Below are 72,089 nucleotides of genomic sequence, written 5' to 3' on the forward strand. Positions count from 1 at the left end.
TGTGCAGCTAATGAAACTACCATTGTAGGGACTTCATTAGCCCGACACTTTCTCATGATCTTCCCAGCCAATATGTGTGCTGCGAAGCAAACTGCCTAGTCACTGATTGAGTTTATATCATATCCCCTCTTTCCTTTTGTTAGACCGAACTTCTTCTTCATGCTATCAGCTATGGTGCAGTCCTGATATTTTCTAACAAATTCTTCCGTAGGGATTCACCCTTGATATGGAAGTCTGGTGATTCTCCATATCAACATTAGATCTATAGGTATCTTATTTCCCATCCATAAGCATCCGTTGTGCACCATGAGAAATTGTCGCACACAAGTTGTGCTCCCCAGACTTCTGCCGAAGTGCAACACATTCAACATGTTCATCAATCCTAACTGCGCCAATCCATTTTCCCACTGTTGCGGCTCTAACCTCGTCACACCACTCTCCGGGTAGTTTACTTGTTTCAAATATCGATCTAGTGTGAATTGTGGGTATTTATTACTATCGTTGAAGTCGCAGTCTATGAACTTCAGTTGTGCTATTTTCCCAGGCAATTCCCCAATAAATGGTACTTCCTCTAGCAATAGGGGTGTGAAGGTGCCAAAATTTGCATCATTCGAGTCTTTCACTGGTTTAACATTTAGTTTTCTTGGTGGAATGTTGCACCACTTGTTTCCATCTGCTCTGCTTCTTCCTCATTTTCTTTTTAATTATTTTTTTTGCCTCGGTGGTTCATGGGTACCCTTGGTCATTGGGTAGCTTCTACGGCCATAGTAAATTTGGGCAGATCGACCCCGAAGGGGGATCACATCCCCTCGGCCTATGTACTAACCTGACCCCAAGGGCTTTCGAGTAGAATCGACCCTGTGACCTCCCGTATGGTGAGGCACTGGTTTGAATGGTTGAGCTAACCCTTGGGGCTTTGCTTCTTCCTCATTGTCTTTGACTTGCTCGGCTTTTTGTTGAGGTTCAACAGGTTTCTTATCTTGTTTCTTCTTCTTTTTTTCTATTACTTGATTGGTTTCTTCTGTGGAGATGTCCACCCTTTTTGTGATGATGTTGCTACGGTTGATGCTATTGCAGGCATACCAGCGGTTGTTGCGACTACTTCCATGATTCTAGGTAATCCCTTCTCACGAAAATTACGAACAATTTCTTCCCAAGAATGCTCAGACGACATATGATAGTGAAAATTTCTACAACTTCTTTGCACTATCAACACTCGAACTCTCAATTCATCAAAGTTCCAAATCTAGGTGGGACGCAACTTTTTATAGCAATTTTGAATATCTAACCCCATCATTAGCTTAGATTTTATCCATATTTTGTTCCAGTTGTGTTCATTAATTACATGTTTATCCTTAGATCTTGTCAATCTGTCCTCATAAATGAATATTTTCGCCTGTTTTATGTTAACTTTTCCTTTTAACAGTCATATTTATGTTTTTTCGATGAAATTTGACACATCTATATTGTAGCGAGTAATGCTTCTTACATCCTAGCTCCTAAGTACTTTGACATAATCCAAACTAAAGCGATGTAACTTCCTACATCGAAGCTCTCTGCAACATAGTTTATAGTCTAGTGCCCACTTTCAACTGTAGGTGTGTTATAGACATATTTGGGCACTGCAACCCCAATCATACATGTCCATAAACCAAGGGATTCTAAGTCCCTAAAAGTGTTGTTTCATACCCTAAAGGAGCAAGGTCAGCTGATTACATCATCTCCCAGAAGTTCTCCATGAAAAACTACTCAGAATTGGTCAAAGCAGGACCATACAAACTGCCCAGTGCTAAAGGTGCGATGCATCTCACCTGCCAAATGCAAAATGTGTGATGCATACTGGAAAGACCTTCTATAGGGTGCGATGAGCGAGAGCAGACAAATGGCACAAGCAGTTTGCTAGGTGGAAACCCATAGAATCTTCTAGAAACTGCCCATTTGACACTTGCCTCTCTGAGTTCGCCCAGGGATGAGTAAGAGATTTGAAATCTCCATGTGGAACCAAGAACTATCAGTGAAATGACACTAATCAAAATCCCAGAAGCTAACTCACTCTCCTGAAAACATTTATATATGGATCCCTCATCCAAGAGATCCAAGGGGCTGGAATTTGGTAATTTGTAAGGAAGTGTTGTTGGTTTCTCTTTGAAGACATTGTTGGGTGATCTTGCTTTGTCTGAGGTGAAGAGGGCTTTCATGCTGGGAGAATGATGCTGGGTCAGGCCAAGTGGTTGTAATTCTCTCTTCTATTATTCATATCAATAAAGCTATTTGAGTTTTCCTCCATATTCTTGTATATCTCTGAATATCGTGTCGTTATATGCATTTGTATGGTCAATATATATCTGATCCTATGTTGTTTACAATGATAGATCTCTATGCTTTGATGGTATTATGATGCTTTGACTCTACAGGTGCTCTTTGAAATGGGACAAGTAAGGAAGGAGTGGCGAGATTATGTCAAAGGGGAAAGGAAACAAGCAAGGAGCCAAGCGAAAGACTGAGGTTGGTACTCTCTTCTTCTTTCTCATCCATCTCTCGTAAAGGAAAACAAAAGTAACTTTAGTTTGTTTGTTTCTAAGATAGCTACCCGTCTTAGTGGGACTAGCAGTTTTGAATAGACACTAGATTTCCAAATAACAAAATGGCGACTCCACTGGAGAGCGATTAGTTTAATTGCTTGTCTCTATTTGTTTGATTCATAAACCACAGACGGAGCGTGAAGTCAAGCCAGCTAGCCTTCGAACTGCATTTGCTATGCAAGTGCAAAGTAGATCAACATTGCTTCAGTCAATCTCTGGGTTTGTTTATGAACTGAACAATTGATTTGCAAACATCCGAAGTGCCCTAGAGGTAGCTTGAGTAACCTCATTAGATCAGCCCTATACTTTGCAGTTACTGACTATCATTTGCTCGGCCTAAATCCCTGAACTAAACTAAAAACTGTGACCAAAAACCAAGTTAAATTCTCGTTCCTGGACCATCGTACCCTCTCCTTTAGGCAGACTGGATGCATCACACCTCCCGTGTGCAATAGGTGAGATGCATCCCTGTTTCCCTGTGTTACAGGTGCGATGATCAGGTAAGACTGTTTCTGCCTCCAAATTTTGGTTTTTTCTTCACTGTCTTCAGTTTTATTCAGGAGTTTTGTTGTCTATGATCAATAGACCATTGTTGAAACCCCCTTCCTTTGCATCATTCAGCCTCCATTGTACAAAGATTTGTGAATGTTTTTATGTATTTTTCACCATTCACAGTTCTCATTTACAAAATAGTAGCTTAATCAAACTGTTGTCTTTTGATTTGAAAGTGTTGCAAGTGTTGTTTTCAGTCAAAGAAAAGAATAGTTATCTTTTTGATAGTCGATTACATTGTTACTCTTGTATTTGATCTGAATTTATAAGTATTTCAAGTGTCGAAAGCAGTTTTCAATTCAAAATTACAAAGTGTCGTCTTGCCTTCCTATCGTTTTTTTGAAAAGAAAATCGTTAGTATTGTCGCTTTGTGTTGTGGCCAGCAACAACCCCCCTTCTTATTTTGTGTTATTCCTAATACTAAATAAGTGGGGACCCTTAGTTGAAAATTTAAAAATCAATTAATGCTTGAATTTCCTTTTTCAATAAAACTTACCATCATAAACTTATGAGAATACCCTTGAAAAATCTAAAAATCTTAAGTTTTATGGTAAAGTAGAATTATTCCTTAGGAAAAATTGCATCGCAAAAAGGATAACAGGCTACCTCCTTGCAAGCCGAATTCTAAGATTGCAAGATCGCGATATGGGACTACAAACATATATCGCATCGCATGCATCAAAGACCACTTATGTTGAAAAACTTTAAACTGCCGATATGCGATGGCGCATATTGCAAATCTCATTTCACAAAAAATAGATTAACAAAAATTGTCATATTCCATGCTCCTGCGATATTGCAAATATTGCAATTTTGCGATAGAGCGGCAAAGCAATAATGCGATAATGCAATATAGCAAGCTCGAAACCTTGCGATTCTGCAATGTTGCAATTTGCGATATTGCGAAGCAAATCGCAAAGTCGCTTCATCGCAGATCTTTTGGGCTCGTTGTTCAAAAAAGCATTTTCCATAAACCGAGACCTGGTTATGCGCTTTAATGCTAATTAATGAGTTAGTTTCCAGTCATTAATGGAATATGGTTTCGTACTTATCGAAGAGTCATTTCACGTAAGGTGGTATATTTTATATGTCTTCAGTATTCAAGACTTTCATGTCACCTTTCCTTATCATTATTCTCACTTCACTTGTGAATCACAGGAACGGAGAACAAAGGACGATACAAAGCAGTACGTAGGATATTATGGGAAAGAAAGGGGAAGCCCCGAGCTCTAAAGAGAAAGAAATGGCGCCCTTGTATATAGACACTGCCTGTAAGAGAGACGCCGGTATTGCTACATGGGAAGGCATGTATAATCTACTTGAAGAAGAGAATCCCAGAGTAATGGAGGTTGAGGCTACTGCAGGCTCACATAGTTCTTCTGAGGCATCCATTATAGAGCTAGCTTGTTCGTTCTTACACAGGATAGCGGCAAGGCCCAAAATTCTTCCATACACGGACATGATTAAATGGATACTCAACAGCACTAATATCAGGGATAGACAGTTTAAGACTCAGGGTCAAGGACTCATTGGCTCATTCACTTCACATGATTTAAGGCTCATGTATCATTTGCTAGAGCCACAGGCAACTTATAACAAACAATTCATGGAGAAATTTTCCAAAGAGAATGAAGACCTGGCAGAAACCATCAAAGATTGGTCAAGGAGAGACGAACCGCTAAAAAAGGACAAACATGGTATGTATAGCACTGGTTCTCTCACCTCCCCATATTGCTTTGCTGCTGCTATGCTCTGTAGACTTTTTGGGAAGCCAGACATTAACAAATTTTCATTTGAATGGCTACCATTGTTGGATTCCGCCACCAATGCTACTATAGTGGATTGGGATAAAATATTGTCTGATAACTTAGTCACAACCATTGTAAATTACCAGTCTAAAACAACTATTTCTCAGAGAATCTATCCCCCTTTCTACTTATCTGCATATGTGATGGATGCAATCTATTATATTTCCAAGTTTCCTGTGATGGGTTAGAAATGGACAACTCAAGACCCCTTACCCATTCATGTTTGTCATAAAGAATTGTGGGATTCTAAGTTCACTCCGTATTTCTACAATATTTGTCATGGAATCACGCTGTCCATGTACAAAGTGTTGTATGATAAAGATGTTCCAATGTTTTCTCCTGAAGCAGAGGTAGATATACTCCCTGTTGCGAGATGGTTCGGAGAAGAACTGTTTACATATGTTAGGGTATTCAGAAGTCTCGCTCCCCCTCACGTCCTACCTTTGTATGTTCCTGATAAACTCTTGGCATGAGAAATTGCTTATCAAACCTGTAGAGAAGGAGGTTTGACTAAAGATTTGAAGGAAAAAAAGAAGGCTATTTGGCCACAATTTCCTGTAGCCTGTGGGGCCTTTTCACTATTTTATGTAGGTCATGCATTCAATGAAGTAAACAACATAACGTGTCTACAATTATTCAAGTTTCCAGGAAGACTGTTTGACCCTCATGATATTGCTAAGAATTTCACTGTCGCAGTCAAAATAAAGGTGTTTTCTAAAGAAGAAGATCTTTTTGATGACATGTTCCAACAGAAAAGTATGCTTGAAGAAGTTCTGCATTCGGCCCAAATGCGATTCCCTCTAGCAGAATTTCAAGAGTTCAAGATATATAGGGAAAGGAGGTTAGCTAGTATCCCTGTGGAAAAACTACGCTTGGAACCCATAAGGGAACCAACTCCAAGTATTAGTCTTAGTGGAAGTTCAGGAACAAATAGATCTAAATCTAAGTCTGGGAAAGAAACATCTGAACATTCCAAGAGATCAGAAAGAGACCATGATAAAAGCGAAGGATCGATAAAGGATACTGCCCAGTCAAAAGAACTTCCACAGCAACAGGCTTTTACCTCCCCACAAATAGATCCTCCCCCTCTCATCGTTCAGCCACCATTAGTCAGAACCGAGCTAGATAAAGAATGGGAGACCTTCAATGATTTGATCAATCTTGAAGGACAAAGCACAAAGACACCTGTGAGCAGTATACAGGAAACAAAAGATATAGTCACAGGAACAACTAGCAACGTCTTAGATATGGAACATATTCCTGTTACCCCATCCTCTGAACTTATACTCAAGATAGAAGAGATTCCTCCTCTTGACGTATTTTATAGTCCACAACACAAGGTAGTAGTGAGAAGACAAAGGAAGAAAAGGAAATTGGAAAACATGCTCTCTCATAATGCAGAGCAATTAGACATCCTATGGCAAGATCCTACTACCAATCCCACTGAAAACCTCACCAAATTATCTCAGATCGCAGGATCATATGCCTCTGCAACCATTGATAAAGCATCTAAGGTACAACAACTGCTAAAAGAAAAGGAAGACCAGATACAAGTTTTGCAACAACAGTTGCAACAAGCCAACACCAACAAGAAGCATTGTGCCAAAGAATATCACAGTGGAACTCTTAAAGTGAAATAAGCGATAAAATCACTAATCAAGTTGTGGATTTACAAAATGATTATGATTTAATTGATAAATGAGTTACTGAATATTTTTCTTGGCAATAAACAGAGGAGGGCAAAAGAGCAGGCGCACCAATAATCAACGGCAACCACAAAGAAATGCTCTTTAACAAATGGGATGCACAACTCAGGGAAGCAGAGCAAGCAGCAGAAGAAGTAGCTATGACAGAAAACAACTGTATTGACTGTATAAATGAAAATTTGCATAGAGCAAATCTGATCTCAGAAACTACTCCAAGGTATCTACCAAAAGAATAGCAACTACAGGCAGGTTGGAGACAGAAGACTCAAGAAAAGGCAGAATCAATCCAAAGGTTAACCAAGTTGAATTGGGATTCTTACTGGACATACTTAGTAAAGCCACACAGCCAGTGGATGACTCTCAAGTGTATCATCAATTCTTCCAAGAAGATGGCGCCAGCTCTGCTGATTTTGTTTTCACAGCACAGCTAAAATCGGAAGTCGGCCAGCCGACTCTTCTCAAACAGATGCTGAACGTGTGCAATTTCAAGGAGCATATACAAAAATAATTATTTAATAGTTTTAATTTTAGATTTAGTTTTAGTTTTAATTTTGTTTTATTTTTGCGTAAAATGAGGACGGTCATTTAAACCGCATCCTACATTTTTGTAATAAGTTATTTTTAGACTTAGTTAGTAGTATTTAAACCCTTCTCATGCATTTAGAGAATGGTCGTGAAATTTGTCAAAAACTTATACCCAGAACATGCACTTTTGTACCCTCTGAGGAGGTTTTGATGAATGAATGGAACAAGATTTATTGATATCTGCATTTAATATCTGCTACTGATGTTGCACTTCTGTACTATTAGTGGATGTTGGATTAAGAAGAGATAAATCATTATCGCTTGAAGCTCATGAGTAGAACTAGCTATAAATGGTACTTTTATCTCTAACTATTTCTGCCTTTGTGTTAAAAGTGATATTCATGTTCAGTTGTTTATATATTGATGTGTGAATGCTTGAGTTATCATTTGGCACTTTCGTATGGTGATAACTATTTATTTATGCTTAATGTATGAATAGCTTATTATGCGATATGTTTTTCACAACTGTTTCGTCTAACTTTTTATACGAAGTGGTTCATCTTTATTGAATTCTTTTCTCATAATAGTTGAATGATCTTTATTATCGATTGTTATCTGAAATCATTTAGATCGCATAACAGAAGGATTACACCCCGGGTTAGTGTAGAATTAGATGTTTCTGTTTATTAGAATACAATTTGCATGTGTTATTAGATTAGAGCTAGAATTAGAGCATCTCACTTAGGAACTTTTAGAAAGGAAATATAAATTCTTTACACACACACACACACATAAATTGGGAAACTGGTCCCATATCCCCAGTCAGACCCACTATACCAAACAGAAAAGGAGCTTCTAACCAAAGTCTGGACCGGGTGGGTACCCCCCTTGTTGTAGACCCGATTTTTGGGGCTTCAACACTTTGAAAGAAGAGATAATTCAGATTTGTATTTAGCATACTTTTTGTCATTCACACATTAATAAAGAAGAATACGAATATATGCACGTGCATTTGCATTTATACTGCTTGTTGATTTAGGACAGTGCATCTAGTGTGTGCTCTCTGCTCTATGTTTGAAAGGGTTTCGTTTCTCTTTCCTTAGTAGCTAGGATTTTCATTGAAAAAAGAAGAGTAAACAATTGTTTATCATCTTAGATTGCATTTTAGGAATTGTATATCTACATCACACAGTGAACCTTAAGGCAAAATTCTTAAGAAATATCAACTGTAAAATAAATTCAATGAACATAAAAACGCTTTGTAACCTAACGCACAACATCTAGAAGTCTAGGCTAGAGACGTATTCCAGCGTCGTAAAACCTGGTAACTGTTGCTTTCATCGTAGGTTGGGTGATTCCTCCTCTTCGAGACGACAAGCGCCAGTACGGACTTGTGCTCCCACGTACCATCGAGTATATATTAGGAGACCACAATAGGCTATATCCTTTATCCTTAGGAAGCCATGTCTGCTTCCCTATCAATCGCAATGCACTGAACACAACATTCGGGAAGATTGACTGTCGTACCATAAAAAGTATTCTATAGTTTTGTGATTGGTTTGGTAATCCCTATGTCTAGATTTCTAGAGTAGTCTCTTTCATTCCTTTTCAGACTCCTTAAAGGAAAAGGTCCATTTGAGCAGTTTTCAATTCAGGCTCATTAAAAATCGAAGGCGACTAGAGTCATATTTAGCTTTTTCTCGACTCTTAAAAAGTGAAAAAGCAAGTTGTGTCAAAGCGTCTAAAATTCATTTAATACGGAATAACATTTTCCCCTCTTATTTTGAGTTGATAAAATAATCCGCAATCGTGGAAGAAATTCAATCAAAACCCCGTCATTCGCGGAGACTGACGAGTCAGCCATCTTTGACTCTGGAAACGAAACCATTCTGGGCCAAGCGAACTCATTTAACTGGGTCAAAGTCTCCTAGTTTGTTTGAAACTTGTGTTTCAACATCCTCTGAGACTCCAGTTACTCCAATAATTTCTGGTATCCCTGCCTCTACAGAAGAAGTTCTGCATTTACAAGAGGACATTAGAACTGATCCTAGTGTAACAGTAAACACTTCCATTTCTGAAACAACTCCATCTAGGGTTGTTTCAGAAGGTGTTACTCCTCCAGCATCTATCGCTGCAGAATCTATACCCTCTTCGACACCGGAAATATTTTACGGACCTAGATTGGTTGCTATAGAAGAGATTACAGAGGATCTTCCATCCAGTACTCCGTCACATTTCGAAACTGGGATCAACCTATATCCTTCTACTTCAGAAGTTAATACCCCTTCATCGCAAGTTCCTGTAGAATCGCTAGGAAGTCTTTTGGATAGACTCGATATGTCTGGACAATCATTGACATCTAGGACTATGTCATCCGATACAGCGGTAGCAGAACTTCCTGCCACCACTCCGACGATGTTCGCTGGCATACCATCTGTCCCAACTAGCTCTCAACTGCTAGAGGGAGTCCACCTAGGGACTATTTCGACAGTATGGTATGTTCCCGTTTGTTCGTCCGGAATAATATCTGGAATTTCTTATGTTGAATCTCAACAAATTGATCCTTCACAACAGCATCAATTTGGGCAGTCCGGTCTCCAAAGACCAATAATTCCTTTGAGCACCGGATTGCCGTCGTATGGGGGGCAGTACGCCCTTTCATTGTTCCCTCCGAGGGGGACAACCATATGAGAGTTCTCAACCAAATTCGGGTCAGAATGGAATCACATCCAGTGGTTGGGTGCCAATACTGCCTCAACAACCAAGAATTGTATACTCAATGCAACCGAGTCTACCTATGTCGAATATCCCCACTACACCAGCTATTGTGACAGTGTCACAAGTACAAGTGTTGCCCGTTGTATGCCAACCTCAAGTTTCTCAGTCGTAATACAACAGCCTCTTGTCTCCGCAGCGCAACGCAATCGCCGGTTAGTGGCTCCTTAACCAGACCGACTCAGGCTGAAACGGGTACTATTATCCCTCATCTTGGTCAAATAACTAGTATTGGGCAATAGCAAATGGTTTCACAACCATGGCTGGTGCAACATCAACAACCACAATTCCAGCAAGTGTACCAAGGACTTGAGCAGCAAAGCTTTGCAAGTAACGGGTAGCCGTACATTCAAAGCGATTATTATCAATCACCCCAGATTGGTCATGCCCAACAACCTTATCAAAGTTATCAACATCAAATGCATTATGCTAGTATGCAAAGACCCACTGCTCAGGCAATCCCATCTTATCCTGGGTATGCTTCGCCAAACCTGAATCAGCAATTACCCTTCGTGGAAACTTTAGAACTACCAGATCTAAATCGGCTAACAAACGATCCAATTGCTTATGCCCCTTGGTGGCCAGTGATTCTTCATAAACTTCCGTCCGATATTCCTAAATTTAATGGAAATCTAGGTGAAGATCCGTCGAATCATGTGATGACCTTTCATCTATGGTGTTCATCCAACACTCTAAATGATGATTCGATTAGGCTTCGCCTTTTTCAACGAACGTTAACTGGTCCGGCAGCAAAATGGTACATCGAGTTGCCTAGAGCTTCGTTTGATAACTTCAGCACCCTTGCCACCACCTTTTTAACCCATTTTCAGTTACCAATAAGGTACGAAACAGGAACAGAGCTTCTTACCAATTTCAAGCAGACGACCACCACTCACATATCTAATCATATTCATGAGTGGCGACATCAATGATAAAAACATATGTTCCTGATCAGCTACTAGCTGAATGGTTTATTAAGTCATTGTTGCCTTCCATTACAGAATATGTGGCAAAGGGAGGAGTCAACACTGAAGAGCAAGTCATTGCTCGTGCACAATATTTAGACTTGATCTATACCTAGTCTGGCACGCTCTATGAAAAAATTCCAGACGCTCCCAGACCAAAATTTTCCGTTCCTCCTCCTCCTAAATCAAACAAAGACTCTCATGCCCATGATGGCGTGATAGGTACGACAAACGCGAAATCGAAAAAGGCTACATCTAAGAAGCACCAAATCCGGGTCACCCCGGAAATCCATCCCAGCATATGGATACTTGGCATAAACCATCTACTGATGGTTGAACCACTCAAAGAAAGCATCAGAGAATGAAACCTGCAGTTTACCAGCATGTCTGGCCATAAGGTCAACCCATCTCTGCATTCGTGGCTTAGTTGGTGGTGGTAGGCCAAGTGAAATGTATTGTGGCTGCATCAGTGGGATCTTCTCCAAGGCGAAAGTGGTCAGGATAGAACCATAGCCAAAGTTCTTGGATCTTCCATTTTTCACCTTGGTAAGTTGTTCTTTGATAACTGGAAGTACTGCATCACACTAGTTGAATACCTTGGGTTCGAGGCATTCCAAGGCATACTGCATATAGGACCTGTTGGCCAAGTGAAGGGCCGCACTACCAGCCAATCTAGCAAAGGTGAATAAAATAGTCCTCAGAGGCCAGTTGGTGACATCTCAGATACTGATCTTACCGTCCCTGCTCGGTTGAGATCCTTCCCTACAGTAGGGGTGAATATAATCCCTCACGGATTCACCCCCACGGGCAGAACCTGAAAATGAGAGAGAGGCACCACGCCTTGATAAACCAGTCAAAAAGTAGATATCCTCAACAATCATGGGGATGGATTTGCCTCTTATCTGGAATACTTGGTTGATAGGATCCCATGCATCGAGGAAATATTGCAACAAGTTGATTTGTTGCCTCATGCTAGATATGCGGAAGAACTTGACCAACCCACAGTCCCGCAATGCAGTTACCGTACCTGGATCATGTAAGGCAACCATGTCCTCTTCTTCATGCTCATGTTCACGCCATGTAACGACCATTTTGCTTTGATGAATCTCTGAAAAACAAACAAGAGAAGAATCACGGTCCTGATTTGGCAAAAAAAGGCAAAATTTCCATGAGAAATCAGTGCAAAAGTTTTCCTCCTTGCGCCCATCGCACCCTAGCTATGTACACAGTGTGATGCATACATTCTGGCTAGTGTATAGCTTAAGATGCATCGCACCTTTCGATATACACTAAGTGCGATGGGGGCAGAACGAAACGTTCAAACCCCAGCAGCCCAGAAAAATTAGGAAAACATGCTTGGAATTAAAAAAGGAAAGAATGCAATTGAAGAGCTTAGGTTTAGCTCCTACTTGGTCCAAACGGCACTAAAAATCGTCCACAGAATCTCCCAAAATTATCTGGTGAAAACCAAAGGGGAAAACATCTCCAGAGCTCCAACAATCACAACTCCAAATGAAATGGTAAAATGAGGGGTAAAAAACTATTTTTAAGTTACTTTTCACGTAATCTAAGTAAGGTATTGGTTTTTTAACTCATTTTTCAAGGATATGTCCTCATTTCTAATAATTTTGATGGAGCAATTGAACAGGTAGTATGACCATCAAAAGAACCTAGTGTCAACGATGAATCAAATATCAATGACCATTATCACGAGCAATTTTACGCGAAGTTCAAGCTCGTTAAAAAATAAACCTAGAAATGAGCATATGTTCCACCAGAGTTTAAGCTCATTAAAAAATGAACCCACCTCCCTTAAATAACCATTGTGAATGCATTATCATCAGCTTTTGAGCCTTGGTCGTGTTCTTACCATCACCTCCACTCTATTTTTTCCGATCATTCACCTCCATTTGATTGTTTACCCCTTTTTTAGGAACGGCTATGACGAGTGATCCTATTAGCCACCTTTTTACACTGCCATAATTGGAAAGTTCCAAACCTTACCTGGAACCAGCTGCTATCCGAAAACATCACTCATTCCTCAAAAAACGAGTCTCCTTTAAGCTCTCTTCATCTGACTCATAAAATATGAAAATATTGCCGAGAAATTGGCCTCTCCAACTCATTAGAGTGATTGGAAGTGTTATCCCTCCTCTAAATTTTAATCTTTTTGGACTTGAGGGATTATTACACAAAAATATCGAGCTTTTGTCTTGTTCGGCTCGTTAAAACTATCAAAAATTCATCCCTTTCACATTGTTTTATACTTTTTCGGACTTAAGGGATTATATTACGAAAAAGGAATATTGGATTTCTCTTTCCATCTCTTTTCAGACTCTCTAAAATTGAAAAGGACCGAGTTATCCTTGTCGTTAAACTCATTAAAACAATACGACAAACTTGTCCATTCAAACAAGAACAAGTTTCACTATCGCTAGGCTCATTAAAACATAGCAATGGGTTTGCCTGAAGGGAAAATTATAGAACAAGCATATGTTATCCTTCTCAAGCTTGACAAAAATAAAGAGGTACTGGTCAGAAATGATTGGGGAAAATTGGGAAGAAAACTTGAAGAAACTTTATTGGTAGCCGGTCGCTCTTGAACATGACATTTTCACTCTATCACCATGATTGAGTCGAGTTGCGTTATTCCATTCATCGGTCATACTGCCATTGGTCCACCGTAGCATCCACTTTAGGGGTTAACGCTACCAATCCATTTCAGTGTCGTCAATATGTTCAAGAGAAGTCATTTAGAGAATTCACACACCCAGCTTTTGTCTTATCCACTGCAATACCTTCATGCTTCATTCTTTCATGACCGTCACCCTGAACCTTGTATCATCAGATCATTTTCACCTCTACAAAATCATTTGCTCCATTCCGTGTCATAGATGTGGGATCCATCAATGCCCTCCTACAACGGGTCACTTCTTGTCGACATCAGCTCATTATCAAAGAAGCCAACCTAGGGACAACCCTTTCAGTAGTTTGAAGCTTGCATGCCTCAATGGCAAGTTTCTCACTTCCGGTGATAGGTTTACATTAATGGCCTTCGACCAAAATATTTTACGTGGTGTTCGACATCAACTCATGTATTCACACCACGTGAATTGTACTGCAGTACCTTGAGGGTCATCATAATCATCGGTGATTCTTCTCGCGCCTGTTAACAGCTTACATCATTGGCTGGTAATCAAGTGATGTCTTTCCATGTTCGACATCAGAACATATATTCACATGGATCGACTTGTACTTTGGGCGAAGATTGAACGAGCTTTGAAGACCCTGGATCTAGTTTCATCCATCTGGGCTGCGATATATTCAGGAGAATAAATACATCGAATGTACGTCATTGCTGCATAAATAATCATCCAAACTAAGGGATGATGGCTCTACCATAATCATCAGTCTGCACATAGATGGTTGTTTGTCCTACATACATGAAAATGAATTTATCAAAGCTGAGCATAGGAATTCCTGCCTCAGCTAGATCATGAAAAATATTGTGAAGATAATGTATCGTATTGTATCTTATTACAGGTCACCTTCCAATTCGAAAAACCTCGGATCCTCATTACAAAGCATTTCACCCGACATCAAAAGGATTTACGACCTCATGCTTTAGGGGGCAACTGTTATAGACATATTTGGGTACTGCAACCCCAATCATACATGTCCATAAACCAAGGGCTTCTAAGTCCCTAAAAGTGTTGTTTCATATCGGGCCTAAAGGAGCAAGGTCAGCTGATTACATCATCTCCCAGAAGTTCTCCATGAAAAACTACTCATAACTGGTCAAAGCAGGACCATACAAACTGCCCAGTGCTAAAGGTGTGATGCATCTCACCTGCCACAAGCAAAAAGTGTGATGCATACTGGAAAGCCCTTCTATAGGGTGCGATGACCGAGAGCAAACAAATGGCACAAGCAGTTTGCTAGGTGGAAACCTAGAGAATCTTCTAGAAACTGCCCATTTGACACTTGCCTCTCTAAGTTCACCTAAGGATGAGTAAGAGATCTGAAATCTCCATGTGGAACCAAGAACTATCAGTGAAATGACACTAATCAAAATCCCAGAGGCTGACTCACTCTCCTGAAAACATCTATATATGGATCCCTCATCCAAGAGATCCAAGGGGCTGGAATTTGGTCATTTGCAAGGAAGTGTTGTTGGTTTCTCTTTGAAGGCATTGTTGGGTGATCTTGCTTTGTATGAGGTGAAGAGGGCTTTCATGCTAGGAGAATGATGCTGGGTTAGGCCAAGTGGTTGTAATTCTCTCTTCTATTATTCATATCAATAAATCTATTTGAGTTTTCGTCCATATGCTTGTATATCTCTGAATATCGTGTCATTATATGCATTTGTATGGTCAATATATATCTGATCCTATGTTGTTTACAGTGATAGATCTCTATGATTTGATGTTATTATGCTACTTTGACTCTACAAGTGCTCTTTGAAGCGGGATAAGTAAGGAAGGAGTGGTGATATTTTGTCAAAGGGGAAAGGAAACAAGCAAGGATCCAAGCGAAAGACTGAGGTTGGTACTCTCTGCTTCTTTCTCATCCATCTCTCGTAAAGGAAACAAAAGTAACTTTAGTTTTTTTGTTTCTAAGATAGCTACCTGTCTTAGTGGGACTATCAGTTTTGAATAGACACTAGATTTCCCGATAACAAGGTGGGACTAATAATTTTATCCTTTCTTCTTTAGAGTGAAGTTGTAGGGATAGAGTTGTCCCTATATAGCTTCAACGTGCTACCGTTTACTCTTCTTTCGATCAATTCTCCATTTAACTTCCCTAATTGAATTGCGCCTCCATCAGTAATATGCTTGATAATGTAGGGGCCCAACCAATGCATCTTGAATTTTCCTGTAAATTTCATAAACTTACTGTCATAGAGGAGAACAAGGTCTCCTACTTGGAACTTCTTCTACTTAATATGTCTGTCATGCCAAGCCTTTTCTCTTGATTTTTGTACCTGCTGATGGAATCCTACTATAAATCTGTCTTCTTCCAAAGAAATCAACTGCGACATTCTTTCCTCCATTATATCAGGGTTTTCCATATCTGTAAAAGCTGCAATCCTCAAGCTAGGCATGATTTACTCCATGGGCATCACAACTTCTTTCCCATAAACTAACCTAAAGGGTGTCTGACCTGTCAACTTTTTACATGTGGTCCTATAAGCCCATAAAACTGTTGGGATTCTAAGGTCCTAGTCATCTTTGTTCACATTGCATACCTTAGTCAGTGCATTCTCCAAAATCTTATTGAATTCTTCTATTATTCCATTGGCCTGAGGGTGATAAGGGGTACTCTTTTGATGATAAACTTGGAATTCCTCAGTCAATGCTTCAATAGTTTTATTCAGGAAGTGGGAACCTTGGTCACTCATCAAAATCTTTGGACATCCAAATCTAGACAATATATACTCAAAAATAAACTTTGCAGTAGTCTTTGCGCTACAGTCCCTTACTGGTTGTGCTTCGACCCATCTTGTCAAGTAATCAGTTGTTGTAATTATGTACCTCGCACCAATCCTCTTTCCAAGTGGGTTGATGGGTCCAACAAAATCAATAGCCCACTTATCAAAGGCCTGCAATGTAACTTGTGGTACCAATGGCATCTCATCTCTTCTTGAAGGTTTTCCTATTCTTTGACACATATCACATGCTCTGCAATACTCCTTCACATCTTTATGTAGTGTAGGCCACCACAATCCTGCTCTCAAAATCTTCTGCGCAATAGATTTTCTTGCATAGTGTCCACTAGCTGCACCACCATGAGCTTCTACTAGAATCATCTGTCTTTCATGTTCAGGAACATATCTACACAATATTTCATCTGGTCCCATCTTATATAATTGTCCTGTTATTAATGAAAATTTATCTTCCTTAACCACTAATTATTTCTTTTGTTGCGTAGTATACTCTGAAGGAGCCATCCCTGTGGTAAAAAACTGAATGATATCTACAAAATGGTCATCTGCAACTCTGATTGCAAATAACTGTGCATCAGGGAGATTATCCTCTATGCTGGTTGGTTCTTCCCCTGTTTCCAATCTTGATAAATGGTTAGGTCCTACATTCAGTCTTCCTGGTTTAACAATGATTTCAAAGTCATATTCCTGGAATAACAATAACCATATGCAAATATTTCCTCCTAAGATAGGCTTATTAACCAAATACTTTAGTGCAAAATGATTTGTAAACATTTTAAAGTGTGATCCTAGCAAATAGTGTCTAAATTTCTGCAAAGCATACACCATGGCCAGTCCTTCCCTTTCTATAGTGGTGTAATTCTTTTCTACTTTAGATAACTTTCTACTTTCAAAATCTATAGGGTGATCAATTTCTCTTACACCAAGTTGTGCCAATAATACTCCCAAAGTTATACAAGAGGCATCCACATGGACATGGAATTCCTTATTCCAATCGAGGAACACTAATATAGGCACAACTACCATTTTTTGTTTCAGAGGCTCTTATGACATTATTCATTCCACTGAAAAGTTACATCCTTCTTTAACAATTTCTCCATAGGCACAGTGATTTGTGCATACCCCTTGTGATGAATTTCCTGTAATACCCAACATGTCCCAACGTAATGCAAGTTGTCTTATTGTCTTAGGTGGAGGAAAATTCACAATTATAACCATCTTAGTAGGGTCCACCATCATTCCTTGCTTGCAAACAAATGTCCCAACAATATGCCAAAGGATACACAAAATATGCATGACTTTAAATTCAAAGATCTCTGATATTGTCTACATGTGTTGAGCATAAGTCTTAAATGTCCAATATTTTTTCTTAGCAACCCAAATACCATCCAATCATCAAAATATACCTCCAAAAATTTGTGGATATATTCCTTGAAATATGAAACCACCATGCTAGAAAATATAGCAGGGGCATTCTTTAATCCAAAAGACATTACTATGTATTGATATGAACCCCATTCTATAGCAAATGTGGTCTTATGCCGATCTTCAGGTGCAATCTTAATCTGATGATAACCTGAGAATCCATTTGTAAATGAGTAAGCTTCTTAACCTCATACACTATCTAGCACTTCATCTGTGAAAGGGGTAGGGAAGGGATCATGTAAAAATGAATTATTTATGTTGAAAATGGCAACAAGAAATGCTAAAAATAGCACTGCTATAAATAGTATTTTGGGTACGAGTGCTGGATTGAGCAACAGGGAATTAAAAATGGAAGTGCTAAAAATAGCATTCTATTTTTAGCAATTCAGGATGGATTCCTATTTTAGTTAGTCCCTGGACTAAAAATAGGAAGTAAAATTTGAATTTGAACTTAACATTTGTTTGAAAATAAATTAATTAATTCACCATGAGTTAATTAGTTGTGAAAAATCAAACATGAAGTCTATGTGAGGACATGCAATAGTTTCTCTATTAATTGAGGAATTTATCCATCAATTAAAGAGATAAGGATGAGTTCTAATTTGAGTAGTAAATAGTTGGCTTAGTTAACTGAGTCAAGTCCAGTTAGATTGATTTAAACATCTTGTTTAAATTAATGTGAGTTTAGTTAGTTAATGCTTGCATGCATGTAACTGTTGTTCTCCAGATAATTGAATATTCTCTCATGAATAACTCATGCATGTCAATTTAGACAGAGACCCAGTTGAGATCAAAGAAGGGACAATGTACTATCAGTTGGATGAATTTTTTTTCCTGTAAAGGAATCTCATCCATGGAGAAGGATTTATCTCCTTCAGGATTACGCAGTTGGATCAGAGGTTAATGAGTGTGTGAAGAGGCCAATTCACACAAGTGGATGCACTGGACCCCAATCAAAATTGCACAAAGAAATAGGAGGCTTGGAGGGAAAATCAGGAGGTTTGAGAGAGGCCTTTGACTATCTATGAGCAGCAGAGGTATTGCAGAGAGAGCAGGATAGCTTTTGAGCTGATTCTTTTTGTAATACTGGCTATATTTCCACTTGTATGATAATACAGAGTTGGGTTTTTAGGCTGAGGCTTTCCCCTGGTTATATTTTCTGTGTTATGTGTGATTGATTTCTCCATATCAGTTATATGTGTTCTTATTAATGTTGCTCATGTTCGATTAAGCTTCCACTAAATTGGTTGTAAAAGTAGATCAAGTATTTTGCTTTAGTCTATTGCATTATCATGTGATCTATAGTGGGAATTTCTACATGGTATCAGAGCTAGCTGATCTGTAGAAAAATTCTACAATTTAACTTTCTCAGATCCACACAGATCCTAATCTCTCCTTGAGTCTTCTTTTCTTACACCACCATAGGACTCACACATTATGATTCTTCTACTGGCTCAATAGTTCTTGCTGCTATCATATTATCAAGCTATATCTTTACTTTCTCCTTATACTTTGTTTCAGCTAGTAAGGTATTTATTTGATTGGCATCGCATCAGGCTTAAGGGGAATCTTCATGACTCTTAGATCTCGGATTATACCCTTCATATCTGAAAACTTGGTGGGAAATAGCTCTTGGCATTCATGAAGTAACTCTATAACTTTACTGACTATCTCTTCATCCTAATAGTCTCTTATTGTTGCAAACTTAGGTTCCTTCTTTGATCCTATGTTCACCTTCTTGGTCTTTAGTGGCTTCATTATATCTGGTATTTTTGGCTTAGGTCCAGTTACTTCATGGTATCCTTCTGATTCTGCTATGTCAATGTTGTGAGGATCTTCTTCTTCATCTGTAGTAAGGTTATAACATTCTAGTGCATTTTCTATCTACGCAGCCCAATCAGGTTGCTTCCATGTCAATGGGGTTGCATTCTCAAAGATCCTCTTCTTAACTGTCTGAAGGGAAAAATCTATGTATGGGAAATCATCCTCAAAGCTGAATGTTAATATGAAGCCATCAACCATGTTTTCCTAGTTTACTGTACCATGTCGAAGCTTTGTTTCTAAGTACCAGTTCTTAGGGATTGTCTCTAATGTATGAATGAATCCATGTACCCATTCTTGTTGTGGAATCTCCTTCCATGATGTAGTGCATAGATGGATATGCTTCCTAGGATTAGTTTCACCACCATATTTTATCTTTATTTCTGTATCTATCTATCCAAACCCTATCCACATCAATCTTTGACTTTCTTTCCAACCTTCCATATTCTTCGTGTGTGCACCCCACCATCTAGCAGGGGTAGATTTCAGGGCTATATGCAAGGCTAACAACCTTTGATTCTCTGGAACCCGTTCTTTATAATCATCAAGAAAAGTATTTGCATCACCCAAGCCATCATAAAAAGGCAAATTACATACCTTAGATATCATACAATGAACTGATTTGGTAATTCTTGCACAATTCCTTTTGGATACTTCATGCAACCTATTTTTCCAGTTTTCCAACTCTTCTTCTGAGTTTGAGGTACAAGAACTATCATGCTCACAATTCAACTTGCCTTCTGCAGTAGGATCAACCCAATCATGTTCCTCTGTTGTCACTTGATAGATATTATCTATATCAACTGCACAATATTCTTCTCTAACTGGTTCTATATATCTTACCCCTTCTAATGGATCCAAGGGAACAATTACTCTCATATTATTCCCTTCAAATATCATCTATCTCTTATTTAGATTAATTATATCCATATTATCAAATTCCCAATCAAGTCCAAGCAATGCAGGATAGGGGTTACTATCATCAACAATCTCTATTACTTCAAAATCAGCAGTAGTGTGAAATCCTTCAATGTCCACTGTTACACCTAGTAGTCTTCCTAAGGGGAATATATTTTGTTGATTTTCCATCCTTAACTGAATAGGTGACCATTATAGCTTCGACTTACCCATTAACTCCCATGTTTACTTCGTTAATACATTAGCATCAGATCCCATATCCAGGAAAACTTAATCCATCTCATATACTCATATTTGCGCACTAAGCCTCGTCTCACTTCTGGTTCTTTTTTCTTGATGCAAATTATTGATTGCATGCATCTCACTTCACAGTGTTTCTTTGGATGCACAAGAACCTATCAGCTCCTAAATCCCTTTTACCGCCTTTTGATCTCTTAATAATTTCATACAAGTCTGCATATTTTTTTTAAATACCTGCTTGATTTTTTGAATCCTAGTCTTGTGTCAGATCTCAATCTTGTGTCGAACCTCGGTTCTGTGTCGAAGCTTGATTATATGTTGAAGTTGATGACACGTCGCAACTAGTTCTTTGCTTTGGCTATGCACTAGAGGTCGAAGCTTCAACATCCATAAAGATTCAATTTGCTTCCATAAATACTTCTTTTTCCTTTTGAATATAAGAAACAAGAACTTTCTCAACAAATTTTTCTAACCCATGTACTTTCATATTCTTTCTTCTCATCTGCTTTATCACTTCCGGTTGCAACTCCACTTCTAATGAAAACACTAACTCGAGGTTAATTGGTCCTCCTTTTGATAGTCATCATTTGAATACTCTGTGTCAGCTGTTGATTCCTTTTTTCTTGCATCTTTGCCATAAGTACAGGGCTTTCTTCAATTACATGGTCAAAGGATTTATAGTACTTTCATTTCTTTGTAGGGTCTGAAAATCTCTTGTAAAATGACATGCCTAGTCGTAGTTATAGCAAATGATCTGTCCACATCCTCGACCAGCTACGACACTTTGACCTCTTCCTTGGTAGCCTCCTCGACCACCACGTTATCCACTGCCTTCATGTCCATGTTCTTTTGCTTGCATTTTATAAGTGTGAACACCGTGCTCCATCATTAGTTCATAAGCTCAACAAATATTCTCATCAATGCCCTATTGATTTACAAAATTTTCAATATAGGTTACTTGGAGTCTACACATATTTTTGTAACAGGTAACAGTCTTCTGAGCAATGTTGGCCTCTGGTCTTACATATCTCGCACCATAGGCTCGATCTTGGATTTAAGGGATTTGGTGCCCCACTAGCCATGTAATATCTAAATATGGGACATTGTTCTTTAGAATGGCCCTTCGATTTTCACTTCATACACCATACTTCTTCTCTGACTCTTTGCTTTTTTCATATCTTGTATCTGTAGGGTTAGGTTCACTAGTTGACTCTAAATCTATTGCATAGATGCATTATTATCTCCTATAGGTGAAGCTTCCAACTTCATCACAATCTGTAGAGCTTCGACTTGACTTGGTATTTTTTGTTGTGTCAATGGTAATATGATATGCAGTAAAAACGCAACTATAAACCATTCTTTATGTTGTTGTGAAACTATGTCGAATCTCACTTGATCCAACAATACCTTAAATATCTGATCAAATTCCCAAACAGACTCAGTAGGTTTCTGTTTAATTTCTTTCAACTCAGTGATGCACTACGACTCAAACTTTGGCTTCTTAAATTCTCTGATCAATGTTGCTTTAATATCTGCAAATGTTCTGATCTGATTATTTGAATACTTCATATACCATGTCAATGCTCTATCTCATAACGTCGTAATGAGCTTCACTTTCTTTATATTTTCATCGTTGATCTACTTCGTTGTCCATATAGCTTCACATAAAAACCAAAACTGTTATGGATCCTCTGATCCAATTCCTTTGAAAACAGACAGCTTAATATCATCAACCATATTTCTTCTTGGAGGGGGAGGGGGATGAGTAAGGGGATTGGGATGGGGGTTAGGGGGAGTAGGGGGAGAATGGGGAGGGGGAGGAGGAGGGGGAGGGGCAGATCCACAAACACCCTGGCTATTACTAGAGTCTGGCTTCTGCGAACTCTTAGAATGGGAAGGTGTTGAAGCCCCGAAAATCAGGTCTACAACAAGGGGGATACCCACCCGGTCCAGACCTTGGTTAACAGCTCCTTTTCTGTTCGGTATAGTGGGTCCGACTGGGGATATGGGACCAGTTTCCCAATTTATGTGTGTGTGTGTGATGGACTGATATTTCTTTTTCTAACAGTTTCTAAATGGAATACTTCTACTCTAATTCTAATCTAATAATAAGGAAATTGTATTCTAATAAGCAGAAATATCTAAGTCTACACTAACCCGGGGTGTAACCTTTCTTTTATGCGATCTAAAATGATTTCAAATAACAACTGGTAATAAAGATCATTCAACTGTTATGAGAAAAGAATTCAATAAGGATGAACCACTTCGTATAAAAAGTTAGACGAAACAGTTGTGAGAAACATATTGCATAGTAAGCTACTCATACATCAAGCATAAATAAATAGCTATCACCGTACAAAAGTGCCAAATGATAACTTAGGCATTCATACATCAATATATAAATAACTGAACATGAAAATCACTTTAACACAAGGCAAAAATAGTTAAGAGATAGAAATACCATTTATAACTAGTCCTACTCATGAGCTTCAAGCGATAATGATTTATCTCTTCTTGATCTAACATCCACTAAGAGTACAAAAGTGCAACATCAGTAGCAGATATCAAATGCAAACATCAATAAATCATGTTCCATTCATTCATCAAAACCTCCTCAGAGGGTACAAAAGTGCATGTTCTGGGGATAAGTTTTTGATAAATTTCAGGACCCTTCTCTAAATGCATGAGAAGGGTTTAAATACTACTAACTAAATCTAAAAATAAATTATTACAAAAATGTAGGATGCGATTTAAATGACCGTCCTCATTTCAAGAAAATAAAACAAAATTAAAAATAAAATTGAATCTAAAATTAAAACTACTTCTGTATCTGGTCCTTGAAATCACACGCATGTAGCATCTGTTTGAGAAGAGTCGGCTGGATGACTTCCGATTTTAGCTGAGCTGAGAAAATAGAATCGACAAGAGTTGGCGCCATCTTTTCGGCCAAATTGATGATACACTTAAGAGTCATCCACTGGCTATGTGGCTTTACCAAGTATGCCCAGTAATAATCCCAGTTCAACTTGGTTAACCCTTGGATTGCTTCTACCTTTTCTTGAGCCTTCTGCTTCCAATCTGTCTTTATCGTTGCTTTCTTGCAATTTTCGGGGCTTGCAGGTGACTGAGAAATTAGAAGCTTTCCTTTTCGAGAAATTTTTCTCAGCTATGCGCATCGGAAACTGCCTTCGTTTCTTGATCCGGGTTTCCTTAATGCATTTTTCACCTTTTGCACTTTTTCCTTTTGGGTGGTATAAAGTTCAAATTTTGTGAAAATAATGATTCCATAAGCTCTTGACCCTGAGTTTTGAACTGTCTATTTTTTATATCAACGCTGTCTAATATCCATTTGACCATGTCCGTGTATGGGAGAATTTTGGGTCTTGCTACTATCCAGTGTAAGAATGAGCAAGCTAGCTCTGTGATGGATGCCTCAGAAGAATTATTTGAGCCTGCAGTAGCGACAACTTCCATTACTATGGGATTCTCCTCTTCAAGCAGATTATACATGCCTTCCCACGTAGCAATTCCTGCGTCTCTGTTACAGGCCGTGTCTGTATACAAGGGTGCCATTTCTTTTTCTTCAGAGCTCGAAGGTTTGCTTTTCTTTCCCATTTTATCCTGCGTATTTCTTTTTATTGTTCTCTGTTCTCCGTTCCTGCAATTTACAAGTGAAGTGAAAATAATGACAAGGAAGGGTGATGGGAAAGTTTTAAATGCTGAAGATGCATAAAGTATACCACCTTACGTGAGATGATTTTTCGATAAACACAAAACCATATTCCATTAATAATTGGAAACTAATTCATTTATTAGTATTAAAGCGCATAACCAGGTGTCAGTTTATGGAAAATAATTTTTTGAATAACGAGCCCGAAAGATCTGAGATGAAGCGATTTTGTGATTTGCTTCACAATATCGCAGATCGCAACATCGCGAAATGATAACGTCGCAGAATTGTAACATCGCAAAGTTGATCGCTCGTGACATCACATTATCACATTGTCGTTGTATCGCAAAATCGCAATATCACAATATCGCAGATCGTAGGAACGTGATATATGGCAATCTTTGTTATTCTGTTTTCTACGAAATGCGATTTGCGATCAGCGTCATCGCATATCGGCAAATTAAAGTGTTTCAATGTAAATTGTGCTTGATGTATGCGATGCGATATTTGTTTATTATCGCATATCGCGATCTCGCAATGTTGGAATTTGGTTTGTAAGGTGGTACCCTGTCATCTTTTTGCAATGTGATATTTCCTAAGGAAATATTTTGTCTTACCTTATCATAAAACTTAGATTTTTAGATTTTTCAAGGGGGGCTTCCTAAGCTTATGATGGTAAGCTTATTCGAAAAAGAAATTTAAGCACTACTTTGATTTTTTTAATTTTTAACTAAGGGTCCCCACTTATTTAGTATTAGGAATAACACTAAATAAGAAGGGGGGTTGTTGCTGGCCACAACAATTAGCGATTCACTTGGAAGAACCAGTTATCTCTGCTGCTTTTTTGAATTTTCAAAACTTCCAAAACATAAATTTTTCCAAAATATTAAACGTTACTATAGAAAGACTAAGTATATTATGCTTTTGCCTATCAATGATATTTTGTTTATTCTTTTTCCCAACTTTGATTATTTACTTCCTCAAGCCAGTCTTTGTATCTACATCAACGATTACTAGGTTTATAAAGATAAAAACAAAGTATTCTCTGTAAATCAGTTTGAAATATGCTCATTTGTGTAGGCAGAGCCTCTGCTGCCAGCAAGCATTTATAGCTTCGACGGGGTTACCTATTATCCAGCAATGATCTTGTATCATACTTAGAGAAATTTACAACTTTTCAAAGAAAAATCCATTTCCACACTTTTGCTTTCATTTTCTTTTTATTCTTAAAGAGCAATGTCTTGGTTTGGTAGCCAATTCATGACACAGTCATTCACTGATTTATAACTTTTCTGAACAAGTTGGCTCGTGATGAGACCCCTTGTCTTCTGATTTTAACAATCTTGAGTCATTTCCCTATTGTGGTATGCAGTATTTGGCAAAGTCAACAAGATATAACATCTATGATCATGATAAGTCAGCTTGTGATGAGACCTCTTACTCTTTAAGTTAAAGTGTATCTTTGGTTTATTCTCTAAATATTGTAGTTTCCTAGGTGGGGAGGAAGTCATCATGTCCTTAAGACAACTTTGGATGACAATGATAGAGTTTTTTGGAAAGAGCCTTTCTACAGAGAATCTTCATTTTGTTATTGATACCTTTCATTTGACTGAAATGAAACAACTTCTAACTAAAGGTGTTTTTTGTCAAATTTTATACAGTTGAAACTAGTATCATTTCTAGGCGTATAGTCTTTAACTGTATCTTTCAATAGTAATGATTAATTTTTAGAAAGAATTCTATTTATACAAGCGAAAAAACAAAATATAGAAGAGAATTTGTGTCTTTTTCGTGAATCTCAAATGTAACCATTTACAACCGATTTTATTATGGAAAGAAAAACAACTACTCTACAAGAATAGAAGAATGATCTTCTATGGAAAATATTTCTTAAGAATCTGACCATTAACAGGTAAAGAATCTCTTTTCCCTATTAAATCTTGTAACATGAAGGTAGACGAACCTATGAATTCTATGATCTGAAAAGGACCAAGCCACATTCTTTGAAATTTTGTATGTTTTCCCTTTTCCTCATGAGACTTGTTCCATTTTAAAACTAGATCTCCCATGTGAAAATCTTTTCTGGATGTCATATTGGAATCAAAAGAGGCTTTCACCAGTGCTTGATGATGAGCGTGAGTAATCTTAGCCCGTTCTCGTTGTTCTTCTAGCTTAATCAATTCCAGCTGTCTTAGTTGTAGGGAAGAAGTTGGTGCTTCATCAATATATTGAACCAAGGCTAAAGAGGGAATTTCCAGATGTGTTGGAAGAACCACTTCTTTCCCATAAACTAGATTAAAGGGAGAAGTGCTGATGGAGGCTTTCTGCGTTATTCGATCTGCCCATAAAGCATATATTAAAGACCTATGCCAATTTTTATGATATTGGTCAATGGTTCGCTTAATGATTCTGATTAAGTTCTTATTTGTAGATTCAGCTAACCCATTCCCTTGTGGGTAATAATTGGCTGAGTATTTAAGCTTGAAACCCATTTTGAGTGCAAATTCAGTCATTGCATTACCAGAAAAATATGATGCATTATCAAACATTAAAGTGGAAGGCAATCAAAACCTGGTGATTATGAACTAATCTATGAATTCGATGATATTCTCAGCATTAGTCGTCTTGAGTGGAACTGCTTCTACCCATTTAGCAAAGTAATCTGTTGTTGTAAGGATGTATCTGTGCTATTTAGAAGAGTGAGGAACGATCTCACCTATTACGTCCAATCCCCACTGATCGAAAGGTTGTTCAATGGTAACTAGTTTCAGTGGCAAGGATGGTTTCTTTTGTCTCCCAGCAGTGGTTTGACAGACTTGACATTTCCTTACGTAGTTATGTGCGTCTTTGAATAATGTGGGCCAGTAATAGCCTGCGCGTAAAATTTTGTGAGCAGTAGCGTCTCCAGCGTAGTGTCCGCCTGCTGGCCCATCGTGGAGTTCCTGCAATAATTTTTCAGCTTCAGCTTTCTCAATACATCTAAGGAGAACAGAATCATAATTTATTCTAAAAAGAACGTCATTCACGAGTTGATCTTGTTTTTCTTTTAACCTCAGGGCTCTTTTCTTGGTATGATTGAGGTTTGGAGGAGCATATCCATTCTTTAGATAATAAATAGTATCATCATATAATGACTCAACATCGTTTAGGCTTACCTCATACACTTGTACCTCTGCATATGGATTTTCGGACATAGCGATGCTCCTGCCAGCATTTTGCAAAAGCCTTGACCTTTTACATAACTTGCTGGTTTGATTTCTACATCATATTCCTGTAAGGCGGTAACCCAATTGGCCCTTTTCTCACCCACATCCTTCTATAATAGAAGATTTCTTACCGCTGGAAATGGTACTATGATTTTGGTATGTGTTTTGAGTAAAAAAGGTCTAAAATATTTAATTGCTTTAAAAACAGCATAAGCTTGTTTTTCCACATCTGAATAATTCAATTCAGCTCCTTGTAAATTGGAACTGAAAAAAGCAATTGGGGCTTCCGCCTTTTCTTGATTTGCTTGAGTGAGTATCACAACATATGATCTATCTGAGGCAAATGTATACAAAATAAAAGGATCAGAAAAATTTGGAGTTGCTAAAGATGGAGCATTGATAATTTCTTGTTTGATTAGATTGAATGCCTCATGTTCATCTTGGCCCCATTTAAAGTTTGCGTTCTTTTTAATCATGGCTTGTAAAGGAGATACGATTCTTGAAAAATCTGGAACAAATCTCTTTACAAAGTTAATCTGGCCAAGGAAAGATTGCATGGCTTTCTTGTTGTGAGGTAGGGGTACTGCGGAAATTTCCTTGATTCTGTCAGGATCAATGTGAATTCCAAATTTTGACACTATGAATCCTAGAAGTTTTCCTTCACTTAATGCGAAAAAGGATTTTTTTGGGTTAAGCGAAATCCCATACCTTAAACAACGTTGGAAGATTTGTTTTAAATCTTTGATATGGTTGCTTCGTTTCTTGGAATAAACAGTTATATCATCTAAATAGATTACCACTGATTTATTAACTAACCCCTTGAATGCGATGTCCATGGCTCTCTGATGTGGCACCCGCGTTTATCAATCCAAATGGCATCTTTTGATATGCGTATGTTCCCCATTTAGTTATGAATGTCATTTTTAATTGATTGTCGGGATGTACCAACACTTGATTGTACCACGAGAATCCATCCAAGAATGACATTAATTCTAAGCCCGCAACTGCCTGTAGTATTTGTTCCATGGGGGGCAAAGGAAAATTATCCTTCTCGCAGGCCTTGTTAAGGTTTTGAAAGTCAATGTAGATTCTAATATCTTTGTTTTTCTTTCTAACAACTACAATATTGGAGACCCATTTAGAATGTCTAACTGGAAATATTATTTTGGATTTCAATAACTTATTGAGTTCAGTTTTGATCTGATTTTCTAAATTTGGATGGATCTTTCTCAACTTTTGTTGGACAGGTTTTTCATTATCGATCATTGGGATAATATGTTGGATGATGGAGGTGTCGTATGTTTTGATTTCATCGTAATTCCAAGCAAAGACACTTTTGTATTGTTTCAAGAGACGAATATACGCTAATTTTTCTTTAGGGGCTAGGCCAAGACCTAGGTTGATATAGTGTGGTTTGGCATCAGTTCCTAGATTTACTAATTCATAATTCAAAGTTGAACTTTGGAGTTTTGAATTGGTAGATCTTTTGAATCGATCTTTCAAATCATAAAGGTCTTCTAATTTGACTACTGATTTAGGTATAGCATTGTTAGTACTATCCTATTGCAATTGTTGGTCATGTTGGTCTTCGTCAATTATTTGATTGGTGTAGGATCCTTCAGATGTGAGAAAACTCACGATATCAGGATCGTCATTGAAAATCCTCCAATTGGTAATGTTATCAGGAATAGATGGTCTAAAAATTAACTCAATTGAAAATCGGTTAGGGCTAAAATCTTCTGAAGGAATGAGCTTGGAAGCTACGTTGGCTAAGAGGTCTGCGCTAGCATTCTGGAGTCTGGGAATTGATGAAATATTAAATGCTATAAAATGTTCAGTCAGATCTTGAACTAAAGATTGGTAATGCTTTAAATGACCTGATAAACAATGTATAGTATTACGTACCTGTCTGATTACAATTTCAGAATCTCCGAAAACTTGCAGGTATTTGACGTCTAATCTGATTGCTTTGTATAACCCTTGGACTAGAGCTTCATATTCTGCGGTATTGTTGGTGCACTCAAATTCGAGTCTGCAAGTTAGCATGGTTTTATCTCCCTTTGGGCTTACTAATACGCATCCTGCTCCTGCTCCTTCATTAGACTTGGAACCATCAAAAAATAATTTCCAAAAAAAAGTTTTATTTACAGGACTATCCATAAAATTAATGCATTTAGAACTGTCTGTTTGAGAAAAAAATTCTATCTGAGATAAAACAGAATGTTTTAAGGTGAAGTATGAGCATTAAAATTTCCTAGGAAAGAATCTACTGAATAGTTGCCAATGATGTTAGATTTATATGCTACTGGTTCATTTTCTCCCTCGAGTTTTGTTACTATGTATTTCTGATGTTTTTCGCACTCAACTTTTATTTGGTTTGGTTTACCATTATAAGGCAGCCACATGTGGGACCAGTCGGTTGCGAGGTATCCGTGAAGTTTTTCTGACCAATATCTGCTAACAATTAAGCCATAAAATTCAGGAATATCAGCAACTAAAATGTCAATAACTTGACATACCTTTGGGTTGGATGACAGCCTTGTGGTAACCTGAATTAACTCGCCAATCACTTCGACTTGCGATCGATCTAGCTGAACTATGCGTACATCGGATTTCTATGGTTGAACATTCAATTTTGCACAAATTGATCTTGGTAAAATATTCGATGAAGCTCCAGAATCCACTAAGCAATTATGCACATTTTTATTGAAAATTTCATAAGTAAGGAGAAATGGGGGAGTATGAGATCTCGATCTTCCTCCAATTAATGCGATATCATTTGGATCAACTTTATTCATCGTATTAGTTGGAGGTCTTCTCATATCATGGGAAGCTTGAGAGCTTACAGCGGCTGGTAAAGGTGCAACTGGTACAACATGTAATTCTTTCAAAAGTACTTTTTGATGGTGTTTTAACTTGCTCAATTCAAAAAGAGTAATATTGGCCCTAGTCTTTTTCATGTCTTCTATGATATTATACTCCATTTAATCCAAGACGATTAGCGTTTTAGATGGAGTCGATGTTTCTGTTTGGACTAGGATGGTTTGAGTCACTTTAGGTGATGTTTTCTTGGCTGCGACTTTATCCTTAGTCATCGAGCTTGCGCTCTTTGGCTTAGGTGTAGGTTGAGGAGGATCAAGTTAATTTCTACTGCGAGTACTAGCTGGGAATGCCTCTTGATCCTCTTCATCTGGGAGGATAAAATCCCACATACCTTGTAACTCTACAACTTCTTCTTCATCGGTATGTTCTTCAGTAGCGTTTTTCTCTTCTTCTTCTTCCGATTCAGCGTTTGAAATAGCGTTAGGGGGTTTGGAATCAGTTGAAGGATTTCTTTTAAAAGGCCTGTATGGCTTTTTAGAAGAAGTTTTTGCCACTTGTTTCTTAATGTCGACCATTTCATTAGACATGGTCTTCAAAAAATTTTGTAATCCTTCTAAATAGAATGGATCTTTTGGTTGTTTTTTCTTGGGATCTTCTTCGTTTTTTGTTGCCCGAGGCTTCTCATAGATAGAGGGGATCGATTATGAGGATAACTTTGCACCTGTCGCAAGGTATTCTTCCATATGGACAATTCTTTCTCTCTCAGCGCAGATGGGGTGGCACATCCATCAGATGGATGTGAAGACTGCGTTCCTCAACGGAGTCATTGAGGAGGAGGTGTACATAGAGCAGCCCGAAGGTTTTGAGATCTTCAGCAGTGAGTCGCATGTGTGCAGGCTCAAGAGAGCGTTGTATGGGTTGAAACAAGCACCTCATACTTGGTACACACAGATAGACAGTTATTTCACCGGACTTGGATTCTTCAAGAGTGAGGTGGATCCTAACCTATACCAGATTGTGGTGGAGGGTAAGTTGCTGATCATTGTACTTTATGTAGATGATTTGATTTTGACGGGAGATGAGCTGTTGATACTTTCATGCAAGGAGGATCTTGCTAGAGAGTTTGAGATGAAGGACTTGGGCATCCTTCATTATTTCCTGGGATTGGAAATTTGGCAGCACAGTGATGGACTATATGTTTCTCAGGGTAAGTATGCCCGGGAGATATTGGAGAGGTTCAACATGCATGGTTGCAAGCCTGTTGATACTCCTCTTCCTGGAGGTTGGAGGAAGGAGGATGCTACTTCAGCGGAGGTAGTGGATGCCACTATTTATCGACAGTTGGTGGGGTCACTTATGTATCTGGTCAATACACGACCCGATATATGCTATGCTGTTAACCAGCTTTCACAAGCTATGGTTAAGCCAACCAAGCTCTTCTGGAAGGCAGGCAAGCATGTATTGCCTTATCTCATAGGCACATCGGGATATGGATTGTGGTACAGATAGGAGGATGAGGTGAAGCTATGTGGCTTCACGGATGTAGATTGGCCAGGGAGCCCAACGGACAGAAAGAGCACATCTGGAGGGATCTTCAGTATCGGGTCGATAGCAGTTTCTTGATACAGCAGGAAGCAGAGATCTGTGGCACTCAGTTCAGCAGAGACCGAGTATATGGCAGTAAGTTTGGCTGTGTGCGAGGCTATATGGATGAGGAAGATCCTGGTCGGGTTGTTTGGGTCACACTTAGAGCCTACTGTGATTTATTGTGATAACCAGAGTTGCATTAAACTCTCGGCTAATCCAGTATTCATGACAGATCCAAGCACATCGACATCAGGTACCATCATACCAGAGATTGTGTGCAACGGAGAATCATGTTACTTTCATACATTCCCACGGAGGATCAGGATGTTGATATCTTGACGAAGGTGCTCACCAGGAGCAAATTTGAATACCATAGAGGCAAGATAGGGGTTGCAGATAATCCATATCTTATTGGGAGTGAGTGTTGAAAATGCAACAAGATGATGGAGCTTAGTGAAAATAAGTCGCCTTCACTAAGTGGGCCCACAGGCTTTTTTTGGCGCAAAGTCTATTTTTAGACATATGGATCATGGTCTATGAGTTGCAGGATGCTATTTATGGATGATTGGTCATGTTGGTAAAAATATATGGACTTCTATTTTTAGACATATGGGCGGAGTCTATTTTTAGACTGCCAGTCAAAAAAATAGAACAGTCGAATATTATTAGCTCTTAATAATATTTGGACTATAAACATTATCTTATCCTCTTGCAGCACTTTAGTTCGAGTTATGGATGTGGCACATGCAACTACCAGAAGGAAATACGTTTTTCCTATGGGTTAGTTGAGCTATTGCATGATGGACTTCAGTTAGAACTCAAGTGATTGAGTTTGGTGGAGTGGATTGAGGAGTTGATGGAGTTGTGTTCAGTTTGACTTAGTTGAACTAGTTGTATTTAGTCTATCTGCCAAATACACTAGTGATGAGTGATGTGAATTAATTATTAATTAATTCACTAATTATTAACTCATAAATCAACTAAAGAATACATCAGTTAACTCAGTGCATGGACAGTTCAGTGGAGACAAGTGTTAGAGGTGGGTGAAAGGGTGAGACTACTATCAGTTGTGACTATAGCTGTGCATGAGATTTGCACAATCATTGATTGAGATTGCCAAAGAGGATTGCACAGTACAAGCCAAGGGAATTCGAATTTGGATATGATGTATTCTCAACTTGGATTGCGCAGTAGAGGCAGGCAAAAAGTGGAGGAGATTTGAGCCTGTGACTTGTTCAGATCTGAGCTAGTTTTGTGTGTAGCATGTGGAGATAGTACTGAGTACTTGTGAGGAGTATTGTACTATGTATTGTTACATGTTTTCTATCATTATAATATACATATAGTTAGGGGTTTTTAGCTGTATGCTTTCCCCATTACATAGTGTGTTGATATGTGTGATTGATGTTTCAATGTGCGCATGCGATTGTTTTTTTAATTCCTCACCTTGATGATAAATGGTAGAGGAGGTTATTTATTATGCATGCATTCCGAAAACAATGTATAATCATGATAATCTCTATGAATAAGTGTTATATTATTCAAATTTCTACAGACTTGGTCAACTTGGTATCTGTTGTAGCACAAAATCACCATACTAAAATTCTTCACCTCTCACAACATTTTGGGCATCAAAGGGATCTGGTTGCAAGGTAATGTATCTAGACCTTTCCTCGTTTCAACAAGGAAATTTAATTTAATGCACGACTCTCTTAGAGTTTTGGTGCTTGGATCGTGTACAAAGAAGTTGATTAACATCAAAAATTTTCTTTTTAGCAACTTCTTGATGTATCTTTTCCATTTGAAAACATAAGCTTTGATGCAGAAGTATATTTGGCCAAAGCTGAGAATAATGGAGGATAAATCAATTTTAGAGCATGTGCTCGAAAATTTGTTGACGACATTGGATATTCTATGTCATATATAACTCCAGATGTTATAGATAATTTTCAAAGTGAATCATTCCTTTCTTTGTCTAAAGATATGGTTTTTTCCAAAGGAGTAGAACCAAGCCTTCAAAAACGTCTTAAGATTCTTCTTCAATTGGTAGCAAAGGAATGCAATTGGAAAGGTTGGGGAGAAATATCATATGGCGGATTTAGATGTGCGAAGTGCGCGTCAACAACAAATTATCTGGTTTTATCATGGATGCAGGGGAGAGCACCTGGAACTCGAGAGAATATAATTTCATATATTATTGGATTAGATAGCTTGCAAGCACATTTTTCTGATGTACATCCTTTTTCTGCCATGGAGCCCATGGACCTAAGATTGTGAATGGATGGTCTATTTGATCTGAAGGATGATGAAATTCATTTTACACAATAATTTGAATCTCTTTATACTAATGCATATGCAATGGTGGAATCTCATTTTTTTCCACCTTTGCCTTGGTGTTGGGAGAAATATCCAACATCCCTGTTACTTTTGGGTACCCATGCTTCATGTGGCTTTGGATTAAAGTTTTTTATGCTAAGAAGTTGGGATTTCTATGGTATGTCAACTGGTTTTTGGGTTGTGTGGGGGTTTCTTTGGCTTTCGGTGTGATCGTTGCATTCCTTTCTACCATTCTCCACACCCATTCCTTTCGCTTCAACTTCTGTGAACCGTGATTTCCAAATTCCAATCTGAGGAAGAAAAACATGTCATGCTACTATATCGAACACAATTGGGCCATAGTGATAGTTATTCTCAAGACAAAATCATGTAGGTAATCATTGCATTCAACCATTTTGGCAAAGGTCTCACTCAACATATGCCAAGATGTCAATTCTTAACAATGCAAACTTCACACAATATAAATCATAGCCAATCAATGATGGAGGGTCATTCCCCACCCCCCCCAACCCAAAAAAAAGTGGCAACAAATGAGCCATTACAAAGCCCCCCCCCTACAATTCTACTTATGATTTTCGCAGTAATCTCATAATATTCCTTTACCACTGTCCTGTTGTTCTAATTCTGCTGAAGAGGAAAAACATGATAACATTAGCGATCGCGTCCTCAAATGATTGGATTACGGCTCAAAGATATCATCACTTGGACAAAGTTAATCCAAATTAGTGAACATAAAGGCTTCATATTATTTTCAGCTACATAATAAAAAACTCATCATGATGGGTTTTATTATTCAAATTGAGCCAGAAATAGTTCTAGAACATAAGTGTTGGGAGTAGTAATTGAATTTCAATTACTCAACACTTAATTATCAATTTAGGGCTTCGTAAGCTTTGAGGCGTAGCACAAGAAATGCCAAGGATTCTGGATCAGTTCTGTAATCACTATCTTTTTCCCTACAACTGAATCATTCAGGTGCAATAAAACATATATGTAAAGAAAACCTTGAAATTATGTTTATGTACTATCAACACAATGACACCCAACCACTCAACAGACTGTATTTTCACTAAAAAGTAGCAACCAAATACCTAATAGAAATAACTCAAGAGCAAACAAATCAAAGTTTCATTTCAAACCATGCAAGCGCAAACATTTCAAAATAGAAATGATTTTCAAATTAAATATATTCCTGCAATCAGTTCCTATACTGGAAGAGGAAAATAGTTCCTGCACTCTATTCTTGCACTAGGTAGAACAAAAGAGTGCCTTCACTCTATTCCTGTACTAGGAGAAACAATAACACTATGTGCATGTACTGAAGAAAATCACCATGTTCCTGTACTAAAAAGGATATTGTGTGGTAATTCTAAACTCAAATAATGTGAAAATCTTGCTTGAATTAAGACAAAACTCTTAGACTCATCACACCTTCAATGCATGAAGCTCAAGACTTCATCAATCATCAAAATAAATATTGATAAATAGGAAAATCCCCTCACAAATATATCGATCTTTTTCTGGTTTAATACTATATTCAAGATCTGATTTTTTGCATATAACTTTATAAAAAGAAACTCAACTAATGACATCAGTTTGATTAAAGATGACAATATTATGTTCTTGCACCTATCATTTCCAAATAACCAAAAGAAAACTTACGTTCATCTAGCCCAAAATAATATAGGTCCTCAATCAAGAATAACTTCACTTGCACAATAAGGTTGCCAAATAGCTATAGGTACCAGAACAAGGGTTTTTGCTTGCCTTCTATGGAAAAAGAACAATTTAAAGAATAAACATATCAATTTCCAAGCAAGATTGAAATAACCCCTCTGTGGATCTTATCTCAGGGAATATGTGTGCACTATAGAGTAGATCTAAACTAAAGAGATGACTTCGAAATCAAAAGAGAATTTCCAAATTCAAACCCTTAATATGGTTTACAATAAACAAAATAAATTCTTCAATAACAGAGAAAGCTCTGCTTAAAAGTAAACCCCAATCATAAACACAAGAATGCAAAGTTACAGATTTGAACCTTTATCACTCGTTTTGAAAGAAAACACACAAGAGCTTATCCAATCAGGTGCACCTCTTACAAGCAAACCTTCACACAGAAATATGTATCACATCATTTACTCACCACACAATATAATAAACAGAGGGAAAACGAGCTGGGTTGGTTGGGCCCTATCCAACCAACTCGTTTCCCTATTTAAGAAACGAGATTAATCTATAGGATAGGTTGGTCATCATAGGAAATAAAATACATGAATGCATGAATCTGGCATTAGCCCTCTTTTATTAAACAACAAAAGTCTCTGCTCGATACATAATGTATAGTGACAAATCTAGCCTGAGAGAGGTCATGGTGATACAAATTTCTGAAAATATAAACACCAAAATTGTTCACAATATCACTATCTTCCATCCTAATCTATCTTGACATATATACAAATTACATCGACCCTCGTCCTTATCAAACAGGTAAAAAAATATGGAGATGTTGGCAACTAATCTCTAACTTTAGGAACCCTCCAAAGCTCCAAGCCATTTGTAGGAAAACATGAACATGTCCTCAGGAGTGAATGCACACCTTTCTTCCTAGACAACTAGGACTAACTGTCGAACCAACGATCTTCCATATTCGGTGCAGGAATAAGGATGAGTGCAGGATTTCTTGGGATCTTCTTGTACCATAGCCACTTTTGATCTCAAATTAGTGAACATACACTGTAATAGTCATAAGGTAATATGAATGGCGAGTTACATAGGAAAAACATCGACCTTTTTGAATTTTAATTAAAATGAGCATACATTATCCATTTACCCAAAGAATGATTAAAGAAACTAAAAATACTTGCATAGACATCTTATTTAGGTTGTAAAACAGAGGCTAAGGTAGGGTGATTTAGGTGAAAAATAGGACAATTATGGCAGCCAACATTCCCCCAACCTCATCTCGTTGTGTGTCCTCACACAACCACTAACCTTTGCAAAAACAAAATTTGAAAAAATCCTCCTCCTCATTGCTGGATTTGGATGTTGATTCCTGAACCTTATGCTTTAGCCTTCTTTGTTCGGGTCTTCCTCATACATTTTTCTAATTTCCTAACATGAGTTCGCAGATGGGCCGCATGGAACCTCCATTTTCTCATTGATTTCTTCAACTCAGCCACTATTGTTAACAATTCTCCATTCCTGGTTCTTAATGTTGCATTGTGAGTGTCCATACACCTATTTAAGACCTTAAGCTCATATTTTTTGTTTCAAGTTTTGAGTTTGGCTTACCCTTTCCCAAGGAACTGAGTCCTTCAATTTCTCTTCTCCCTCTATCTCTGTTTCTTCTGCCATAGATGTAGGAGGAACATCATCCTTATACTTTTCCTCTTTCTCCTGTTCTTGAAATCCTCCCTACTCCATCTCTTGCTCACAAGTTACCTTCTATATTTTAACCTTTTTCATTAAAAATTCTAAAGGAACATTGTCATCCTCTTCCTCCATGCACTTTCGGCTCTCAACAGTAGTTTCCATTACTGTTATCCCTCCCAATAAAGAAAAATTGTCTTGCACATGTGTAATTTCCATGATGATATCTAGTGAAGGCTCCTTCGGAGAAACACACTGTTTCCTAGGTGATTCAGAATCTTCAATGACCTCAACCTCAAATGTAGTAGTAGGTTTCAGAGCATTCTTATTCGAAGAATTGTAATAACTCTTTAACAACCCATGGGTTATTCTCCGGGATGGCTCTAGCACCACGACCTCAACTTTTACATTCTTCTTTTCCTTCTAAAATTTCTTCTCTTGATTCTTCAGTTGCTGAGGGTGAGTAATCTTGGATTATTTGTCATGTGTATCATTTTGTTGTAACTTTTCTTTTTTACCTTGGGTACCTTTAGGCTCTGCATTTTTCTTACGCTTTTTTCCTTGCTGGCCTTTTAGACTAAGAACCTTCATACCACCTCCACTTTGATATGCTTCTACAAATGCCTCCCAAGTAGATCCTCTATTTTTCAGCTCTTCGCTCACCAAAATCTTGACCAACCCATAATGACATAATTTATGACCTACTTGGTCCTTCGGGGACTTCTGCACACTTCTTGACATTTTACCCAAACTTTTTAATAGGAAATAGGGGAAATTAATCAACTTACCAAATTCGAAATGCATGAGGAGTCAAATGTGGTATAGGTAGGTCAAGGAGTACCTTCCCTCATAGGTGAGAAATTTCTACATAGTGTACAACAAATTTCACCACTTTTCAACCATCTTGTTCCTCATCACCTCTTTCTTCCAATCAACTGCACAATTAACCTTTTCCAAGAATCTACACCACACACCTTTCACTACTTCACCCTTCTTGAACCATTGCTCACCAATAGCGGGTAGCTCAGTGGCCTACAAAATGAACTGCTCTGTGACCTCAAACTTCAATGAACCCATAGTAGTTGTCTTTCCATAAAAATTTAGTGCAAACGCGTAGGTAATGGATGAATCATAACTCTTGAATTTGTGTAAGAAAGGAAGAAAGCCAACTTCCTGTAAAAAAGGTGGACTCATTTCATATTCCACTATCCCTTCCATTTCTTTAACACAACAAGGCTCGATCCACACTGGTGCCATAGTGTTCCTCAATCTTGTTGCAACCTATATGTTAGGCCCCTATACTACTAGTGTAACCCCTTATTGTTATTAGTATAACCCACTTATTATATTTATGTACCCATGTAGTGCCCATATTGTTACTATTGTGCCCCATAGAAGCCCACTATTGTTATTATCGTGCCCTTATATTATTATTGTTATGTCGGCTCTGATTATGTTATAACCCCTTAGACTCCTATATATAGAAAGGAGGTATTTTCATTTGTATCATCCAAGAATTGTTCATTTATGTAATGTAAAGGAGGTTTCCCCCTCGAAGAGGCTGAATTCTAAGGCGTGGATCTCTCTTTTCTATCTTTTCTTGAGCTGGTTTCATAACATTTGGTATCAGAGCTTTGGATTCTAGGGTTTCGCTGCTCTAAACAGGTCATCGTGGCATTTTCGCTATAACTTTTTTTCTGTGACGTTTCAGAAGTCTAAAAAAAAACCCATTTGAGAAGAAATCGTGCTGAACCTTGGGTCTGAATTTCATAGATTTTCGCACGATATTTGCGGAGATATGATCTGAGGAAGTTGGTCTTTTTGCAGACTCCTGAATTACATTCAAAACAGGTGACCTACGTAAAATCGTTATAACTTTCTCTCTAGGGATCAGATTGAAATTTCGTAAGAAGGTACAGAAAGAGGACAGACTGTAGTTTCTTGTATGAATTTTTCAGATCCAAAGGTTGAAACAGTGACATGTGGCACTTCATACAATTTCACTCATCTGGAAAGGTCTATAATCAGGTCATCGGGGAAGATTGTGCATAACTCTTTCTTATAGAATCCAATTTGGATCAGACTGGTGGCATTGGAAAGAGGACACAGAGGGCTACTATAGTTCACAATTTAAGAACTTAAATATCTGAGAGTACAGAGTTACAGTCGTTTCAAGGTTGAGCTCCTAAAATCAAGAAAAAGCAAGATGAGGAAGTTTGATGGCAAGGATCCGGTAAATTGGATACTTCAGATGGAGCAATATTTTGATCTACATGGTGTAAAATTGTTACAAAAGGTATGTATTGCATCTTCATATTTAGAACCAAATCAATTTTTATGGTATGAAGGGCTTTGTTCTCGTAAAAAACTTGTTACGTGGTCAATTTTCATGGAGGAAATGATAGCACATTATGAGGATACAAAGAGCAACACCTTCTTTAGAGCAACACCACAACAATTGGAAAGAGTAAAAGGGCTTTGTGACATAATGGAAAGCAAAATTATGGAAACCAAGAAGCATACCCCTCACAACTATAAAGATGAAAGTGTTGTTTCTCCCAGCCTTCCACAACCTACAAGGGTTACACCACAACAATTGGAAGAAAAAAGAGAAAAAGGGCTTTGTTACAGTTGTGATAGCAAATACACTAAAGGTCATAAGTGTGCTGAGAAGAAATTATTCTACATAGATTGTGAAGAGGAAGAAGAAAAGGAGCAAGAAAGGTCAAAAGAAGAATATATACTCCAGGAACAAAGCCTAGATGAAGAACAAATAAATCCGACCATATCTTGTAATGCATTGGCGGGAATTACCACTCCTCAAACCATCAAGATAGAAGGACACATCAAGAAGAAAAATGTTCAAGAAGTGAAAGATCACATTGAGCATCAAGAAATGAATCCGACCATATCTTGTAAAGGACTGGAAGAAATTACCACTCCTCAAAAGATAGAAGGACATATCAAGAAGAAAAAGGTTCAAGCAGAGAAAGATCACATCGAGCATCAACAACGAGTTCTCCAACTTTTAAAGGATAACGCCACTTCAATGCAAAATTGAACGAAACAATAGGTAGATCAACATCGTAGTGAAAAATGTTTTGATGTAGGTGATTGGGTATTTTTACTGCTACATCTCAAGCAAGCTATTTATGAGAAGGAAATGCTGGCAATACTACATGCACTTAAAAAATGGTGACCTTACTGAATGGGAAGACTCTTCAAGGATGAGGATGTGGAAGCATTGTTTTGTGCTATTTATATTATCCAACTAGATTGGATAAACGAAGCAAGGGATGAATGTGTTATCTCAAAATCAGACCCTGGAAGGCTACAGACCAGGAAGACTTCAAGTAACTGTTTCAAACCAATCTTTTGACTAAGGCTTAGCCTCCTTAGCCTGAGAGGGCTCTCTCATAGGGTTATTGATTTTGATTAAGAATAAGATGGCTAACTCTTGTGAAATAACAGTGATAAAAATGAATGCTGGAAATACATTAAACAAGTTTCCATTGGGCCTATGGAGTCAATAACACCTCAGTAAACAATGATACTGCCTTTACATGGAAGTCAGGGCATTTAGCATTTGGATGTTCAGAACACAACTCATATAAAACCATAGTTCATAAATGCATACAGGAAATCAGAGCACAATCAGTGAATTCTGAGTGATTACACATCTATGCAACTATAAAAGACATTAAGGAAAGAATAAAATCACACATTCTGAACATGGAAATCCTTCATGAATCCTGAGAAGAAAAGCAGCCAAATTATGTTACTGAAACGCTGTCTTTACATAAGCCAAAACAGTCCTCTGTTATAAAATTTCCAACCCTCATTACATTGTTGTTTCAGCTATATATAGAATCCTTACTCTAACTAATTCGAGCTTCCTCCTCCAGCATGAGGGGAATTCGATAACTACCTCTAATGACACCTATTAGCTATTTAGCTAACTAATAAATACAATAAAGTGCTGACTGGAGTTTTTAAAGAGTTCTAAATTAACTATGACTCTAACTCCATTTTCCATGCATAATGGCTTCTCCTTGTTCTTTGACACCTGGTCCTCTTTTGATTTGGCTGAGATGGATGTTTAATACTCCATATTTACCTTGAACGCTGAATCTTTTAACTGCTCAGAAGTATTAGGAGATTTCCCTTGCTTCTCGGCTCCAGTTTTCCTCAAAATGCTCAAATGTACAGAAGCATGTTTTCTAGCCTTTAATAACTCAAAATATGGAACACTGCCACGTTCTTGATGTGTTGTAAGCTGCATTGATGGACATGTGTGCAGGCAAAAGTTCCTTGTATGCAAATCGTTTGATACCTCTTGAACGGTGATAAAGGGACTTTACAACATAAATTTAAAATTGGGTCGAAATATTCCACCTTTTTAAAGCATCCACCTGTCTTGATCTGATTGACAATTGTTGTTCCAGCTGATGTCTTGCATACCCTTTTGGCGTTTCCCTTTCAAAATTCCTGCTCATAATACAAAACTGCATGTCTGTGTTAAAATCATTACCTACAGCAGTTTCGTAGCGCGCTACGAAACTGCTGAATTATTTGAAACAGCTTGCCTTTGACCCGAGATCTTTATCACCCAAACATTTGATTGCCAAAAATTCCCTTCAACTTTTCATATGTATAACAGGGATGTACATTTCTTCAGAACAATAAGCCTAAGCAAATTTGACAAAATTTGGAGCAAAACCTTTCTTGAAAAGAAAATTTATTTAGCAAGTAACTGGCCTAGCTGTGCCTTCAGGTCTTCAATTTTCCTCTTCATAGCTTTATTCCCAGCTCTTAGTTGCATATTTATCCTTCTAATGTACCTGGCCTCTCTGATTGCTGGTACTGTCCATGTGTGAAATTGTGCATGGCCATCAACTACTGAATTCAACTGGTTTTCTAGGGTTTCACTCCCTTTCCACAGAGCTTTACATTAATTTGCATACATGACTGCACGTTTTCTAGCAGCTTTCTTCAATTTAGCAATCTCATATTTAGTTGCTTCTAATTGACTCTTTATGGCTGCTATATTATCTCCTTGAGATGTGATGACTGTTCTGTTTTTATCTTTTTGCCTAACTTTCCCGGTTTCCTCTGTTCTTGGCAGCGCTTCCTTTACTTGCTTCCTTGTAATAGGTCTTCTGGGTTTAAAAATAAATTATTGACCTGGCTCATCGAATTTAAGCCTTTTTGAGGCCTTAGACTTCTTGGTACCTTCTTGCGGTGACTGTGTTAAATCAATATGGACTGGTTCAGACTGCTCGAATTCAATGGCCTGTAATAAATCATTCAAACTCACCTTAGACACTGGGCTCTCTTCAACTGCTATGGCTTTACCTTTTTCCTTATTTATCTGGCTTCTTGTCCTTACCCTTGAGACTGCTTCAGATCTGCTTGTTTCAGGTATAGTCTTCTTATCATGAGTTTTTTTTCTTTGTTGATTGCTGAGGTTGATCTTGAATTATTAGTGGCTTCACTGGTTTTCTTAGTTGTGACTTGGTTTGATTTTTAGCTCTTGCCTCTTTTTGGAGCTCAGCTATTGTGAATTCTCTGGCTGGTTGTGGAGTAAGGCCAGTCTTTCTTTGGAATCCATCCATGAAAATAAACGAATTCCAGTCTCTGCCTATCTTTTGGAGGCCATCTAAAACTAGCAACTTGATCAAACCATGATGAAACAAAGAGGTTTCACAGTCCTCTTTCCTCAGCTGCACCTTATCACACATCTTACTCAAACTGTGAAACAAATAAAAAGGAATGTCTATGGAGACTTTCCCCGTGAAATGCAAAAGCAGTTTGAAATGGTAAGAATAAACCTTATTGTACCTTCCTTCACAGGTCAAATATTTTTGTATGCAGGTGAGAAGAAGAGCATAATGTTCCTTGACATAATTCCTGGGCACTGCTTTTGTTAAATCTTCGTTTACATATGCCTCCTTTAAAAACTCCTTACAAGGATTCATGTCAAACTTAAAAATTTTAAACCATTCTTCTCGTCCTCTTGGGATCTCTGTCACAGCAGATATTGCTTCTGGAGAAACCTGTACTTCTAACATGGCTACCTTTGAATTTAAACCAGTGAAGTTTAGCGCAAATTCTTTAGTTACCTTCGCATGTCCTCCTTGTAGTTTTTTACAAAAGTTCCAGCACCCGGCATCTTTGAACGCTTTCTTCACACCTTCATCCCTTAGTGTTATGTCTAAGCCCTCAGGTTCAGTCCTCTGGCATTTACCGGATCTGTGTTCTTTTTTCTCCATTTTTTTCTTCGAGATCTTCACACACAAAGCCTAACAACTCTGGTTGAAATGGTGATTCAGCTCCTTTTTAATTCAGCCTCGCTTGAAATCAGCCTCTCTTGAAATCAGCCTCGCTTGAAATTCAAATTCTTTCATTTAAAACGCTTCAATACATAATCAGGCAGATTCATCACTCATGCAGCACTTATGACTATCATTATGGTCTATGCACGGTAAAATCCCTTAGGAATGATATTTCTGTGCATATCAACAGATCTAATGGTGGGGTAGTGGCAAATGAGTGTTCAAACATGATATGAGAGGTACATAAACTGACATGAGTGGACACAACTGGTGACTCACCTAACGGACTTGAAATTTCGGGAAAGATTCGCTGCGGAATGCACGAATCCATGATTTCGCAACGCTGTTAGTTTTAAATTCTAATGATGCGCTGCGAAACAGCCTAATCATGACGCGCTACGAAATTGCTTAACCATAATTGCGCTGTGAAACTGGCAAATGGGATTACGCTGCGAAATCACTAAAAGACACGGTGACTCGGATAAGACAAGATATGACTATGGAACAATGATAGGTGGAGGAGAACCAATGGGATTCGAGTATGGTTTGAGTTAAAAACCTTTAAAACTCCAAATCCTAAGTGAGGAAAAATAAAATGAAATCAACTTAACACAGACCTTTGTCATCGGACTAGGACAGAAAATTATATGCATCAAATTTTTAGTTCTAAGTGATAACAGTGGCTCCACTTGGGATAGTGTGCTCCTGTAGTACACTAAGAACTCGTAGGTCCAGTGCCTTGTTCAATTTCTGAAAACATAAACAGAGTTGACAAGCATTCATTTCTAGCTTTGTAGGCCTTCACCTCGAGCTTAAGCTTCCTGTTCAGCTTGTCATTTATTTTCAACAAGAAAGACCAATAAAACGGTTATATACAATGTTTGTGAGACACTTGGCAGAGATTTAATCAATTGTAATGCTTTAGGAACCTGCCATTAACAGGTCCTCCAGCATATGGTGTTCCATCAACCTCCTACAAAATGTAGGTGTTATTCCCATGGAAAGTAGAAATTTGATATGGCCCTTTGCACAAATTTTCAAATTTACCATGTTTACCTTTCTCTTCAATTCTAGCTTCCCATTTCAGCACTTTATCATGAATTTGGAATGTAACCTCTTTGATCTTTTTGTCAAATGCTCTCTTGATTCTGTTCTGGCTTTGTTGATGACTGTCAAACACCTCATTTCTTTTCTCCTGCAAAGCTATTAGCTGATTAATCCTTCGTTGTACAGCATTTGGTTCCTCTTCTAATCCTTGAATCAACTTCATTGCTGGTACTCCGAGAGATGTTGGAAATATAGCCTCTGCCCCATATACAAGCTCATATGGTGATGTTCCAATGGACCATTTTGTGCAAATCCGGTCGGCCCACAAGGCATATTTCAGTTTCAAATGCCAAGCCTTTTTATTTTCTTGCAGCAGCTTCTTAATGATTCTCACAAGACTCGTGTTTGATGACTCAGCTAAGCCATTTCCCTATGGATAATAAGCAGTGGAATGTCCAAGGGAAATGTGATACTGATGACAAAAATTAATCATTCTTTTGGACTTGAAAGCTTGAGCATTATCTGTAATGATCTTGATTGGGCAACCAAATCTTGATAATATATTATTTTCTAAGAAAGAAATAATCACTGAATCATTTGCTTGCCTTGTGGGTATTGCCTCTATCCATTTTGTAAAGTAATCGGTGGCTGTGAGAATCCAACGATGTTGTCCTGATGAGGGAGGATGGATTTCCCCTATAAAATCTAATCCCCACTGCTGGAAAGGTGCTTCAACATAAATAGGAACCAAGGGCATTGGCATGAGCTTCCTCTTTCCTTCAAACACTTGACATTCATGGCATGTGGCTATGTTTTTATAAATATCTCTAAACATAGTTGGCCAAAAATAGCCAGCTCTCAAAACCTTGTTTGCAGTGGCTTTCCAATAGTGATGTCCTCCACTATCCCCTTTATGAAACTCATCAATTACTTTATCAGCTTCTTCTTCAATGAGACAGTTTAATAATATTCCTCCTGCATCTTTCCAAAACAAATTTTGGTCATACACAAAATATCTGAGAGATTTCAACTTGGTAAACCGAGCTTTGGATTTTGAAAGGTTATCAGGAGCTCTATTATGCTGCAAAACAAATGCTATATCCTTATACCATTCTGAGATCAAGAATTTCTCATTTATTTGGACCAACTCTTCTTCATTTTCAGAAATTTCTGAGATTTCTGTGCTTAAATTAATATCAATACAGTCCAGATTTGACTGAGTCAACAATTTGGCTAGGCCTTGACCCTTTACCAACTTGGTGGGTTTGATCTCAATGTCATACTCCAACAGTTTTGCTATCCACTTTCCCCTTTTTCCATCTGGATCAGCTTGTGTAAGAATATCTTTTATAACAGCATTTGGCACGTATGCAACAATGTGAGAGTGCAAAACATAAATCCTGAAATCCTTAATTGCTTTCACCAATGCATAGGCTTGTTTTTCTAAGATATTATATTTCAATTCAGCATTAGCCAACGTCTTGCTAAAGAAAGAAATGGGATGTTCAGTACCTTGAATTCCTTTTTGCAATAAAACTCCAGCAATTGTGTCTTCAGAAGCAAATGTGAAGATCAGAAACTCCTTGGTAAAATATGGGCTGATGAGGACTGGTGCTTGAGTAAGTGCTTTCTTGATCTCTTCAAATGATTTCTTTGCTTTAGCTGTCCATTTAAAATCTGCTCCTTTCTTTAACATCTTTGTTATGTTTTTGACCACTTCAGCAAAGTTAGGAATGAATCTTCTAACAAAGTTAACTTTCCCAAGAAAGGATTGAATCTCCTTCTTACTCCTTGGTAAATCTAACTTTTGAATTGCACTAACTCTATTAGGATCAATCCTGATTCCCTCTTCAGAAATAATATGTCCAAGCAGTTTGCCAGAAGTTAAAGTAAAAATACTTTTGGTTGGGTTTAGAGAAATACCAAACCTCCTACACTTCAGTAGGACCCTTTCAAGGTGCTTTAAGTGGTCTTCTTCCTTCTTTGAAAAAACTGTGATATCATCAAGATAAACCACCACTGATTTGTCATTTTCTTCAGCAAAAGAAATATCCATTGCTCTCTGGAAAGTTGCTCTTGCATTCATGAGGCCAAAGGGCATTTTTGCATACATGAATGTTCCCCATGGTGTAGTGAAAGTTGTTTTCTCCTGATCTTCTGGGTGAACAAGAATCTGATTGTACCCTGAGAAGCCATCAAGCATAGACATCCTTTGTGAACCAACAATGTTTTGCAGAATGAAATCCATTTTATGGAGAGGGTAATTATCTTTCAATGAAGCTTTGTTTAAGTTCCTGAAGTCTATACAAATTCTGATCTCCCCATTCTTTTTCCTGACTGGTACCAAGTTAGCAAGCCAATTTGAGAATCTGATTGGGACAATAATTTTGGCATCAAAAAGCTTTTTCACTTCTTTTTCAATCAGTGGCATTAGAAGAGAATTAATCCTTCTTAGCTTCTGCTTAAAAGGCTTCTCATTCTGCTTAATAGGGATGGTATGTTGTATGATTGAAGAATCATATTGTTTTAAATCAGCATAGCTCCATGCAAAAACATCAATGAATCTTTTCATCATTTCAACATATTTGGTCTTCATATCAGCTGAAAGGAACTTTGAAATCTTGACTATTTTAGGCACAACTGAGTCACCTAAATTACAGTTTTCTACTTCCTCCTCATTAGCTTGCAATCTTGGTGCTTTGAACGCATCATTTTGATCAAATAATTTTTCCAGAGGAATGAGGCCTTTAGGGATTAAGTTGTTTTGTAACTATAAGACTTCAGAACTTTCCTTTGTCTCTATTAACATATTCTGTTGATCTATCTGATTGTTCTCAAACTCTTCTTTTAATTCAATGAAGTTCCTTACCTGCTGATCATCCTCAAAAACTTGCCAATTTGTGATATTATCTGGTATGACTGGTCTATGGCAAACCTCCACTTCATAGCTTTCAAAAGAATGCTTAGGAATAATAAAGAGACTGGCTGAAACAGTAAGAGAATATGCAATAGAGTTTTGATCTCTGGTTTTGATGCTGAAGGAAAAAGATTGAAATTTCTCCAACATTTCCAACACTAAATTTCTGTATGTTCTCATCCTTGCATCCTTAGTTTGATATGTACCTTCTACTTGTTTAATTACTAACTCAGAATCTCCATAAACAACAATATTTTTGGCTTTCAACTTTATCAAGGCTTCCAAACCTAAAACTAGAGATTCGTACTCAGCCATATTGTTGGTACAATCAAAGTTTAATTTGTATGAGAGAAACTTACTTTCTTCAGTTGGACTAGTGATCCAAATCCCAGCTCCTGCACCTTCTTTTCCTGCTGATCCATCAAAATACAATGACCAACAGCCCATTATGTCCCTTTCATCTCCTTGCTGCCCTTCTTGACTTTGAATTTCTGCAGATTTATCTTGTAATTCTCTCCCAACTGATTCATTGAAAATGATTGCTGATCCAAGACCAATATCACATGAATAAATAGGAAAATTCTGAGGCTTTTCTTTGCTGCTTACCATGTAGGCCATCCTTGCTTCGCGATACAACCTCCTTTGTTCACCAAACACTGGAATGGTAGCATATGTAAGATCCATCTGCATTGTGCCCTTGATTTTTGCTGCCCATGACCTTGAAAGAAGCATTCCAAACTTCGGCGGAATGTCTGCAACAACAATGTCCATAACAGTTGTTTTTGCTGGAATTTGTGTGAGCCCCACAACAACATCTTTTATCAAACCAATGCAATGGACTCTTTTTGAATCAAAGGAAAATAAATCCTTATATGGCCTAGTTACCTCTAACCCCAGTCTTTCCATGATTACCTTAGGCATGAGATTATGTGATGCCCCCGAATCTAACATAGCATTATGTAGAGTCATGTCATGAATGGTAATGCTTATGTAAAAAGGAGGAAATTCTTCATTTTGTTCATCCTCAAGTCTTGGACCCAAACAGATAATAGGATTATCTTCTTGTACATTTAGGATATCAGCCACTCCTGGTTGTGAATTAAGCATTTCAACGATTTTGCTTCTGTATTTGTCTACCTTGAGAATTTCATTAAAAGGGACTGATATTTTAATTTTCGCAATCTCATTCTCAATGTTAAAAACAGAAGTAGTCTTGTCAATTTCTTTGGGAGGAGAAGGAATTTGAACGTCCTTTTTGTCAAGAGGAGGATCATCTTTACCTTCAACTACCTTTGCTTTTACATTTTTATCATCAGCTGTCCTTGAGGTATTCTTCTTGAGCTGTGCTTTGTTTGCTGTAATAGGAACATCTCTATTCCTAAGATTATACTGCTTTTGCATCTCAAAGATAGCATGCTGGTAGCCCTTTAAAAAATCTGAAGGCTCTTCTTTTGATTTTATCATGCGGGACTCATCATGTTCCTCCTTGGTCAAGAAAATTTCTGACCCTTCTTCATCAAAACAATGAATTGATTCCTCAGGGACTTCAGGTTCATCCTCTTCATCTACCAAATTTTGCTGGAAAGGAGGTCTCACTGGAGGATCTGCCTGCTGATTTCGGTTGTCTCTTGGCCTTTGCTGATTCTGAGGTCTTCTGAACTGAGGGTTCCTGAATTGAGGTTCTTGCTGTGCTGGAGGAGCAGAAACATTCCCAAGAGCTAATCTGTCCATCAATTTCTCCATGGTTTTCATCATTGTTTCAAACTTGTCTTCTTGAGCAGAGGTAGAAGGCTTCTCTTCCTCCTTCAACTTAGACTTTTCCATCTTTGATTTCTTAGCAGCAAGCATATTCACCTCTACCTTAATTGCATCATTTTGCATGTCAGCAAGAGAGGCAGACTCCCTTTCTCTGAGTAAAAGAGAAAAATATGAATCAAATGATTCAGCATATCTCAACTGTGCCAAAGCTCCAGGAGGTTTCAAATGAGCTGGAATAGAATTATATATTTTGTTAAACCTCTTAGAGAAATTTTGAACATTTTCCTCTGGAGCTCTCCTAAGATTGTTATATTCAGTAAGGGCTTGGATAGGGTTGGTTATGTTTCCCCATTTCCTTAGAAAGTTGTCTTCAAACTCTACCCAACTATGAATGCTTCCAGCTCTAAGGGCTTTAAACCATTTTCTGACTTCCCCAATGAAAGTTTGAGCAAACAATCTTAGTTTTACATCTTCATCGTCCACTTCTTCCCTGTCAACAAAATCATTGAACCTATCCACATGTTCTTCTGCTGTAATATCTTCATCACCTCCCCATGTTGGAATCCTAGCAGCATATTTGCTAGGAAGATCATGTAAAACAACAGGGAGAGCTAGAGGAGCATACCTAGCAGGTATAGCCATAATGAATGGAGGAGCAGTGACAACAGGTATTGTATGACCAGTGGGAGCAGAACTAGTGTGAGATAGTGTCTGAGGACTATTTGGACTAACAGAGGCATAAGATAAAGTATTGGTACGAAAAGGGCTATTTGGACTTTGCAAACCACTGACAAAAGAACTCCAATTTTGGAGAGGTAAACCAGTTTTAGATTTGAGAAAAACTTCAAAAGGATCAAGTTCTTTGAGTTGATTTAAGTCCTCTTCCTCTAATAGCAATTCTGAAGTAACAACCTCCCAAAACTCTTCCTTATCTTTTTGTGACACTAAAGATGAAGTATCAATGCCTCTTTTTTGTAAATCTAAAATAATTCCAATAAGCTCTTCTTCGTTCTCAGACCTCAACAATACCTCATGAATTTTATCATCAACAATTTTATCCTCAGGACTTCTAGAAAATTCAGGGAACAAAGATTTTGATATGGATGAAGTACCTAGTATATCAGAAAATCTTTGCCCGCTCCTTGAGATAATGTTGGGATTATCCACAGGACTAGGTGGATTTGGGTCAAGATTACTCCTTGTATATCTTCCTCTCGAAGCCACCTTTTTAACTTTAAGATTGAATGGAGTCACCAAGGTAGAATGCAGCCTCGAAAACCTTCTGAGCTCCTGCTATCTTCGGAAGTTCAGCTTCATAATTTCGGGAATGAGTAATCTTCAGACTCCCGACAGACGCACCAAAATGTTATCTCAAAATCAGACCCTGCAAGGCTGCAGACCAAGAAGACTTCAAGTAACTGTTTCAAACCAATCTTTTGACTAAGGCTTAGCCTCCTTAGCCTGAGAGGGCTCTCTCATAGGGTTATTGATTTTGATTAAGAATAAGATGGCTAACTCTTGTGAAATAACAGTGATAAAAATGAATGCTGGAAATACATTAAACAAGTTTCCATTGGGCCTATGGAGTCAATAACACCTCAGTAAACAATGATACTGCCTTTACATGGAAGTCAGGGCATTTAGCATTTGGATGTTCAGAACACAACTCATATAAAGCCATAGTTCATAAATGCATACAGGAAATCAGAGCACAATCAATGAATTCTGAGTGATTACACATCTATGCAACTGTAAAAGACATTAAGGAAAGAATAAAATCACACATTCTGAACATGGAAATCCTTCATGAATCCTGAGAAGAAAAGCAACCAAATTATATTACTGAAACTCTGTCTTTACATAAGCCAAAACAGTCCTGTGTTATAAAATTTCCAACCCTCATTACATTGTTGTTTCAGCTATATATAGAATCCTTACTCTAACTAATTCGAGCTTCCTCCTCCAGCATGAGGGGAATTCGATAACTACCTCTAATGACACCTACTAGCTATTTAACTAACTAATAAATACAATAAAGTGCTGACTGGAGTTTTTAAAGAGTTCTAAATTAACTATGACTCTAACTCCATTTTCCATGCATAATGGCTTCTCCTTGTTCTTTGACACCTAGTCCTCTTTCGATTTGGCTGAGCTGGATGTTTAATACTCCATATTTACCTTGAACGCTGAATCTTTTAACTGCTCAAAAGTATTAGGATATTTCCCTTGCTTCTCGGCTCCAGTTTTCCTCAAAATGCTCGAATGTACAGAAGCATGTTTTCTAGCCTTTAATAACCCAAAATATGGAACACTACCATGTTCTTGATGTGTTGTAAGCTGCATTGATGGACATGTGTGTAGGTAAAAGTTCCTTGTATGCAAATCGTTTGATACCTCTTGAATGGTGATAAAGGGACTTTACAACAGAAATTTAAAATTGGGTCGAAATATTCCACCTTTTTAAAGCATCCACCTGTCTTGATCTGATTGACTATTGTTGTTCCAGCTGATGTCTTGCATACCCTTTTGGCGTTTCCCTTTCAAAATTCCCGCTCATAATACAAAACTGCCTGTCTGTGTTAAAATCATTACCTACAGCAGTTTCGTAGCGCGCTACGAAACTGCTGAATTATTTGAAACAGCTTGCCTTTGACCTGAGATCTTTATCACCCAAACATTTGATTGCCAAAAATTCCCTTCAACTTTTCATATGTATAACAAGGATGTACATTTCTTCAAAACAATAAGCATAAGCAAATTTGACAAAATTTGGAGCAAAACCTTTCTTGAAAAGAAAATTTATTTAGCAAGTAACTGGCCTAGTTGTGCCTTCGGGTCTTCAATTTTCCTCTTCATAGCTTTATTCCCGGCTCTTAGTTTCATATTTATCCTTCTAATGTACCTGGCCTCTCTGATTGCTGGTACTGTCCATGTGTGAAATTGTGCATGGCCATCAACTACTGAATTCAACTGGTTTTCTAGGGTTTCACTCCCTTTCCACAGAGCTTTACGATAATTTGCATACATGACTGCACGTTTTCTAGCATCTTTCTTCAATTTAGCAATCTCATATTTAGCTGCTTCTAATTGACTCTTTATGGCTGCTATATTATCTCCTTGAGATGTGATGACTGTTCTGTTTGTATATTTTTGCCTAACTTTCCCGGTTTCCTCTGTTCTTGGCAGCGCTTCCTTTACTTGCTTCCTTGTAATAGGTCTTCTGGGTTTAAAAATAAATTCTTCACCTGGCTCATCGAATTTAAGCCTTTTTGAGGCCTTAGACTTCTTGGTACCTTCTTGCTGTGACTGTGTTAAATCAATATGGATTGGTTCAGACTGCTCGAATTCAATGGCCTGTAATAAATCATTCAAACTCGCCTTAGACACTGGGCTCTCTTCAATTGCTATGGCTTTACCTTTTTCCTTATTTATCTGGCTTCTTGTCCTTACCCTTGAGACTGCTTCAGATCTGCTTGTTTCAGGTATAGTCTTCTTATCATGAGTTTTTTTCTTTGTTGATTGTTGAGGTTGATCTTGAATGATTAGTGGCTTCACTGGTTTTCTTAGCTATGACTTGGTTTGCTTTTTAGCTCTTGCCTCTTTTTGGAGCTCAGCTATCGTGAATTCTCTGGCTGGTTGTGGAGTAAGGCCAGTCTTGCTTTGGAATCCAGCCATGAAAATAAACGAATTCCAGTCTCTGCCTATCTTTTGGAGGCCATCTAAAACTAGCAACTTGATCAAACCATGATGAAACAAAGAGGTTTCACAGTCCTCTTTCCTCAGCTGCACCTTATCACACATCTTACTCAAACTGCGAAACAAATAAAAAGGAATGTCTATGGAGACTTTCCCTGTGAAATGCAAAAGCAGTTTGAAATGGTAAGAATAAACCTTATTGTACCTTCCTTCACACGTCAAATATTTTTGTATGCAGGTGAGAAGAAGAGCATAATGTTCCTTGACATAATTCTTGGGCACTGCTTTTGTTAAATCTTCGTTTACATATGCCTCCTTTAAAAACTCCTTACAAGGATTCATGTCAAACTTAAAAATTTTAAACCATTCTTCTCGTCCTCTTGGGATCTCTGTCACAGCAGATATTGCTTCTGGAGAAACCTGTACTTCTAACATGGCTACCTTTGAATTTAAACCAGTGAAGTTTAGCACAAATTCTTTAGTTACCTGCGCATGTCCTCCTTGTAGCTTTTTACAAAAGTTTCAGCACTCGGCATCTTTGAACGCTTTCTTCACACCTTCATCCCTAGTGTTATGTCTAGGCCCTCAGGTTCAGTCCTCTGGCATTTACCGGATCTGTGTTCTTTTTTCTCCATTTTTTTCTTCGAGATCTTCACACACAAAATCTAACAGCTCTGGTTGAAATGGTGATTCAGCTCCTTTTTAATTCAGCCTCGCTTGAAATCAGCCTCGCTTGAAATTAGCCTCGCTTGAAATTCAAATTCTTTCATTTAAAACGCTTCAATACATAATCAGGCAGATTCGTCACTCATGCAGCACTTACGACTATCATTAAGGTCTATGCACGGTAAAATCCCTTAGGAATGATATTTCTGTGCATATCAACAGATCTAGTGGTGGGGTAGTGGCAAATGAGCGTTCAAACGTGATATGAGAGGTACATAAACTGACATGAGTGGACACAACTGGTGACTCACCTAACGGACTTGACATTTCGGGAAAGATTCGCTGCGGAATGCACGAATCCATGATTTCGCAATGCTGTTAGTTTTAAATTCTAATGATGCGCTACGAAACGGCCTAATCATGACGCGCTACAAAATTGCTTAACCATAATTGCACTGTGAAACTGGCAAATGGGATTACGCTGCGAAATCACTAAAAGACACGGTGACTCGGATAAGACAAGATATGACTATGGAACAATGATAGGTGGAGGAGAACCAATGGGAGTCGAGTATGGTTTGAGTTAAAAACCTTTAAAACTCCAAATCCTAAGTGAGGAAAAATAAAATGAAATCAACTTAACACAGACCTTTGTCATCGGACTAGGACAGACAATTATATGCATCAAATTTTTAGTTCTAAGTGATAACAGAATGGAAGAAGGATGAAGAAGTATGGCCACTTATTCAAAAGTTGCAAAAGATCCCAATTCAAGCAATATTGCAAGAAATTGAAGAGGAAGGAAAAATCATATTGGAACTTGGAGCAGTCACAGAAACAAGAACCGGACAGCTACGAAATCGATCAATTTCAGAGTATTTCATCAAGTGGAAGAACTTACCCGCTGAATATTCCACATGGGAGGACAAGAATTTCATACAGAAGCATCAAGAACTACTCAAGCGTTGAGGACAACGCTTTTTGAAGGAGAGGGGCATGTTAGGCCCCTATACTACTAGTGTAACCCCTTATTGTTATTAGTATAACCCACTTATTATATTTATGTACCCATGTAGTGCCCATATTGTTACTATTGTGCCCCATAGAAGCCCACTATTGTTATTATTGTGCCCTTATATTATTATTGTTATGTCGGCTCTGATTATGTTATAACCCCTTAGACTCCTATATATAGAAAGGAGGTATTTTCATTTGTATCATCCAAGAATTGTTCATTTATGTAATGTAAAGGAGGTTGCCCCTTCGAAGAGGCTGAATTCTAAGGCGTGGATCTCTCTTTTCTATCTTTTCTTGAGCTGGTTTCATAACACTATAGTTCCCGAATTTTTCAACACCTCAAGCTCTTTTAATGATCAATATTCACTTATCTGCATGAAGCCGAAATTCTTTCATGATTTCAAAATTGGAAAGTGCATGAATGATTTTTTAGTGGTCACACGATTCCTGAACCAACACTCATTTAGAATACATGTTGGTTTGCGTCACAATTCTTATACCGAAATCATAACAATTAACCTTTCACATTACCCAACAATGATCATCATCCTTGAGGTACGAAATCTAGTTAGAGATCCAGTAGAATTTCTAAAAATGGGCAAGGTAATAATTATTGGGAGTGGTGATTAGACCAATCATGATTTTGATGGGTTAAATGGTAACAAGTGGTCATCTCACACTTGGCAGAGGGAAAAATTAAGTATCGACAACATGCATTCAAATGAGATGACAAGGAGTTTAAATAAAATGATCTCCACACACACATTTAGTCCTTTAATGACATCTTATGGGGATGGTTGTTGCTAATTATGATAAAGCCACTTAGATATAATGTTAATCCTACACTTAACCATTCATTTCCCTTTAGAAATAACAATAATGATCACTTATACAAAAATGTGGATACCCATTTTACAACAAAGCCATTTTTTTATACATGTCTATCATATTTTGACCCAAAAATCTAAAATCAATTTACAATAAATTCTTTAACTGACAAAAGAATCTAAAAGAACAAGTTCTTCTCTGTAACTAGAAAAGTTTCCTGCACTTTCTTATATTCCCTCAGCATAATAGAAGAGTTCCTGCATTATTTTGGGTGTCATTCCTCCACTTTGAAAGGAGGATTCATGTACTACTATAAGCAGTCTTCCTGCACCTATAACAGGAAAATTCCCACACTAAGCAGAAACAATCCCTGTACCAAAAAAGGGGTTCTTGCACTGAAATAACCAATCTAGTTGCCTTTAAAAAATTGGGTTGGATTGTGTATAAAAAGTTTCAGAGTTAGAGGAGCTTTTTATCGCTAGATTTAGGTGCCATCATGCTTTTAGCCTTAGACAGACAAGGCTTCAAAAATTATCAGCACCTGAAAAATATGAGGGAAAAAAGAAGCGGGATAGGGTTATCATAAGAAAGGGAAGGAAAATCACAAGGGACACTTAGAATAAGGTGGATTGATCCATAGAGGGATATAGGAAAAAGGGATGAGGGAAAAAAATTAGGGATAAGAGGGAAAAATAGAAATCGGGACAAGAAATTTTGTAGAAGAATAGGAGGGGTATTCAACCTAAGGAAAAAAAGACGAAATAGAGGGAAAATTCAAAAAAGGGACGAGAGGAAAGACAACAATATTCATCTTTGATAGTAAACGTCTCCGTAAAATAATGATGTGACCTGGATTAATTAACTGCAGCGGAATTTTTGTGTCACTTGCATAAAATTTCACCATGCTTCTTGCTCTGAACTTTGATAAGTGCTTAGTTCCTGCTTGTTTTCTACTGCCACCAGAAATCCTATAGAAACCTGATTCTTCTCAAAACAAGCTAGCCATGCTTTATGATTCAAGTGACATTCCATTTTATTAAAGAGGAACTTGCCTTCCAGCAAGTTGGTTTTCAGGCAAGTCCTCACATAACTGCGCCAATAAGATGATTTTCATAGTCATGTGTTTTATTTTTTATTTTTTCCTTTATTTTATTTTTTATTTTTTCTGGTTTATTTATTTATTTTTTATTAGGAAAAGAGTAAATAATAAAAGTACTCACAGTAAGTTGGTATTCTTTCCCACCTGCCATCGTCAAATCTGACTAAATCCTCTTTAGTGGTGGGCTGCAAATATATTTTGAGTCTATGCCCATTCACCAAGAAAACAACTTCCCATCCATCAATGGTTTTAATTTCCACTGCTCCATTCTCGAAAAATTTAACTACTTCATATGGCCCCAACCAGCATGTACAAAGTTTCCCCTTAAAAATTTTAAACTTTAAATCATAAAGGAGTACCCAGTTACCTGGTTGGAGTTTCTTTTTCTTAATTAACCTGTCATGCCATTTTCTATGTTGTTGTTGCATCAAGATAGTTTGTTGAATAACATCCCTTCTTATTTCATCAAGTTCATTCAACTGCAAAAGACGTCGTTGCTATTCTTCTGAGATTTCAAACCAAGCTGGACTACAGTTCTAAATGTTTTAATTTGGAATTTGATTAGAAACAGGACCTGCTTCCCGTACACCAGCTCATAAGGTGTATGACCCGTGTTGTTCCTCTAGGTAGTTTTGTAAGCCCATAATGCTTCCGGTAATCTATTTGCCCAATATTTTTTATGAATATTTATTGTTTTGGTAAGAATGTACTAGATATTTGTAGATTCTACCTGGTCGTTTACCTGTGGATGATACGATGTAGACTTCTTGTGTTGAATCATGTATTGATCTATAATTGCTTTACCAAATTAGAAACAAATTGAGGTCCATTTCCAGTAAAAATTTCTCTTGGAACACCAAATCGAGTAAAAATATCATTAAATAAAAAATCAACAACTTTTTCAGTAGCATAAGGAACAACTCTAGCTTCTACCCATTTTGTTACAAAATTTGTGCAAACCAAGATATGTCTTTTATTTAAGGATGTTGGGGCTATGGGTCCCACAAAGTCAATGGCCCATTTTTCAAAGGGCTCAATCATGACTTGAGGACACAAAAGCATCTCATCGGCTTGACCAGGTTGGCCCATTCACTGACAACTATCACAATGCTTAACATACTATTTGGCATCCCTAAACAAGGAAGGCCAAAAGTAACTAGTGCAGATAATTTTGTATGTTATTCTTTTTCCATCAATGTGTCCCCCACTAGGCTCATCATGGGAAACTGTAAAGATATCAAACACTTCCTCTTCTCTCACACATCTACAGATAATAAGGTCGGGTCCAATGTAGAAGAGGTCTCCTTGGATCCAGGAATATGAAGCACTTTTTTGAATGATCTTCCGCCTTTCTCGAGCGGATAGGTGTGGTGGTGTTTTTCTTGTGACAAGATAATTAACTATGTCAACAAACCACTAAGAGTTTGTCGAAACAACAAAAAGGTGTTCATTAGGAAATGAGTCATCTACAGGAATTGCTTGACCAGGATTATCCAATATAGAAAGGTAATCAACTACTACATTTGATTTTCCTGGCCTATTGATTATAGTAACATTGAATTCCTGTAGTAAAAGCAACCACCTAGTTATCCTACCACTAGTTAAAGGTTTATTCATCAAATATTTTATGGCAGAATGATCTGTATGTATAAATACTTCATAACCTGTAATATAGTGTCTGAATTTATTAATAGCAAAAACTACAGCTAGAAACTCTTTCTCAGTTACTATATAGTTAAATTCAGCAGATGACAAGTTCTTACTAATGAAGTAAATAACATAATATTTCTGATTTTCTTCCTATCCTAAAGCTGCACCAATGGCAGTATGTGAGGCATCTGAGGAAATATGGAATGGAAAAGACCAATTAGGTTCCCTCAAGACTAGTGCATGTACTAATTTTTCCTTCAAATTCTCAAAAGCTCATTGGCAAGCCTCAGTCCAAGAGAAATTGTTATCCTTAGCTAATAATAAAAAAAGAGGGGCAACTATCCTAGAAAAAATTTCAATGAATCTTTGGTAATAACCCACATGTCTAAGGAATCCTCTCACTTCCCTTTGTGTTTTTGGTGCAAGAAGGTGTGTAATAACTTCTATTTTAGCTGGATCTACCTGGATACCTTTATCAGAAATAAGATGGCCAAGGACCACCCCTTCTTTGCACATCAATCTACATTTATTATCACTCAAAGCAAGGCAGGCCTCTTGACACCTATTGAGAAATTTCTTTAAATTTTGAAGGGCTTCCTAAAAGGAATTACCAAATACTGAAAATTCATCCATGTAAACTTCTACACACTCGAGGTCAGCAAAAATATCCAAGACTTCCCTTTGAAAGGTGGCAAGAGCATTACAAAGTCCAAAAGGAAGCACCTGATAAGCGAATATCCCCTATGGACAAGTAAAGGTAGTCTTTTCCTGATCCTCAGGTGAGATCTGTATTTGGTTATACCCATTGAAGCCATCTAAAAATGAAAATTACTTTTTACCTGCAATGGTATCTAGCACCTAATCAATGAAGGAAAGGGGAAAGTAATCCTTGAGAGTGGCTTTATTTAATTCTCTATAGTCAATAAAAATACGCCATCTCCCATCCTTTTTCGAGACTACTACCAATGGATATATCCACTGACTATCAAATATAGGATAGATAAAACCAACATCTAAGAGTTTTTGAAATTCTTCTTTAACAACATCTCTTAGTGCAAGGTTCATTCGCCTTTGGGGTTGTCGGATAGGTCGGGCACCCTCCTGAATATAAATATGATGAGTATAGGTTTCGGGGGGGGATGACTTTCATGTCCTCATAACTCCATGCAAAGGCATCAAGGTGATCTTGAAACAAGCTCACAAGTTGCTCTTGTTGGGACGGGTCTAGGTCTGAACCAATATATAAATATTTGCCTGGACTAATCTCAACAAGAGTAGTGTCAGGATCAAGAACACTTGTGGTGGCTACTAGGCTCTATAGTGATGAGGGTGAGGATTGTGGATCACAATTTTCCTAGAAAATTGGACTAAAGATCTGATAAATTGATTCAAAATTCTGCATAGTATCTAAGTTATCCAGAAAATATTGGATCATACCCTCCTCAGTCGACTTAGTATACTTTTGAATCACGGAAAGGGATTGAGTCTCTTCATCACTACTATCATAATCCAACCACAAGGTATCTCGAAGCTCTTGAATAGATCTGGCAGGTGGGTACAAGGTGACCTTTTTCCTAGCATCCCCATGGGAAATATACATGTCACCTGAGCGACATCATATATAGGCATCTACTGTGGCAATCCATGGTCATCCTAAGATCAAAGGGTTCCCCGCAATATGATTCTTTGGTTGTAACACAACAAAATATGTAGGGTACTCCCATGAATCAATCGAGACAATTGCATCATCCAACACACCTTCCAACTTGATTTTAGATCTATCAGCAAGTTCAAGCGCAGTGGGGGTAGGATGAATGTGAGTCAACTAAAGTTGTTCCATGGTTTGCTTGATCATAACGTTGATATCCTCTCCAAGTTTTATTAACACATTGGGAACAAGGACATCACTTATCTTAACAGAGACAACTGGGTTTCTAGGATCGATATATTTTTCCATTTGAGCATATCATGTCATCAAATCAGCTGCTCTTCCAACAAAATGGATAGTGTGAAGTTCAAACTTGATTTGACTCTTGCTGACTCTCTCTCTCTTTTGTCTCTAATTTGGATATTGAAATTGGATATTGATAATGTACTCTTTCTCTTCTGAACATTTGAAGGCAATCTAATAATAAGAAGATTTTCAAGGGTTTTCCCCATAGTGTGTTTTTTTCCTCGTCATTGACCAAATTTGTGTCTCTTGTCTCTTGGTTGTGTTCCATTGTGCATTTGTTTAATTGTTCTATTTACTATTGCTCTACTATTATTGGATAATTGAAGAAGAAAATATATTAAATTGGATGCTATTGGATACTGTTGAAGTGATAGTTGTTCCATAGAAAAATTGATGAAAAATTAGCATGGTATCGGAGTTGAGGTGAAGACAAGCCCAAGAGACATAGAGAAAGAGCATCCATTTTCTAGCAGCTGATCGAAAAATGGAAAATATTTTGGTAAAAATGTCTTCCTCTTTCTTCAAGGAGCATGAGAATTTGGGTGACTCATCTAACTTTGTTGCATGGAAATTCAGGTTGGAAATCATAGCTAACAACAATGATGTTTTGGACTTCATTCAAGGAAGAGTACCTGAGCCTTCGAAGAATGCTTCCGTTGTTGTCAAAAACAAGCATAAGAAATGTGAGTTAAAAGAAAAGAAAATTATGGTTTACAAGATAATCTACTTGTGTATATTGGAAATTTGAGAAGGTCTAAGGACATGTATGATAAGGTAGCTAGCATGTATGAATTCAAAAATTTGAATAAAATCATCTCTTTAAAAGATCAACTCAAAGACACGAAGATGAACAAAGGAGAATTTGTGCAATCATACATTATGAGGATATCTCATCTTAGAGATCAATTGCAAAGAATTGGGGAAACCACACCTAACAAGGAATTGGTGATTGTAACTCTTAGAGGCCTCCCTCCCATTTGGGAAACCTTCATTATTACTACAAGCAACAACAATAGCTTCCCATCATTTTATGAGCTTGTTGGAAAGCACACTCGAGAAGAATCAAGGATGATATCTGGAGGAAGAATTCAAGAATCAAATGAAGGAGAGCCCACTGCCTACGTTTCTCAAGGAAAGAAAAAGAATATAAATAAAGGAAAGGGAAAGCCATCTAAATCAAGAATACTGAGATTCCAAGGATTCAAGAAGGTGAGATAGATATGTCGAGTGCTACAATTGTCATCGAAAGGGTCACTATGCTCAAGATTGTCTTGAAAAGAGAGATGCTCCAAGAAAATATTCAAGGTCCTACAACAATAATCGTGGCTTCAACAACATGTCATATGAAAGAAGAGACAACAGAAAAAGGAATGAAATAAGAAGAGACTCCCCAAATTATCATGAAGATAGCTATCATCCTCAAAATAAGTCAAGGAACTTCAAGTATGAAGGCAATGCTACTAATCAATCTAAATATATTCTTATTTCAACATTATCTAGCTCATCTCCTCTGGATTCTTGGGATAATTTTCCGATTGATAGTGGGGCCTCTCATCACTTCTCTAGATATAAGGAGGTTCTATATAATTTGGTAGAGAGGGAGACCAATTTGAACATTATTTTGGTGACAATACCACTCATCTCATAAAGGGCTTTGGTTCTGTCAAATTTCATTTGAACTCTTGGGAATTTGTCTTGCTTCATGATGTATTATATGTGCTAGGATTAAAGAATAATTTGGTTTCAATATATGATTTGGAGGATAAAATAATGAGGGTTGCATTCATTAAAGAAAAAGTACTTACTTGGACTATTGAATCCTACATGAGAAATTCCTTCACATTGGGATCTAGGTTTGAAGGACTCTATAAAGTCACTACAAGACTTCTTCTAGCTATGGTCCATAATACAAATCTTCAAAGCGAGTTGTGTCACCAAAGGTTGGCCCATCTACATTATGATACTCTTCCAAAATTGAATAATTTGGTCTCTAGGATCCCTAATGTTCAAGCTCAACATGATGGAGTATGCCCTGGGTGTGAAAGTGGAAATAAGACAAGGGAACCATTCCCCTCTACTGAAAACAAGACAAAAGAAATTCTTCATCTCATTCGTTCCGATATATGTGGTCCAATTCCTGTGCATTTACTTGGGGGTAATATTTATTACATCACCTTCATTGACGATTTTTGAAGGAATACATGGATATACTATTTGAAGCACAAGGATGAGGCATTCGGAATATTCAAGGAGTTCAAGGATTTTTTTGAAAATCATATAGGGAAGGAAATAAAGACCTTCAAGTATGAAAACGACGGAAATACATCTCAAATTAATTTATATACTTTTGTAAGAAGGAAGGAATTAAGGAGGAGAAACTTGTGCTCTACACTCTCGAGAAAAATGGAGTGGCTGAGAGAAAGAACAGGTCCATTGTAGAAGTTGTCTAAGCCATGTTCCATGATTAAAAAATTCCAAAGTTCCTTTGGGTTGAAGCAACAAACACAATGGTATATGTTCAAAATAGGTTGCATCATAAAGCTTTGGACAACAAGACTCCTGAGGAAGTATTCTCAAGTGTCAAGCCCAATATTGGTCATCTTTGGAATTTTGGTTGGCCCGTAGACTTCCATGTGTCAAAGGACAAAAGAAACAAGCTAGAAGCTACATGAAAGAAAGATACGTTTGTTGGATATAGTGAAGATTCTAAAGCATTTAGAATATATATTTCTAGTCAAAGGAAGGTTGAAGTTAACAGGGATGTAACATTCGATGAAGATGTTACTCTTATAAAAGCAAGGGACCTCCCTCTGCCTCCTCCTCCTAAAGACAAGAGTGATGATATGGATATTCTAGAAGGTCCTTTTATGCTTGAATCTAAGAAGGACATCATTGATGATCCCATGGAGCCTATGGACCCCTTGGATCCTCCTCCAAGTGATCCTCCTACCAGGAAAAGACCACTTTGGCTCAAAGACACACTACAAGATGTCGAGAAACATGTTGTTGCTCATGGAACTTTCAAGGAAAGAAAGAAGCCATGGAGGTACCAAGCATATGTTGTAGCTATGAGAAATATGATTCAAGTTGAACCTAGTACCTTTAAAGAAGTTGTGAAGGAACAAGTGTGGAAGGATAATATGGCCGAAGAATATGAGTTTATGAAAAATGATGTATGGGATATTGTTCTGAGACTGAAGGAAATATTTGTGGTAACCTCCAAATGGCTCTATAAGATCAAGCATGGGGCTGATGGAAGAATCAAAAACTACAAGGTAAGGTTTGTAGCCCATGGATTCTCTCAAAAATAGGGACAAGATTACGATGATATATTTGCTCCTGTGGCCCGATATACAACCAGCCATTCGATAGTATCCCTTGTTGCAAGTTAGGGATGGACTCTCCATCAAATGGATGTGAAGATCGCTTTCTTACATGGTTTGTTGCAAGAAGAGGTGTACGTAGAAAAACCTCCAGGATAAGTTTATGATAGGAAGACCAATGTATGCCGATTAAAGAAAGCTTTCTATGGATTGAAGCAAGCCCCCTGTGCTTGGTATGCTTGTATCGACAGTTACTTGATAAAGTTGGGATTCACAAGGGGAAATTTTGATCCAAACTTGTACTTCAAAATAGTCCAAGGTATGCCTCTCATTTTGGCATTATATGTCGATGACTTATTCATGATAGGGGCAGCCCCTCTCATTCTAGAATGTAAGAGGAAGCTAGCTTCTGAATTCGATATGAAAGACCTTGGTTTGATGCACTATTTCTTGGGACTAGAGGTATGGAAAAAGTCCATTGAGATTTTCCTCTCACAAGGAATATATGTTGTGAAACTTCTAGAGAGATTTGGCATGATTGAGTGCAAGTCCTTACCTACACCTATGGATATGAACTTAAAGAAGCTATGTGGAGAATATGTTGGACCGGATCTAGGAAACCCTTCTAAGTGTTGACAATTGGTTGGTACTCTGATGTTTCTCGTGAATACTCACCCCAACATGTGTTTCACAGTTAACACCTTGAGCTAGTTTATGACTGAACCTCACCATGTAAATTGGGTCACTGTCAAGCATGTATTGAGATATCTACATGGGACTATTAACCTTGGACTGAGATATGTCATTGGAGATGTTAGAATACATGGATATACAGATGTAGATTGGGCTGGAAATGTTTTCGACAAGAAGAGTACTTCCATATGTTGTTTTATTCTACGATCTGCCATGCCATATCATGGATGAGAAGGAAGAAAAATATGTATCCCTTAGCACTGTTGAGGCCAAGTATATTGTAGCTAGCCTTGCAAGTTGTGAAGCAGTTTGGTTGAGGAAGCTCTTTGGAGAGTTATTTGAGCAAGTTCTAGACATAATAGTTATCTATTGTGACAACAAGAGTGGGATTCGTTTATTAGAAAATCCTATTTTTCATGAAAATTCCAAGCATATAGAGATTAGATATCATTTTATCCAAGACATAGTGCAGAGGATTCATGAGACTTCTTCACATTTCGACAAATGAGCAGATAGTCGACATCCTCACCAAGCCTTTGTTAAAAGGGAAGTTCTTGGTCTTCAGGGAGCATCTTAGGCTAGTTGAAATGACCCTTTCAAATAAGGGTCTAGGCTTATCAAGAACACTGACCAGTGCTCTTCCCCCCTGATTGAGCTCCCAAGGTGTGGAATGGAGCTATAGGGATCCTGGGGATGAGAGGCCTCTAACTGATAGGATGTTGAGACCTGGGATCTCCTTTAGTCAGAGTACATCCCAAATGGTGTCCTGCCCACTCTATGGGATAAACTCTCCCATCTGGCCAATGGGTTGAGGTACTTGGGATAGATTGTGATCCCTACGCCTTGCAGTATGTGAATATTTCCCAAGTCGGTGGATGCATGTGTTCAAGCATCTAACTCTCCAGGTTTAAGATGGATGATCAGGGACAATAGGCTAGAGTGTGATTCTTATGTTGATCTCACCTATTGTCAGGGATTGTTGGATAGAGTGTGATCCCTACGCATGGGGTAGGTTGGTCTCTCCTATTGTCTTTGGCTGTGAGTGGTAGCCATGGCTCCCCGATGATGATGACAATGATGATGATGATTCCGGGTGGTAGCTGAGTCCCCCCAATGGTGATATGGATAGGGTGGTAGTCGCAACTCCCTTGCAACATTTCTTCTTCTTTAAATTCGAGAATGTTCAGCAGTAGATGAGCAAAGATGGTACATGATGAATCAATGGACAAATATTGACAGGTGGAATTCTCCCTAGTTGAGAGGGAGTGTTAAATTATGCAACTAGGGTCAAATTCCACTTTGGACATCTCATTTGATGGAGATAATTATTGCATTGAACTCCTCTTTTCGATAGGTCCAAAATCGACCCAAATATCACTCAAATCGAACAAGGATAAGTGTGTAATTGAATTAAAACCCACTCATGTACAAATTGTCAAGGTTGGCTACAACTTCATGTAAGCTCATGAAGCCCAAAAGACATGTCTTTTCACCCACATGGATTCATATAAATACAAGAGACCTCAAAACTCATTCGGCACTTCATCACCTCACAATACATATTCTCTCTCCTATTCCTATTGGTTCGTACAACTTAGATTTGAAGGATTTCTCTCACACATGCGGAGCACAAGTGGTTGTTTCTGATTGGGCCGAGTTGCAGGATTGTTGTTGGGCGTTGAACAACATTGACTAGGGTGAATTTTACCTCCTTTGACTATGTTTTTGGATGGAAATTTTTTATCTCTCAAGGCCGCATTGGAGGGCACAAAAAAGGAGGAATTCTAAACAATTTGACTAATGTTTACTTTCAACACTAACAGTAGAAAATTGCATACTATAACAACAAGATTTCTCTCTCCTTTGACCAAGTTTGATTGAATTTTTTAGGGTATATTTGGGCTGACTTTGGCCATCTTTCAAGGCCACATTTGATTGCGTTTGACCGAGTTTATGAAGGGTTGATTTGACCGTGGAATGCTATTTTTAGGGCACACACAACTGCTATTGACTGGGACAGATTTGCACTTAAGTTGTCTCTTGTTGACTCTCTTTTTTGTCTCTAATTTGGATATTGGATGATGTACTCTTTCTCTTCTGAGCATTTGAAGGCAATCTAATAAGAATAAGATTTGCAATGGTTTTCCCCATATTTGATTTTTCCTTGATCATTGACCAAATTTGTGTCTCTTGTCTCTTGGTTTTCTTCTATTCTGCATTTGTTTAATTGTTCAATCTACTATTTTTTATTGGATAATTGAAGAAGAAAAATTGTTAAATTGGATGTTATTGGATATTGTTGAAGTGGTAGTTGTTGCATAGAACAAATTGATTAATATTTAACACTCCTTGCATGGGAACACCTTGGAAAATGACAAATCACCCAAAGGACTATGATGCAAAGAAGGGGATGACTAAGCCTAAAGGGTGAGTATGGCATATGGATAGAACTATGAGGTTGTGTCAAGTGTGAAATTTTTCCCCATGGTAGGCTTGGTAAAGCATAGAACAACCATACAAATAAGTATTGGTTCATGCATGCAAGCTTATTCTTGATATTGAATACATTTTGGAGTTGAGCTCATATGGAGAAAATAAAAGTTACATGATAATTGCTATAACATGTCTCTTTTCTTTATGGTTGATTAGGAACAATTGAAAAACAAAGGCATGAAGTGAATACTTGGAAGGAAATAGAGCTCAAGGCTGACGAGTTTTGACTGTGCATATGTAATAATGTATTGAAAATAGTACAAAAAGGGGAGGGGAATGTAGCACCCCTAGGATGACCCCATGTACGTATTTGTACATATTTTATTAGGCTAGTAAGCCAAGTTGTGTTGGGTCAACAAGCCCATATGTATATATGTTTTATGGGCCTACATACCTATGTTTATATGTTTTGAGGCCTGAGTTCTTGTGTGATTAAGTTCATAGAGCATATGTACTCAAATGTCAACGAGCCTATAGATATAATATGTAATCACATTCATGTTAATAAAAGACACTACTATAGAACAAGTCAAACATGAGAGATGGGGAGCTAGGACTCCACAAGAAGGAGAGGTGAGGGGATGAAACCAATACATGGTTCCTAAGTCAATAAATAAAATAATATTCCAAAAGTGACTTTATGAAATATAAACCAAAGTTGAAAAAGGGAATGTATAAGCCCAATTCATACCTTGGTGTTTTATCCTAAGTCAAAAGGTGAGTGAACATATAGTGTATTCAAGTTTCCAAGTGGTTGGGGTAAGTTCCTTGAGTGACACTTGGTGAAAAGACCACATGCATATTTAAGTCGTGTTTTCCATGTTTGGGCATTTTCCCGAATCATTCCATATTCATTTGACCATCATTCTTGTTGGCATCTCCTTGCTTTCTTGTTGTTTCATGCTACAAAATGGAGGGTAAGTGAGCTCGGGAAACCATTAAGCCCTGTGACCTAGTAAATTATTATGAATTCCTTAGTGGTATTCAATGGCCAATACTCCTTGTTAGTCTTGGGTAAGGTTAGAGGTTGGAGGGGGGATTCGTTGGGGAAGATTGGCTAGTATGACGCATGAGGGGTGTCTAGAAGACTCTTAAGGGAAATTGGAACTCCTACAGCTATAATAATCTGAGACTTCCTCACTAGCTTGTGCCAAAATCCTTGGAAGGGTAGTGGCACAACTTGAAGGGCTGCATAGAAAGAAAAGGGGGTGCATTACCTGCGATTGTGCAAGCTAAGTGTTGGAGACTATAGTTAGGAAGGATATTGGAGTTGATACTTGGCCTAGTATTTGTTGATACTAACCGTGTGACCATAGTTGGCTCTAGGTGAGCCTTTTCCCTAGTGGAGTTATAGCGCCAATTCAGAGGTGACCCACTGTTGAGAGATTTAGAGTAATGAAGCCTGTGGCTAGGAGGAACACTTGGGATCTGCAACTAGTCAATGGATAATTACAAACAATAAGTGTTCCTATGTGTTGAAATATGGCAACAAGAATATTCCAATTTAATTTGTCCTTGAATTAAATTGTGAATTAAAATCGAATTTAGTCTTAACAGCTACTTGGAAATAATTAATTAATCTATTTTAAATTAATTAGTTGGATAAATTCAAGTTAGAAGTCTTTTTGAAGTCATGCAAGAGTTATCCCTTAAATTAAGGAGATAATATTGAGTTATATTTGAGTTGTAATTAGTTAACTTAGTTTACTGAGTTAAGTCCAGTTAAATTAGTTCCAAACTATTTGAGGAACTAATAGTGAGTTAATAGTCAATTGATGCATTAATGCACTCAACTAGTGCTACTCCAATTAACTGAGGATTCCTTCATCAAAAACTCATGCATGTCTATTTTGAGAAAGACCCCAGTTGAGATTAATGTTCAAGGATAGTGTACTATCAGTTGCATGTGTTTTCTCATGGAGAAAACTCATGCATGCAGTCAAAGATTCATCCTTGAGAATTGCGCAGTTTTGAAGGCTTGTTTTTCCACTTGGTAATAGGCTAATCATCCACAAGGAACAATGCAAGGAAATAGGAGCTTGGAGGGCAGAGAGGAAGGCTGGAGAGAAGCCAAGATTGTCTGTGAGCATCTGTGAGGATTGTATTGAGAGATGGCTCGCTGTGAGAGCCAAGGTTTTGTATAATTCCTATGTATTTCCACCATGTATGATAATACAATAGTGTGGGGTTTTTATCTGAGACTTTCGCCAAAGTATTTTCATGTGTATTGTGCCATTGATTCTTCTTCTTCTGGTTATATTGTTCAGTGCGATCTTTAAGCTTCCGCAAATTGATAGTAGAAGTAGGTTATAGTATTCTGCTTTGATTTATATTGCATTATCGGGTTAACCTATCACAGATTTTCTACATGGTATCAGAGATGTGAACAGTATACTGAGGAGAATTCGAAGTTTGAAGTTCGAGGTTGCAGGTGCAAATCGAATTCATATCATACTTCAAGTTTGGCCAATGGCATTCTATGGCTTGAGACTCGAGTATGCCTTGGAAGGTAGCTCGAATTACATAGCATGGAAAGATAGAATGGAGGTTGTATTAGAAGAAAATGGCTTGAAGGAATTCATTGATCAAGAAATCCCAAATCCAGCTTCAAATAATGCACAAGAATTGGCTGAGTGGAAGAAGTGTGTGGAAAAGGCAAGACGGATTATCCATGAGGAAGTTCGAGACCATATTGTCTCGAGTTTCCATGGGAAGGATACTCCATTTTCAATGTGGAAGACATTGAAGGACCTCTACCAGAACAGTAGCAACCAGAGGAAATTGGCGCTCAAGGATAAGCTTCAAAGAATCAAGATGGAGAAGGGCGATACTATTTCCACATATCTGAACAAGCTCACCACCTGCAGAGATGAGCTTAGCAGTGTGGAAATAACTACTACCGATGATGATATGGTGAGCCTCGCTCTCCTTGGCCTTCCAAAGAGTTGGAATAGCTACCAGGACTCTGTGAATGGAAGGGAGAAACTGTCGGATTGGGAATGAATGTGGTCAGATCTTATGCAGGAGGAGATCAGGAGGAGCACATGAGATGGTTCTTCATCCAAGAATGATGATAAAGAAAATCTGGCCTCAGCAAGTAAGGCAAGGAAAGGGAAGGGGAAGGCTTCCCATTTCAAATCGAATTCTTCTCATGGAGGGAAGAAGGGTGACATGTCTAAAGTAAGATGCTTTAATTGTCACAAGATGGGACATTATGCGACTAATTTCCCATTGAAGAAGTCCAAGAAGGGATCCTCGGAAGGATCGAAAGGTGAGGCATTAGCCTCTCAGTTCGAAATGGACTTTACCCTCATTGCATGCATGGTGTCATCGATGATGGGTTGTGTCTGGTATCTTGACAGTGGAGCCTCATTCCACATGACCGGTGATAAAAATTTATTCAGTTCCTTGGAGGAGAAAGACCTCAAGATGTGCATAGAGATGGGTGACGATGGAAGGTATAGTGTTTCAGGAGTGGGCATGGTTGCTTTTCAAAGGGAGCATGGAGCTCCTCTCACCTTGACAGATGTGATGTATGTGCCTGGACTGAAGAAGAACTTGTGTTATAGACATTTTTGTGCCTTACAGCTATAATCATGAAATGTCCATAATTCAAGGGATCCAAAGTCCCTAAAGATGTTGTTACAGCTCCTAAAGGAACAAGGTCAACCAATGACAGCTTCTCCCAGAAGTTCTCCACCAAAAACCACTCAAAAATAGTTAATTCAGGATCAATTCAGAGGCTCCACTAGCTGCCTGCGTTGAAATGCAGAGTCTACACTGGCTAAGTGCACTGCAATGCAGGTGGAAGCACTACCAGGGTGCGCTGAGCGGGAAATGACAAATGGCAAGCTCATTCAACGAGGTGGAAAGACCCTGGAAGCTTCCAAAATCTTCTCCAATGACACTTGCCTCAATGAATTCGACTAGTGATGAGTAAGAGGTTCTCAACCTCCAAGTGGAAGCAAGAACTGACAGAGAGAAGCCACAAGTCAAAAAATAAGCTGACTCATCCTCTCTGCTTACATCTATATATGGATCTCTCACCCAGAGGTTCAGGAGGCTGGAATTTTGTACTTTGCAGAGAATTGTTGTTGGTTTGAGATTGAGATTAGTACATTGGGTGATTTATGCTTTGTTGGAGGAGAGGAATGGATTCCTTTGCTGGGAGGTATATGCTGGATCGGAACTCACTTGGTTGTATCTCCTCTTGGACTTTATTATCATATCAATAAACTATTTGAGTTTCTCCTACATGCTGTGTACCAATGATGTTTTGTTATGCTTACATGTTTAGCTTAATCTGATCTTGAGCTTTTTATGAATGTATATCTGTATCTTCGTGTAGTTTCTCTCTCTTGTGATCTTGCATGAATTCGGTGAAGCTAGGCCGGTGAAGGAGCAGGAAGCTGGGAGCTACTGAAGAGAGGAGTGATTTGGATCGACAAACTAGCGGAAGACACAGGTTAGTTAGATCCTTCTTCCTCATTTACATTTCATAAAGAAGAATACTCAATTAGTTTACTTCGTTTGTTGCTAAGGCACTATCACACCTTAGAGTAGGATAGGGGCATTCTGAATTGGATACTTTTCCCAACAACAAATTGGCGACTCCACTGGGGAATCGTATCGTGTTAGTTTATTTGTGTTTCTATTGTTGTTCTTCTCATAAACTTAGGAGTGTCGAATCGAAATGCATTTGCCATTTTCAAATGCAAAGTAGAGATCTACCACTCTAGTCCACTCAATGTGCCTATTTTTATGATCTGAAAAAACTGATCCACAAGTGCTCTAACAGCCCCTTGTGATAAATCTTAGTCCTCCTTTAAATCATCCTCCTTATTGTACCTAATTG

This window comes from Pinus tabuliformis, chromosome J, assembly GCF_031772625.1.
Source record: "Pinus tabuliformis cultivar Carrire ecotype Pingquan chromosome J, CPIR1, whole genome shotgun sequence".
In the NCBI taxonomy this organism is placed as follows: Eukaryota; Viridiplantae; Streptophyta; class Pinopsida; order Pinales; family Pinaceae; genus Pinus; species Pinus tabuliformis.